The sequence below is a fragment of the Eschrichtius robustus genome, chromosome X, assembly GCF_028021215.1.
Source record: "Eschrichtius robustus isolate mEscRob2 chromosome X, mEscRob2.pri, whole genome shotgun sequence".
In the NCBI taxonomy this organism is placed as follows: Eukaryota; Metazoa; Chordata; class Mammalia; order Artiodactyla; family Eschrichtiidae; genus Eschrichtius; species Eschrichtius robustus.
Window position 1 is genome coordinate 126,314,533 of NC_090845.1, and position 72,089 is coordinate 126,386,621.

At 39.3% G+C, this 72,089-nt stretch overlaps 2 protein-coding genes across 2 annotated transcripts; both read left to right on the forward strand.

Moving 5' to 3' along the window:
* Positions 1 to 11,288: 11,288 nt before the first annotated feature.
* LOC137756459 (histone H2B-like) lies at positions 11,289 to 11,919 on the forward strand. Its single transcript, XM_068532707.1, has one exon. The coding sequence runs from the start codon at positions 11,289 to 11,291 to the stop codon at positions 11,796 to 11,798; it is 510 nt and encodes a 169-aa protein (XP_068388808.1). The 3' UTR covers positions 11,799 to 11,919.
* A 25,320-nt stretch (positions 11,920 to 37,239) lies between these two features.
* On the forward strand, positions 37,240 to 40,239 carry LOC137757236 (putative MAGE domain-containing protein MAGEA13P). Its single transcript, XM_068533904.1, has 2 exons — positions 37,240 to 37,638; positions 38,495 to 40,239. The coding sequence occupies exon 2, from the start codon at positions 38,676 to 38,678 to the stop codon at positions 39,735 to 39,737; it is 1,062 nt and encodes a 353-aa protein (XP_068390005.1). The 5' UTR covers positions 37,240 to 37,638; positions 38,495 to 38,675; the 3' UTR covers positions 39,738 to 40,239.
* Positions 40,240 to 72,089: the final 31,850 nt, after the last annotated feature.

Sequence of the window (72,089 nt, forward strand, 5' to 3'; positions counted from 1 at the left end):
TTGCAGCAGACTCCAGCCCCTTCAGACTGTTTCTGCACAGCCAACCCCAGTCGTCTCCCCGGGTCTGATCTCCAAAGCCCAAGTTTCTGCACCCAGCTCCTGCCCACACTGGTGGATGCACATCTCAGGCAGGCAAGTGCAGGGTTGTGGCATTGACCATCTGGGCAGTTCTCTCTCTGTTCTGGCTGCCACAAACCAGTTGCTGTGCTCTGCTCCGAACCTCCAAGCTTCCCATTAGTCCCAGCCGATCTCCCCGCTGGTGAGGGCACTTCCCATGGTATAGGAACCTTTCCTCTTTCACAGGTCCCTCCCGGGGCACAGGTCCCGTCCTGATTCCTTTCTTTTCTTCTTTTGTCCTACCCATTTATGTGGAGATTTTCTTGAACTTTCAGAAGCTTGAGGTCTTCTGCCAGTGTTCAGTAGATATTCTGTGAGAGTCATTCCACAAGTAGATGTATTTTTGGTGTACTTGTGGGAGGAGTGACTTTCACATCCTACTACTCCACCATCTTGATCACTCTCTCCTGTCTTCACTTTCTTTCATCAGTGTCTTATACTTTTCCGAGTATATGTCTTTTACCTCCTTAGATAGGTTTATTCCTGGGTATTTCAGTGTTTTTTGCTGCAATCGTAAATGGGATTGTTTCCTTATTTCTTAATTCATACAATTTATTCTTTCCCAATCCAGAATTTTTTTGATTTTTACAACACAGACCTTCAGGACCTGCAATTTTGCATCACTGGATGATGAGAGTATCCAGTGAGAGCAGCTCAGGCCCCACCCTTATGCAGCCACTGAGGTACTGGCAGCCGGTGAGCCACAGCTATTGGTCCAAAGAGTGGTGGAGTGACCAGGCCTGAACCAATCACAGCCGTCCTGTGATATTCAGCCAGAAAATTGAGGCTGAAAGTGTAGCATTCTCTGTCAGCTGGTCTTGTTACTTTACTTGTTTTTCATCTTGGTGATTTAAGGATATAAATCCAGAGCACATAGTGCCCCGTGTCTCTGGACAATTGCATCGAAGAAGAAGATGATGGTCAGCAAATAAAGATTTTTCTTTTTCTTCTAGAATTTGAATGGGAATATTCAAGTGAATGTTAATATATTAATATTATCATTGTGTTTTTCTTGGCACAGTGCCTCTTTACTTGTATAATTTTTCTAAAAATATATTGCTGATTTTTGACAAAGTTGATGATTTTCTAATTGTTTCTTTTAAAAACATTGATTTCTAGCTTCATACTTTGTGAAGCAGGAACATATTGTGGGATTCAGTCCTTTGAAATGTTCTATAATTTGCTTTAAAGTTCAGTATTTTATCACCAGTGTTAAGAGTTTTATTTGAAGATATATGATAGGTTAAAATAACAATTGATTTGGATGTAAAAACCTTGGAAGGATATCACCCTTAGCCAAACAATGAGACTAAAGCTGAATAAACTACAAAAATTTCATGGACTCATCAAAAGAGAGATAAGACTCTCACAGAAGAGACCCCACATGTAGAATTCTGCATCTGACAGAGAACCACTTGCTGTAGAGAAAGATGAGGGCAGGTCAGGAAACTAGAAAGAGCTTCATTGAGAATTGCATGCATGCCAGGGTCAGTTTTACTTCCAGAGCTCTCTTTGATAGCAATAGATCAGGAATTAGGACAAATAATCCTCCTTATCAAGATTTTAGCTTATTATTATTATGGAATATTTTTAAAAGCTTATACAGCATTTAGGAAAACTGAGTTAGCTGCGCAGTAAATCTAGGAAAGTTATCATATGATGAAACCAAATTTATATTTTAAAGCAGGACAAGAAAATTTCAAGATAAAATTCTCTCACTGTGTCCATCTGGGCCGCCACCTTCCCTCCCTAATGTGTAGTGTACATATGCATTTCACATTTACTAGATCTCCTTAAAGATGGGAATGTCTGCTCAACCATAAAAATTGTTTTGTTACCTTTCTTCTGACACTAGCAATGTAACTTCTTAAAAGCATGGCGTTCTTTCCCATCTCTGTAGGTGGTCATCATGACTGGCTGTGTGTTCTCTCTTGACTGATGGAGGAAACTGGAGGTCAATTCAAAGAAAAAGAATTGGAACATTATTAACTATCTTGAAATTCAGCAATATACCTATAGAAAAACCACATCTAAAAAAGTCAATGCACCAAGAAGAGAACACAACAGATGTTAAATTAAATAAATATTATCATAAGCATTAACACTCAAATGACTTGAGGTAGGAGAAGGAGTCATCTTACTTCTCTTAACTGCTGAACATCCTCCTCTTATTTTGATGCAAGGAGATGGAGACATGTCCCACTACCAAATCTGGATGCCTGTACTTAAATCACCATGGTGCAAAGCAAGTACTTGAACAGAGAAACAACAGGGAAGCTATCACACCTCCTTCCTACCCTATCTCGGGGTTGAGTATCACAGGAAGGCTGTTATTGGTTCAGGCCTGGTCACTCCACCACTCTTTGGACCAATAGCTGTGGCTCACGGGCTGCCAGTCCCTCCTTGGCTGCATCAGTGGAGGGTGGGGCCTGAGCTCCTCTCACTGGATACTCTCATCATCCAGTGATGCAAAATTGCAGGTCCTGAAGGTCTGAAGGTTCCTGCAAGGTCCTGAAGGTTCTAAAAATCAAAAAATTCTCGATTGGGAAACAATAAATTGTATGAATCTGAATGAATTCCAGTAGTAATTTCAGAAACCAGTGACTTAAAAAAGTGAATTGTTTCTTGGAAGTTTCAGGTAGCTATTTTGTAATATGTTTGAGTACTCATGTGTGCATTTAAATGACTTAATATTATGGGACATGTCGAAAAAGGTTGAAGAGGGATGTATTGGTGGGCTTATTTGCTTCCTCACTTTATCTCTGGCTATATCACACATAAAGTATCTCTAGTAAATTCCACAACATCCTCCCAGGGAATGAGAATTAAAATGCAAAATAAAATTAATACAAAAATAATTTAGACCTTAAGGAACTCTATAAAGGCTGACCTAGAACTAAAATGACTGTTCAGGTAAGTTATGAAATGCAGTATGGTTAAGGAATAGTCACAATTTTTGTTGGAACAAACTGCACTACAGACATATATTCAAGTAGGACTGATAATGTTTGATGTTTACTTCAACTTCAAAATGTTTTAGTGATGGGCAGTAGTATGGCACAGGTCGAAAAACTATAGAGTCAACCTGACTCTTCAGTGCTACAGGTCTTTTCCTGACAAGTGAGTGGCTCTGAAAAGACCCTTTGGTTTGCGAGGCTCAGGTGGTTCTGAAGCAGCTCATTTGAGGATGGTGTACCTGATGACTGCCTTGGTGGCCTAGGACATGGCGTGCTTGCCAGTCTCCCTGGGCAGCAGCAGGGGCACGGAGGTCTGGATCTCTCTGAAGGTGATGGTGGAGCGCTTGGTGGAGCTGGCCAGGGGTGCAGCCTCCTCGGCGACGGGCTCGAAGATGTCCAGGCCCTCGTGAAAACCTGCTTCAGCACCCTGGGGAAACAGGTGATGAAACTGTCTGGGCAGCAGCGGCGACAACGCCTTGGCATCTTCTGCTTTGGGCTCTTTGGTTCGGCCTCTGTGGGCTCTTTGGTGCCCAGGCTTTCCTCAGAAGAAGTCTCACGGCAAGGCTCGGCCATGTCGGAGCCACCTTCCCCACAGCTCAGAGGGAAGGACAATGAGGCTGCTGAGGGCCAGTGGCCGGGTTTATAATCCCTGCGTTCTCTGATGTCACAGGCAACGTCCATATCTGACTGGACAAAATGCAAGGCAAGGAGGCCTGTCACTAAGGCACCCCATGTCACGTGTCATTGGATGCCACCCTGCTTGGCCTCCCGTCAACCAATCCCAGTGGAAATCTGGTGACCTTTAAACTTTCCGTGACCTCCACTAGAAAAATCTTTGAACTATGCCCCATGGAGGAAAAGGTCATCCGTTCACTTCAGCTGATTTATGCCTACTATTTATGCATGAGAACTTTGAAAAGATGTCACCCAAGTCACCTACATTGAAGAAAAATCAGTTTGAGTTCCCTGAGAGAGTCTCTATAACTCAAACCTTTGCCACCATCAAGATGACTCTGGCCACTTGGGGGCCATTTTTCTCAACACAGAATTTTCTCTTTCCATGGCTGAGCCACCGTGGCTTGAGCAGGAACTCTCTGACTTGGTCAGCAGAGTGCTCCTCAAAATCAGTCATAGGACATAACTGACCAGCCCTTACCTCCAATTCTTATCAAACTTACAGGGAATCAGAAAGAACAGTAAAACCACATTCTCCAAAGACAGGCCACAAACAGAAATCGGATACTTGTACCTAAATACTAAAAATATTTAACATTTAGCAAATTTTAATTTTTTTTAACATTACTTAGGTACCCCAAATACCACACATCCTGGAACTGATGAAAAAATATGTGTTAGTTGAAAGAAATTATTTTTCTAATTCCCTAGAAACCTTCCGAGTGAGAAGAAACTAATCAGTAAAAGGGAAATATTTAAAAATTAGAAACACATTCCTTTCAAAAACCTACGTAACTCAAGCAAAGTATATCTTTAATGTATTTATGTAAAAATAAATTACAGACATTGAACCAAGAAGGACTTAGGAAGACTTGAAGAAATGGAGGTCTTCAATGAGCTAAGATCCTAATGGTCAGGTTTCCAAGTGTGTTTCCTGTGAGGGCTTCAAGGAGCGGCTAATTCTACTGCTAACAAAATAGTTCCAAACATGAAAGGATAAATGCTATTTTTTATTACTGGTAAATACAATACGATGATCAAACCATGGAAGAAAGTTTACAACAGGGAATTCTTTGGACCATAATGATAGTGTTAACATGAACCCCAAAGCTACAGGAGGACACCTTTGTGATTACAAATTCTCAAGGAGACTTTTCCTGACCCCAAATCTAGGGCATGGTGTAGAATTCTTCTTTTCTGGCATCTTCCCTTTCCATTAGAAAAAGTCCAGTTTTTCATTAAGGGTGCAGCCATTCAAGCAACCACAATTATTAAAGATCTCAATGAAGTATTAATTTCTGTCACTTTTCACACAGAGGTGAGCATTTTCAATAATGTATATAAATAATTTTGTCAAGTTATTTTTCATGTCTTGAATGGAAATTTCCCCCATTTTCTATTCCATTTATTGACCAAAACAGAAGTGTAACTGACCCTTTAAACTACTCTGCAACGTAAAAGACAACTAACACTCATACTGGTGCCATGGAGGTACCTCTCCAAGGGGTTGTCCAGCAGGATAGGCAGATTTTTACTTGTCGGCTCAGAACTCTCAAACAGCAAAGCAGAAGCTATGTGTCCTCTTAAAGATTAGCTCTGTAATGGGCATAACATCACTTCTTTCATACTCCATTGGTCAAAGCAATTATAGGCCTGCCAGAGTCAAGAGGAAGGGGAACAGACATGCTTAATCCATCCGAGAAGTGTCTGGGAATGAGCAGCTTTCACAAATCTAACAAATAGTGCCACACCACACATGCTTTTTGAGATGCTGCTGGGTGCCACACACATGATATGTCCGTAGCACAAGGTCCTGGGTTCCTTGGGCCACAGTGTTGTTAAACTATGGAATACTTTCCCACTTGGCTCACTCTTATCTGGGTGAACTCCTGCATGCAGTGAATCCCTATAATCCAGGGCAAACCTTTCCCTCTGGTGGCATGAAGTTTCTGACCATTGTAGACATACCATCCCCCTACTCCTGGGCCCCTGGACATAGAAATACAGACACACAGATTGACAGAAAGGAGAATGTTTCGAGTGAGTACATGCTTCAAAGAACTCTACCAGAACCTGGTCTGGATATCAGATTTTAATTTGATTGCCTCATTCATGACCCTAACTCCAAGTAAGATTACATTTGAGGTACTGGGGTTTAGGACTTCAATATAAGAATTTCAGGGGACGCAATTCAAAGTATATGTGATGTGAAACCTGAGCTGTAGATTGCCACGTGTGCTGACTCTTCCATCATATTGATTATTTAGTTTCCCATTAAGAGAAAAAAGGTGACTTCATTCATCCTCTTTTCACTCCGACTATTCATTGCTTAGTTTAATTTTTTTATTTTTAGCTTCTTACTTCTGTGAAGGGAGAAGATACTCAGTGATTTCAACCCTTAGGACTTGTTTATGACTTTCTTTAAACTCCATTATTAGTTCAATATTTTAAAGGACTGTATTTGTACTTTTAAAATAATTTGTCATTTCTTCTGTGAAGAATATCACTTTGAGCCAAACAAAGAGGCAAAAGCTGGATAATCTGCAAAAATCAAAACTTTCCTTGATGACTAATAAGAACCTGCAGTATAAACAAACAAACAAACAAAACAACGAATACTAAACTTTCATTGGGTTACTTGTATGGAAATATGTTAATATAAATGTTTCAGACATTACATGAAATTTCTAAAAACCTTATATGTTCTGGTATAATGTTATAGGTCATAATCCTAGTTATTACTTTAAAATGTATATCTCAGAAATAACTAATTTTCTTGTCAACTGCGTTATTATGAACTTTCATCAAATCTTTAACCGTGGTCATTCTTAAGTCTTTTGTCATTTACAGACAGTTCTGGGTGTACTCTGATGCTTTTGCAAATATGTTCCTATAAAAGGGTTTCATCTTCAAGAAATTCATGGAAAAGACTCTGACAAGTACAGGTTTCTGGTAACTGACTTTACTGCTGAACTGAATGAATAAGCATTTTCAGAACTCTAATGAATAACTGATGAACTCATAAAAGTGCTAACAAAAGATCAAGATGAAAAAAAATTAATTACATGGGACTGAGTGAACTGATGAGGATGAGTATAATTTTTGTGACTTTCTGTTTGAATTAAAAAAAAAAAATCCCATAAGGACTCAGAGGCAAAGAATATACAAATCAGTTTTCACTGCAAAGTAAAGCAGCTGTTACAGTGGAGGATTACTGGACTGAATGTCAATATTATGACATAGTATGAGTGTGTTTCATGTTTGGTAATTGCAATCATTGTTGCTTTTGTTGTGGTCAGCCATGTACAATGCTTGGTGTCAGTCTATTTATCTCTTGTAAAAATAAAATACAGTGTGTGTGTGTGAAAAAAAAAAAAAAAAACTTTCCTTGAACCCATCAGAAGAGGGACAGGAACCTCCAGGAGAGACAAATCTATGTAGCTTTAGCAGAACTGTATGAACTCAAGAGAAAGGTTGTGGGCAGGGCAAGAAACTAGAAATTGTTTTCCTAAGTAGTGCAGCACGAAGGGAGGAAACGCCTGATCCAGGACTGGGTACAAATTTCTTTGTTTGTTTTTCAGCCCACTGTGGAAGATCTCTGATGAGCCATTATACTTCCAGAGTTGTCCTTGGGAAATTAGAGTAAGGATTTAGGATATTTGGACCCCCTTCATGAGGGTCATTAGTTAAAATTATTCGGGAATATTAGAAAAATCTCATTAAAGAACTTGAAAAAAAAAAAGAATTTTCTTTCCAAGGTGATCAGGAAAATTGTCAGGAGATCAACTACAAGTAAATCCCTCTGAATAGTGCCTTGAGATCGTCATACACATAGGGGACAAAACTTTGGGAGCCAAAGCCTCTTTTGAAACCATGCTCATTTCAAAGATAGAACTGTAAACCAGTTGGAATGCACAGCGTAAGTCATTTTATTTCCATCATGCTCACTACCGCTGCTTCAAAATCCTAGTGTTTGTCCGTATGACATACAAATGTTTTGCCAATCTTGATCTTGCATACTAGTCTCATACATATTGTATTATGTGAGAAGTTATTTTAAGAAAATGAATCTGTTGGGACATTTTTATAGCTCTTTGGGTGTTTTGCACCTAAAATTTCAGAAATAGAATAGAAGGATTAGTGAAATGCCATTTAAAATATACCATATAGACAGTGAAGACTGGGAGTGCAAAGGTGAATGACAGATATGAAATCTAGGATAGAGAGAGGAAAAATGGGTTTTGATGTTGAAGACTGGAAGATAAAATGAGTACATCTGATCATTCACTTCAGAAGGTGATTGAAGAAAAGGGGCAATTATGATCTAATGGTATGGTTAACAGTAAAGATTGAAGTAAGGTCCAAACTTCCAATTTTAATTAAATAATTCGCAGACATGTAATATACAGCATGGTGGCTATAGTTAAATACTGTATTGTATATTTGAATGTTGCTAAGAAAGTAGACCTTAAAAGTTCTTATCACAAGAAAAAAAACGTGTAACTGTGTGTGGTGGTGGCTGTTAACTAGAATTATTGGGGTGATCATTTCCTAATATATACATATATCGAATCATTATGAAACTAATGTTTTATGTCCATTATATCTCAATAAAAAAGACTAATTGAGGGAAACAGGTTTACTACTTCAATAAGAAATTATAAGCAACCCTGGAAAATAGTATTAATATAGCAAACATATCCCAATCAAACTTATTCAACATTATCTGTGTTACAGAATTCATTGAAAACATAAGAGAAAAGCCAAAAATGGTACAGAAATATCAAAATCAAAAAGTTCAAGAAAAAAACCTATTCCCCGTTCCCTAATATCTGGAGATGCTACTCTAAGTCATTCAGATGAATCTGATTCTATTCCTTCCAAGTTTGTAATGTATTCTTTGTGAAAATGCAAACATTCATTGTATGAACAAAAGATTAAAGAAATTTTACATAACCAATGAGATATAGCTGGACAGAGGATTGGTGAACTAGAAGACAGATAAAATGATAGAAATAATATAGAATACTTCACAGAAAGTAAAAGAAAAAAAAAAGGATAAAGGTGAGGCAAAGAGACTCAAGGAATGGAGTAAGTAGGTGATAAGTATCACATAGGCATTCCAGAAGCGTAAAACTGGGTGAATATTGGAAAAATACTATTCAAAGGGAAATGGCTGGTAATTCCCAGAGTTAGGGGAAGCCATAAGTTCCTCCATGCAGGAAGCAGACCTGACAAATCATAGTAAACCTTCAAGGTAACCCTAGAGATCAAAATAGCAGACAAAAAGACGCAGTGCCTAAAAAAGGAATACCAAATAGTGTGACTGCAGACCTCTTTGTCTTAATAAATTGAAGCCAAAAGCAAGTGCTGAGAGAAAGTAACTGTCACCCTAGAGTTGCATATCTAGCCAAGGTATCATTTAATAGTGAAGCTATGCTACACATGAAGATGGGCCTCCCCAAACCACACTCAAATGTAGACTTGCTCCACCGGCTGCTGAGAGTACAGTCAGGTGCTAATCCTCAGCCATTGACCCTTTCAGGTATTTCCTCAGCTTCAGAGAGCTAATTTGCCCAAAGTTAGGGACTTCCTGAGACGGTCACATCCAATGTCTGAACAAGGGGAGGGTATGAATATATGTCTCATCCCATCCTCAGATGGTAATCCTGATTAACATTCCCACGTAATTAACCCCATCTCAGTGCTGGCTTCCTTCTAGAGCTTAACTGAGAAATAAAGACTTTTGAGAAAAATGAAATCTTATCGTGTTTACATCAACTGACACCATGTTAAAGGAACTTCTAAAGAATGTAATTTAGGAAGATGGAAAAAGATCACAGCAGATGATCTGAGATGCAGGTAGGAATGTTAATAGAATAAATTAGCAAGTAGAGGTAAATGTAAAACAATGACTGTACACAAAAGTTGCAATAATGATTACAGTTCCTTTGAAGAATCAAGTAAACAAGACATAGCTAAATACCGCAGTTATGCAACACTTGGATGATAAGAGTGTCCAATGAGAGCAGCTCACGTCCTGTTCACTGGTTCGGCCAGTGATGGACTGGAAGCTTGTGAGCCACAGCCTTTGGCCCAGTGTGGGAAAGTGGCCAGGGAAAAACAAATAAAAGCATTCTTGGGAGGTTCAGACTTGGAGATTGTGGAGGAAACTGGAGGGGTTCCTTCCCTGTTGTTTGCTTGCTAGCTTGTTTTTAATCACTGTAAGTTAATGATTTGAATTCAGAGATTGTACTGTATGTGTCTCTTGTCCCTTGTATACAAGTAAGGGAAGGATTTGACTACTAACACATCAAGTGGGATTTTTGTATTTTCATTGGTAAATGGGATTCTTTAGAAATAAGGAACGGCAAGCTTCCTTCACTGGTTTTATCACCATATTACGTTTTCTGGTAATAAAGATGAGCCTTCCGCTTTCATAATTGGAAACATTTCATGAGCAGTAGAAATAGCAGTTCTTTAAAAGTGCAAATGGACACAGCTTTGGAATCTTGACCATTTCAGATGAAACCACATTGATGAACCCCCCCCCCCTTTTTTTCAATTCTTCTTAAGTCCTTTTTTGATTCCAATTCTGCAATTTATTGGTAAGGAAACACATTAAAGAAATGCCTTTCTCTGTATTGTCATGTATTCTTGCAAGAAATACGCTTTTATTTTAAAGAACTTCCCATTTATTCCTTCCATTCCTCCTATGGTGTTTTCTTAGAGAATTAATCATTGTTTTCAATCAACAACTCTTACGTTTGTTCACAAATTCAAGCATGTGGGGTATTTTGAGGACCTAAGGAATGTTAAGAAAATTTTATATTTGAGAAATGTTTAAGTATTTTTACTAATTTTAAAAGTATTCCCATTTCTGTTTGTGTTCCAACTTTGGACAATGTGGCTTTGAGATTTCAACTTTTTCTAATTCACTGGGGGTTTTGATCATAATTGGAGGCAGTAGATGGTCAATTATGTCCCATGATTTCGGGGAGCACTCTGCCGACCATGTCAGAGACTTCCGGCTCAAGCCACGGAGGCTCAGCCATGGAAAGACAAGATACTATGTGGCAGTAAAATGGCCCGCCAAGTGGCTAAAGTCATTCTGATGGCGGCGACGACTTGAGTTAGGGAGGTCAGACTCGCTCAGGAAGCTCAAACTGATTTTTCTTCAGTGTAGGTGACTTGGGTGACATCTTTTCAGAGTTCTCATGCATAAATAGTAGGCATAAATCAGCTGAGGTGAACTTTGCCTACATGGGGCATAGTTCAAAGATTTTCTGGTAGAGGTCACGGAAAGTTTAAAGTCAGCAGATTTCCACTGTGATTGGCTGACTGGAGGCCAAGCAGGGGGCCATCCAATCACAGGTGACATGGGGTTCCTTAGTGACAGACCTCCCTGCTTTGCATTTTATCCAATCAGATGGGAGCATTGCCCGTGACGTCATAGAAGGCAGGGAGTAGAAACCGGGCCAAGGGACCTCGACGGCCGCACTGTCCTTCCCTCTGAGCTGCGGGGAAGACGATTCCGACATGCTTGAGCCTTCGTCTGAGGCGTCTGAAGAAAGCCCGGGCACCAAGGAGACGTCTGAAGAAAGCCCGGGCACCAAGGAAGCCGAGCCGAAGAAGCCGAAGCGCCGCTGCAGCCGCCGTCGCCGCTGCAGCCGCCTTCGCCGCCGCCGCTGCAGCCGCCTTCGCCGCTGCAGCCGCCTTCGCCGCTGCAGCCGCCGCCGCCGCTGCAGCCGCCGCCGCCTCTCTGACGGCTTCGACAGCTTTGCCACCTATTTCGGAAGGGTGCTGCAGCGGGTCCAGGAGGGCCTGAGCCTCTCGCAGGAGGCCGTGAACGTCATGGATTCGTTCGTGAAGGACATCTTTGAGCGAATCGCCGGCGAGGCGGCGCGCCTGGTCCGCTCCAGCAAGCGCTCCACCCTCACCTCCAGAGACATGCAGACCTCCGTGCGCCTGCTGCTGCCTGGGAAGAGGGGCAAGCACGCCATATCCAGCGCCACCAAGGCAGTAATTCGATACATCACTGGCAAATGAGCTGCCTCCGGACCACCTGAGCATCGCAAACCAAAGGATCTTTTCAGAGCCACCTCAGTTTTCTTAATAAGAACTGTATTCTAACAAACTTTGATCGACTTTATTTTTTAAAGTGTGTCATCCTGCTAATTTTTAAACATCTTTTTTGAAAAGAACTAAATATTATCAACTACATTTTAATATATCTATGGTCTAATTTGCTCAAAATGAAATAGTGAGTTTTGTTCAATAATGTTGCATTACACCACTTTACTAAAGAGTGAGTTCTTTTATTTTTCTAGGTCAACCTTTCACAGGGTCTGTAAGATAAAGTTATTTACCTTTTTCACTCTCATTTTCTCATGAATGTATGGCAAAATTTTCCAGAGATTCATTATGTACCGTAATGACAACAAATTAAGTGCAGGAACATGTATAAGAATTCAACAGACATATTAGAAGAGATATTAAGGAGGTTTTCTTTTTCTTTTTTTTAATTGAAGTATAGTTGATTTACAACGTTGTATTCGTTTCTGGTGTACAGCAAAGTGATTCAGTTATACATATATATATATATATATAATCTTTTTCATATTCTTTTTCATTACAGGTTATTACAAGATATTGAATATAGTTCCCTGTGCTATATGGTAGGACCTTGTTGTTTAGCTGTTCTATATATAGTAGTTTGTGTCTGCTAATCCCAAACTCTTAGTTTACTCCTCCCCCCTCCTTTCCCCTTTGGTAACCATAAGTGTGTTTTCTATGTTTGTGAGTCTGTTTGTTTTGTAAATAAGTTCATTTGTATCATATTTTAGATACCACATGTAAGTGATATCATATGGTATTTGTCTTTCTTTGACTTACTTCACTTAGTATGATGATCTCTAGGTCCATCCATGTTGCTGTAAATGGCATTATTTTATTCTTTTTCATGGCTGAGTAGTATTCCACTGTATATATTCCACATCTTTATCCATTCGTGTCAATGGACATTTAGGTTGCTTCCATGTCTTGGCTATTGTAAATAGTGCTGCTATGAACATTGGGGTGCATGTATCTTTTCACATTAGAGTTTTCTCCAGTTATATGCCAAGGAGTGGGATTGCTGGATCACATGGTAACTTTATTTTTATTTTTTTAAGGAACTTCCATACTGTTTTCCATAGTGCACCAATTTACATTCCCACCAACAGTGTAGGAGGGTTCCCTTTTCTCCACACCCTTTCCAGCATTTATGATTTGTAGACTTTTTGATAATAGCCATTCTGACTAGTGTGAGGTGATACCTCATCGTAGTTTTTGAAACCGTGCACCTCAGATTGGGACTTGAACCTAATCTCACCTCAGATGAGACTCGAACCCACCTGACTTGCACCTCAGATGGGACTTGAACCCACAATCTCTGGCTTAGGAAGGTACTCAATTCCACAGTCTCCCAGGTAAAACTGCACACCTGGTCTCAGGACTTAATGAAGTTCAGGTTCTTTATGTCTCACTGCAGAAGGAATTCAGTGAGAGGAAAAGTGATAGGTAAGAAGTAGATTTATTGAGAGAGACACACACTCCACAGACAGAGTGTGGGCCATCTCAGATGGTGAGAACGGGCCCCCACATATGGAGTGGTTAGTTTTTTATGGGCTGGGTAATTTCACAGGCTAATAAGTAGGAGGATTATTCCAACTATTTTGGAGAAGGGGTGGGGATTCCAGGACTTGGGCCACTGCCCACTTTTTGGCCTTTTATGGCCTGGGAACTGTCATGGTGCAGGTGGCTGTGTCATTTGGCGTATGCTAATATATTACAATGAGCATATAATGAGGCTTGGGCCTAGCCTAGTAGGTTCTAACTGGGCCTATCTTGGGCCTAGCCTAGTAGGTTCTAACTGAGACAGGATCTTAGTTCCCGGACCAGAGATTGAACCCACGCCCTTGGCAGTGGAAGCATGGAGTCCTAACCACTGGACTGCCAGGGAATTCCCCACACTGTTTTGATTATTGTAGTTTTGTAGTAAGCTTTGAAATCAGGGAGTAGGGCCTAGCCTAGTAGGTTCTAACTGAGACAGGAAGGAAGGAGGCAGGGCACAACCATTAAAAGAATGACAGCCATTGGGAAGAACAGGATACCAAAAAAAAGCGGTTAGAACCTACCTGGAAATTGTTCATGACAAGAGGTCCATATTCCCCTATAACATTTTCCCTATTATAATCATACCCAGTCACAGTTCCTGATCATTTGATGTTCTTAAAAGATACCATTGGGCTTCCCCGGTGGCGCAGTGGTTGAGAATCTGCCTGCCAATGCAGGGGACACGGGTTCGAGCCCTGGTCCGGGAAGATCCCACATGCCGCGGAGCGACTAGGCCCGTGAGCCACAACTACTGAGCCTGTGCGTCTGGAGCCTGTGCTCCGCAACAAGAGAGGCCGCGATAGTGAGAGGCCCGCGCACCGCGATGAAGAGTGGCCCCCACTTGCCGCAACTAGAGAAAGCCCTCGCACAGAAGAAACGAAGACCCAACACAGCCATAAATAAATAAATAAATAACTTAAAAAAACAACAACAACAAACTGGTGAATTTAAAAAAAAAAAGATACCATTATTATTCACCAAGGGCATAACATCTTCCCTTAATGAACTATAATTCTGAAGGAACATAGTTCACATTTATTTAAATTTTTAGCTGTATCCACTGAACTTGATTTTATTTTTTGCATTTTTAGATCATAAACCATATGGAGTTAATTATCGTTCCTGAATTAATTTTAGTGGAAGGGAGAGTTAGACAAATGTGTTTTAAGTATATAATGAATATTATTTTTATTCTCCTCAGTACCCTCACTGTCTATCAGAATATCTCCCATATATATTGTTTCATAATGGGTTATAAATATAAATAACTTATGTGTGGTTTAAAATGCCTCACAGCCGGACAAAGTGAAAGTCTCTTTTCTAATCAATATTCCTGCATCCCACTCCCCAAAGGTAACCACTGCTATTGTTTGATTTGTATTTGGCATGCATTTTTCTGTGCATATTGAAATACACATACGTAAATAGATACAATGGTTTACACATTAACTGATTTGTTTGTTAGATATGAAATTGGAATCACAGAATAACACTGATCTGCTACCTATGTTCTTCATTTAACAAGATGTGTGCTTTTTAAATTGTTTTCATTAAGGTATGATTTAGAGAAAATAAAATTCACTCCTTTCAGTGTCCAGTTCTATGTCTTGAAAAGTACATACACTTGTATATGTACACTTGTATACAGTTGTATAACCGCACCACAATCAGGATATACGAGTTCCATTATGCCAAAAAATTCTCCTGTGCCTTTTTGTAGTCAACCCATTCTCCCCACCTCAACCCTGACAACGACCTATTTGTTTTCTGACTCCCAAATTTTGATAGCTGTAGGTTTTCACTTTTATTTTCATTTTAATTCTGTTCTATGTATTTTTAATTGAAGTATAGTTGATTTCTGTTCTACGTATTTTTGATTTCCCTTGAGACTTCCTCTTTGACCCATGAATTAACTTGATATGTGTTGCTCAGTTTCCAAGTTCTCAGAGATTTTCCTGTTATCTTTCTATTATTAATTTCTAGAATTTTATTCCATTATTGTCAGATAACACATTCTGTTTGGTTTCAATTTTTTTAAGCTGTTAAGGTTTGTTTTATGACTCAGGATATAGTCTATCTTGCTGAATGTTCCATGTGCATTTGAAAAGAGTGTGTATTCTGCTGTTTTTGGGTGGACTGTTCTGTAAGTGTCAGTTAGATCTAGTTGGTTGATGGTGGTGTTCAGTTCATCTATAACCTTGCTAATTTTTTGTCTACTAATTCTATTACTGAGAGAGGAGTATTGAAGACCCAAATTATAATTGTGGATTTGTCTATTCCCCTTTCAGTTCTGTCAGTTTTGCCTCTTGTATTTTAAGACTCCGTTGTTAGATATAATACATATTTAAAATTGTTGTATCTTCCGGGTGAATTGACTGACTCTATTTATCCCTGGTAACTGTGTTTGCTTTCAAGTCGACATTGTCTGATAATGTAAAGAATCGATAGATTCTCCTGCTTTCTTCTGATCAGTGTTTGCATGGTGTATTTTTATTCATTGTTTTACTCTTAAGCTACCTATATCATTATATTTGAAGGGAGTTTCTTGTAGACAACATAGAGTTGGGCCATTTTTGTTTTTTGTTGTTTTATAAATCCATTCTGACGATCTAAGTCATTTAGTTATGTATTTAGACCATTGACAATTAATTATTGATATGTTTCTATTTCGATCTACCACTTTATTTTGCATGTTTTCTTTGTCCTCTCTGTTTTTCATTACCCTGTTTCCCCTTTCTTTGGCTTATCTGAATGCCTTTTAGTATTTCATTTTAATTTTCTATTCTGAATTTGAATATATCTCTTTGTATAATATTTTTGTGGTTGCTCTGTGGATTACAAACTCCCTACTTAACTTTCCACAGTCTATTCAGAATCAATACTCAGAATCATTATGTTACCACTTCAGTTGATATGTAGAAACCTCACCTTAATGGATCCCCTTACCCTCCCCCCTTTACATTACATTTGCCTTATGTATTATAACTACACTGAAATCTACATAGATACCTACTATAGCTACTTTATTGAAAACTCCATCTGTTAATGTTATATTTTGCTGTGATTTTCCACTATTTACCATGATTTTGGAAACCCATTCAGCTGCATCTTCATATTCACTTTCTCCCTAGATCTCCATGAATTCTAAATTGGTGGAAATGTAAATTGGTACAGCCACTATGAAAAACAGTACAGAGGTTCCTTAAAAAACTAAAAATAGAGTTGCCATATGATCTAGCAATCCCACTCTCTGAGCACATATCCAGAGAAAACTCTAATTCAAGATACATGCACCCCACTGTTCATAACAACATTCTTTACAATAGCCAAGACATGGAAACAATCTAAATGTCCATCGACAGATGAGTGGATAAAGAAGAGGTGGTATGTATATACAATGGAATACTACTCAGCCACAAAAAAGAATGAAATAATGCCATTTGCAGCAACATGGATGGACCTAGAGATTATCATACTACGTGAAGTCAGAAAGAGAAAGACAAATGCCATATGATATCACTTATATGTGGAATCTGAAATATGATACAAATGAACTTATTTACAAAACAGAAACAGACTCACAGATATAGAAAACAAACTTATGGTAACCAAAGGGGAAGCGGGGGAGGGAGTGATAAATTAGGAGTTTGGGATTAACATATACACACTACCATATGTAAAATAAACAACAAGAACCTACTGTATAGCACAGGGAACTATATTCAATATCCTGTAATAAACTATAATGGAAAAGAACATGAAAAAGAATATATGTATATATATCTATAACTGAATCACTTTGCTGTACGCCAGAAATTAATACAACATTGGAAATCAACTATACTTCAGTAAAAAAAAAAAAAGTAATATAGGTCATTATTAATAAATTAAGCAATACCTTGGACAACATTGAATGCCAGTGTCCAGAGAAATTAGAGCATTTAGAGCCCTGTTGGCTTCAGGATACAACGGGAAAAGCTTTAGAGTAATTTCAAGCTCACGTACTGAGCAGGTACCCATAGCAGTTCCCCTGATTTACTTCACCTCTCCTGACTTCTTACCCTTATCTAAATTATAGGATTAAATAGGGACTTCCCTGGTGGTGCAGTGGTTAGGAATCCGCCTGATAGTGCAGTGGACATGGGTTCGAGCCCTGGCCCAGGAAGATCCCACATGCCTTGGAGCAGCTAAGCCCATGAGCCACAACTACTGAGCCTGCACTCTAGAGCCCATGAGCCACAACTACTGAGCCTGCATGCCACAACTACTGAAGCCCACATGCTTAGAGCCAGTGCTCCACAATAAGAGAAGCCACTGCAATGAGAAGCCTACACACCACAACGAAGAGTAGCCCCCACTCTCTGCAACTAGAGAAAGCCCACGCGCAGCAACGAAGACCCAATACAGCCAAAAATTAAATAAATAAATAAATACATAAATTAAAAGAAATGTTTAAATTATAGGATTAAATAGGTAACTGAGTAAGTGTTAAGAGTAAAGGAGATACAATTTAGAGTACCATTTGTTTACATTCATTTCCTACCCTCCATATCATCTTTCTCAGAGGAGACGTCTGTTCTGACTGATCCCTTTCTACCCACCATCTTAGAAAGCAGTCATTCACATAATCCCCATACTTAATTCTCATCATCATCAATCATCATCACCAACACCAACATCTGCATAAGAGGTCACTGTGTATATGAAGCGTTTGTCAGTCTTCTTTCATTATCACCCTCCAGGAGCCCTTTCAGACATTTTTTGCCTAATTACCCCCAACCCCACTCCCCAGCGGAATGTGAAATTGTTGATACTCCAGATGTAGTTTATCTGTTTATGTACGGTGGTCCTTTGGAAGCTCACAGACCGCTGTAATATCTATGAAAACCCTAACCTCAAGAACCAATCTTTGACCTCTTGGGGGTGATGTCATCTGTTGAGAATGCATGGTATATTGTGATGAGGGCAAAAGCTGGAATCCCATTCCTGCTCCATACATCCCTCGATCCACACTAGAAAATCTGTCATGATTAGATGCCCAGCCTTGATAGAGCATCCATGGAGCCACCCTCATCCCTCTCTGGGAGAAATTTCACTTTCCTCTCTGTGTCCTCAGATGCCCTTTCCTCCCTAGCAGGTACAAGCAGCCTAATCATTTCCATAAGTTTTCACAAAGGACAGAAGAAACACTGGCTTCGGACAGCTTCTGCTTCCAGCCTGGTCACAAACTTCCCATGCGGCAGGGGGAAGGAACACCAGGCTTGGCTTCCTGCTGCTGGGAGGGTTAACACAGGGAGAACAGAGATTAACCACCTCAGCAGTACATGTCCTGATACCTTTGCTAAAGATCTGCCACCAGCAACTAAAGGGGACCAGGCTGCCAGGTCCCACCCCTGGCTCTGGCTGTTGGCGTGGGGAACAACCTCTTTGCCATTTGTCTCTGTGCTCAAGAGCACTTGCTTTGTAGTCACACACATCCATGAAGAGAGGATAGTGATACATCACTAGTGGGGCTGTTGTGAGATTAAATCCAGTCACTAACATGAAGAACCTAGATCTGGGCCCCTCTAAACAACCTGCTTCATAAATAGTAGCCCTTTCCTCCGTCAATCAGAGAGCTCATGTGGTCCTCACCCGCCCCTTCAGTTGGGGCCCCTTCACCAGATTGCAGGTCAGAATCACCTTGGGGATCTTTTTCTAAACCCTCATATGAATTTCCCTTGGTGGTGGAAAGAGGGCTTCTGTATCAAAAGCCATTCAAGTTATTCAGCCATGATAACATGGGCCTTAAAAAACAGATATGCCCATTTGGCACCCGTAGTGTGTGGCAGTGTCCATTTCCCCTTCATTCCACCAGCATCAGTTATGAACAGCTTTTGTCTTTATTGCTAAATATGATCTCTTCTTTCTTCCAGACCAGTCCCAGTGGAAGAGTCACCTCAGAAGGTCTGTCCTTGATGTTATAAATTCACAGGCTCCTCCCCTAGGGTTGCCAGATTTAGCAAAGAAACATACTGGATGCCCAGCTGAACTTGAATTTCAGATGAACAAAGTAATATTGCATGTGACAAATTTACACAAAAAAGGATTTTTTGTTTATTTTAAATTCAAATGTAAATGGTTTAAATATAATCTGGTAACCCTACACATGGAGGGGTCTGGAGGGGAACCAAGGTGCTCCAGTCAACAACCGCAGCTGAGCCCCTAGCAGAAGCCAGAACCCATGCTCATCCCTGTGAGTGAGCTCTCTCAGATGTACCAGCCTCACGGAGCCTCCAGCTGATGGCAGCCCCAGGTGAGACACCACATGGAGCAGAAAACTATCCAGCTGAACCCAGTCAACCCACATTATCCCGAGAAATTAAAAAATGGCTATTGTTTTGGTGGTGTTTGTTAAACAGAAATGGATATCTGAACCATGTAGTTTTGGTGAACTCTCTTTTTCTATAGTCTGTAATCTTTGGATAAGATAGGGACTTGCTGCTCTTTGAAGGTTCGATAGGACGTCGTGATAATTTTGGCTATAGTCTCCGTGTGGGTTTATATGTGGGTATAGATTTTGAAATTTCCTCAGTTCCTTCTGGGATTCCCAAGATACATTTTCACGATGTACGATTTTCATCATACTCTTGGAATTTTAGAAATTTATTCCTGAATTCCCTTCCACAGACGAGGCTCCACTGCAGTCATGCTTGTGAAGGGATGGAGAGGTATTGCTACAAACTGCTCCCTGAGGCACATGGAAAGCCGTATCCTCAGAAGGTGCCTTGGTGAGTACATTGTCAGAACAAGGGCTGTTTACTCATTTCAAGAAGGGTTTCTCAAAGAAGGTGTCCTGAAACACTTTCTCCTGCTACAGGGATAGCCTTGCAAGGAAGCCACTCTTCTTGAGTACACATAGGATGCCTTCACCAGACCTCAGAGACATATGCATTGCAGTCCTGGTCCTTTCTGACTGTCCCAGTGCAGCACTGCTGGGTGGATACGTCTGTGCAGTTCTGGGGTTCGTTAATACGAAGACCACTACCCTTGTGGAAATCTGAGCCACATTCTACAGTATCACCTTTATAAGGAATAACGTTGATGTATTTTCACCTTATTTTTCATATTTCTTAGTTGGTTTAGAGTCAAGATATGGAGAAGGGGTGTATTTTCAAGGCCCCTTAAAGACTCAGTCATTTTAGAGCAAGACCATAGGAATAGTTTGGGACCCGGCGAGACACAGAAAAGGGAAAGGAGCTGTGGATCTATTTGTAGACCCACTCCTGAGGGCAGAGTAAACATGTGCTCCATAAGGGCAGGTTGGTTCAAGAACTTTGAAGGGAGAGGGCCTGGGCTGTGCAACCTGTTTGTTCAACCAACCTCACTAATCAGCTAAGTGATTCCCTAGATAGAGGAGTGAGTGTCTAGAGAGGTTACATGGGTTTGGCCGTGGCTGTCCCTCCACGTGGAAGAAAATATTGGGCATGGAGGCTAGGAATTCCCCAGGAAAAAACAATGTATCGTTCAATTGACCCAGGTTTCTGCCTATTAAGTGACTATGATGTTTTAGGCCTGCCTCCCTGGAATAACTCTGAGATTTGTAAATGACATTTTTGCATATGTATCAAGATCATTGGGTTACATGATTATAGAGAGTTCTTAGTTCTCTGCCACAGATGGCTAACTGCTTAGCATGGGCTGTGATAGTACACATTCACCCTCAGAGGGAGGGCTGACTCATCTGCAGGAACCCTACATACTTCCCTGGGTCTCTGTGTTCTGATAATACACCCCTACTGTCTCTTTAAAGCAAACACAATTCCTGACGACAAGCACATGTTTTGTCCCACGAAACTGGACAGATTTTTTTTGCCAGTTGCCGGGGTCCCAGTCTAGTGCTTCAAATTAGTATGTTTTCCAAGTGGCAGCCTGAAGAGCTACGGTGTTTTGCTTTAAGCTAAAGACAAGGGGGTGGAGGAGGGTGGGGAGGTATTTAAGGTGGTGGAGGACCTGCCTGAGCCAGGCGGTTACTATACTATAGAAACGTGACGTCAATAAGGCGACCTTGACGACTTTTTAATGGAGACAGAAGCGGCCTGGCAAGGAGAGCAGGTTTCTCCTTTAGGTGTTTGGAACTGAGTTGGGAGAGTGGGTGCCCGCGACGGGGGCTGGACCACCCTGCGGTGTGGGGAGACAAAGGGATCCACATCCAGGTCACTTCTTTCCCGCTTTGGGGGCTCGGTGCCCGGGCTGTCTCGTAGGCAAAGCCATTGGGGTCCTGCCCGGCCCCAGTGGGTGCGGTGTCCTGCTCCAGGGGTGTCCTCGAGCCACTTTCCTTCTAAAGGCAGGGGCGTGGGAGGTGAGACAGGTAACGACTCTCTCTGAGCCTCAGCTTTCCCCTCTGTAAAATGGGGATAAGAACGCTTTCCCCACAGTGTCACTGTGAACATTCAGTGATAACACATGAATAAGCCGAAGGCCCTGTGGTTATTCCGGGATCATGAATGTTTGTATGAATTCAGGCCACTTCTTATTCCTTTTCCACTTTGTTCTCAGGGGACATATGAGGAAAGGAGAAGAAAAAGGCCCTGGTGGGAAGCTCATTGTACCTTCTGGTGGTTAGGATCACTACCCAGTTGTTTCAGTGTCCTTGTCTCTAACGCAGTGCCTAGCACGGTGCGGGGCACACAGTTACACTAGTAAAGCATGGTGATTGCCGGATTTGTCTCTCCCTGTGCAGCTCCTCATGCTGGTGGCCTTGCTCATATCAGGTGTCTGAAGGAGGCAGGTTCTGAGCATCTGTGTCCTGATGGCTGCTGGAGCTTCTGCTCCAGGTTCAAGGGCAGGAGAGCCCAACACTTCACATCTTTCTTTGGATATGCCGCCTGGCTCAAGTGAGTTCATAGATCTGATAAAAGCATGTTGTGGAATAGCTCCTGTGAGGTTCACAAAATGTACAGAAGCTACTTTGATTTAATCATGGGAAAGAGGTTCAGCACTTGGGATTTCCATCAGCAGCTACATGCTTTGTAGTAACCCTTGAGGCCCGTCTGATAGAAGTCTTTTTTTCCCCTTCCTTCCTTCCTTCCTTCCTTCCTTCCTTCCTTCCTTCCTTCCTTCCTTCCTTCCTTCCTCCCTCCCTCCCTCCCTCCCTCCCTCCCTCCTTCCCTCTCTCTCTCTCTTTCTTTCTTTCTTTCTTTTTTGGTGCTGAAAAGCAATGGATTGTCCATTTGGGAAGGAAGTTGGCCTTTAACATTCATTAGTAATAAATATACCTAAATTGTTCTCACCTTTTACATAATAATCAGTGATTCCCTTGTATCTCTCAGATGAGTATGGAAATATGCAGTAGTTAGATCTTCCTAACAACTTGACATTGTAATGTAGATTCTTCCCTGGTGACTATGGTTGTTTTTCCTTTTATAATGACATTTTTAAAAGAACCAGACAATTTCCAAGTGTTAGTTTAAAATGTCAGTGATAGAATTTATTTTTAAAAAAGCATTTATTACTTTAGAGTTTGCCCTAACAGAATGATACTCAGCTACATTCCCTGAAATAACCAGTTCCTCTTTAATATCATTATGATTTTCCTGAGATATAATGTTTTTATTTCTGTACTTCAGAAGGAAATGAACATCAACTTTCCCTAAATATTAGGGCATACTTTATTGCATATGATTATTTTGGTTATTTGATGACATAGTGTGGATCTGTTAATGTACAGGAGCATAATTGTAAGAATTTTTCACCTGATTAATTTGGGTTTTGCACATGTAAAATTATTTTATGTTTAGGCATTCAGGTAAAATGAATTTAGTCCATAGTCCAAATTTGAGAAATAGTAGTTTTCTTATGGCTTTGTTCTAGAAATATGTGATATTTTTACATTTTTCTATGTATGTTTGGTTTTCCACAAATATGCCAATGTATAAATTTATAAGTATCTCTGTGTGTGTAAGTCATAATAGTATACATAGCATACATCCTATGTACAGGATACATCCATGGAAAATATTCTACTTGTTTTGCTCTTTCAGGAGGACCCTATCTCAGAGAAATAATTTTAACAAAGGAAATGCAGGGGAGTGGACTACTGACTTACAGAATAGAGAGGGTTTCTTGGTAAGACAACCAATCAAAACTCTGGCAAGTATTGGTATTGTTATGCAACTGAATCTACACATTTTACATACCCAAGGCTAAATTTTTATTAATGTTTAATTATGGAGCATCTATAAATAAGAAAGATTATTATTATTTATTTAAATGCCTACATTTAGAGCTTTGGAAAAAAGTTCAATCGGAAAAGCATAGAATGTACTGATGATATTGCCATCATTGCAGGTTGGAGCAGACATTCATCAATCAATACGATATGGAACTGCTGTGTTCAAAAGTTTGGGGATGAGATTATGGAAAGAATCAATATCATTCTTAGTACTGATCTACACTGAAGAATAAAGTATGCATCTTTAGGTGTATCAGTATAATTAAAACTAGACCCAAGTCTGCAGAAAAAAATATTGATGTCTACATTATATATCACAAACTAGAAATCTATCTTCCATTTTAGTCATGCTAGACCTTCAGAACAGAATAGCCTTTCAATGACAAGTGGAATTAGGGACTGGTAAGAAGGAAAAATATTTCATCATTCCACTTGCTCCATCGTGACTGAGGACAAATCCTGAAAGTCCTATACAGTAGTGTAGAGAATATGAACTTGAAATTCATATAGCTCTGGATCAGAATTCAAATCCTGGCTTCAGGTTATAACTCCAGGCAACTTAAAGTTTTTAAGTTTTAGTTTCCTCGCCTGTACACTGGGTAACATATCTAATTTGTAAGAGTATTGTAAGGGTTAGATAATATAATGCTTGTAAATGTTTCTATCCCTGATGTTGCTCTTGTTAGTTCATTTTAACTGTTGTATAGTAGTCTGCATTTTGAATAAATTCGACACCTTTCTCTATTCTTGTACTCTTTTTTGTCTAGCTTCGTTTGTTCTACATCACACGATTTTGATATTTACCCATGTTGCTGCATGCAGCAGTTCTTTTCTCTTAGTTATGTTATATTCCATTATATGACTATCTTACAATTTATGTATTCATTCTACTATTGTTGCATATATATGAGTTGTTTCCAATCTTTGACTGTTATAAATAATGCTTCTGCATTCTTGAACATGTCTTTAAGTGCATATGTACACATTTCTTTAGGATATATACATAACACTAGAAATATTGAGTCATAAGGAATGCATATGTTCAGCATTCATAGATATTTCAAAATAAATTTACATATTTATTGTAATGATACATAGTCATATAACTCATGAATTGTCTTGTTGCTGTGTATCTTCATCAACATTCAATACTGTTATTTTGTTTAACCTGTCTGGTATCTGTATAGTGGTACTATATCAAGTGCTTAATTTGCATTTCTTGTTTGACAAATGTGGTTGAGCACTTTTTCATATATTTATTGTCCATTTGTATATTCTTTTGACTCAAGTACCTGTTCAAGTATTTGGCTCATGGTGTTGTATCTGTCTTAATGCTGTGCACAAATGTTTTATATATTCTGGATATGAGGCCCTTGTCCAATATATGTATTGCAAACATCTTCTCTCACTCTGTCACTTACTTCTTGCTCTTGATGTCGTTTGATAAACAATTCATAATTTTACCACAGTTCAATTTAAATTTTATTGTATAGTTAGTTCTTTTTGTGACCACTTTAAAAAATCTTTGCCTACTCAAAGATCAAAAGTATGCTTTCCTATATTTTCCTTAAAGAAAGATCATTTTTTCACCTTTTACATTTAGGCTTATGAATCATATAGATTTGATTTTGTGTATCCTATGAGGAAGGGCTCAAGCTTCACTGCTTTCCATATGTGTGTTCAATTGATCTGGTACCACTTACTGAAAAGATCATCTAATCTTCACTGCATTGCAGTGGCACTTTTGTCATAAATCAGGTGATTTTTGTGTATGGATCTCCTTTTGGTACATCTATTATTTTCCATTGGTCTATAAGTTTATCTTTACACCAAAATCAAAAATTTTATTACTTTAGTTGTGTAAGTCTTATATCTGGTAGTAGAAGTTCTCTAAATTTGATCTTCATGATTGTCTTGCCTGTTCTTAGCGTCTGCATTGCCATGTATGTTTTAGAATTATTTTGTCAATATCCACAAAGAAACATGTTCAGATTATACTTCGAATTGCATTAGCTCTATATATCAATATAGAAAGAATATCTTTACAATATTGAGAATTTAAAACCATGAACAAAGTTTCTTCCTCCATTTATTTAGGTCTTTAATTTACTGCAGTCATGTTTTACAGCATCCTATCTAGAGGTCTTATGCATCTTTCATTAGAGTTATTTCTAAGTGTTTGATATTTTTGATGCTATCATAAATTGTATTTCTTTTAAATTCATTTTTAAATCATTTGTTGTAAGTATATAGAACCAAGACAAACTTTCACATACTGACTTTATATACAGTAAATATGATAAATTCACTTATTAATTCTAATAGTTCTTATGCAAGTTTTTTGCATTTTCTAAATACACAATCATATCATCTTCCATTTCCACTTTCATATGTTTTATTTTAATTTCTTACCTAATTGCACCAGTAATTCCTTTGATAGAAGTGTTGGTAGCACAGATCTTTGTCTTATTATTTATCTTAAATGGAAAGATTCCAAGATTTTACCATTATGAATGATGACTACAACAGTTTTATACACATACATGCACACAAAAATATTGTTAAGTTGCCACATATCAAGGTATTCAATTAGGACAATGAGCCAAACTGAAAGAAACAACCAAATCTCTGTTCACTTACCATGACAGTACAAGCAAGAAGTAGAAAGAGGCACCAGCTCCTCAGTTTTCCATTTTCCCCCCACAGAATGGCACCAGGTGAGGGTCAGATGACATGAGGGGTACACAGGGGGATTGTCTCACTGCTCAGGCGCTGCAAATTAAGGGTTCCTGCCTCTTTACGAACCCAGGGCCTTGGAGAAAAGGGAAGGACTGAAAATGGAAAACTACTGAGTCAAGATGGAGAAAAGTGCCTCAGCCAAGGCCCCAAAATCATTAGGTCTTTTCTAAGGCACCTGGAAAGTGCCTCGGTTAAGGCCCCTAATAAAGTCTCTGAATAGTGGCACCTGGGCTAGGAATGCAGCTATGCATATAATCAAGGCTGACCCAGGAGGGTCTGAGCCCTCGGCTACAACTCCCTTGATGAATTAACCACTGCTGAGGTATATGAGGAAATAAGCTCATAAATTTCATATAAATTGCCCTTCGTCACACATAAAATTGCAATGATGCTAGTACATGACATATCACATTTTTATTAGGGTTGGTGTAAGTTGGAATTCCACAATTTTATGTTAGTATCAAGGACTGAAATAAATAAAATCAGAAATCAGATAGGAGATGCAACACATGATACCACAGAAATACAAAGGATCATGAGATTACTATAAACAGTTACATGCCAACAAACTGGATAGCCGAGAAAAAAGAGATACATTCCAGAAACATACAACCTACCAAGACCAAATCATGAAGAAATAGAATATCTGAGCAGACCAATTACTAGTAAGGAGATTAAATAATTTATCAAAAACCTCCCAACAAGGAAAATCCAGGACCAGAAGACTTCACTGGTGAGTTCTTCCAAAGACTTACAGAAGAATGAATACCAATCCTCAAACTCTTCCAAAAAAATAGAAGAGTAATGAACACTTCCAAACTCATTTTATAAGGCAAGCATTACCTTGACACCAAAGCCAGATAAGACACTGCAAGAAAAAAATTATAGGCCAATATCACTGATGAACATAGATGCAAAAATCCTCAACAGAATATTAACAAACTGAATTCAACAATACATTAAAGGGTCATACACCAAGATGAAATGGGATTTATTACAGGGATGCAAGGATAGTTCAACATCTGCAAATCAATCAAAGGTGACATACCACATTAACAAAAGGAAGGAAAAAAATCATATGACTATCTCAATGATACAGAAAAGCATTTGACAAAATTCAAAACCCTTTCATGATAAAAGCTCTCAAGAAACTTAGTATAGAGGATACATACCTCAACATAATAAAGGCTCTATATTATAAGCCCATAGCTCACATCATACTGAATGGTAAAAAGATGAAACTTTTCCTTCTAAGATCAGAAATAAGACAAGGATGCCCAGTATCACCACTTTATTCAACATAATACTTGAAGCCCTAGCCAGGGTAATTAGGCAAGAAAAAGAAATAAAAGGCATCCAAATTGGAAAGTAAAATTTTAATTGTCTCTATTTGCAGAAGACATGATATTTTATACAGAAAACCATAAGACTCCACCAAAACACTGTTGGACCTAATAAAAAAATTCAGTAAAACCTCAGGATACAAAATTAAAATACAAAAATCACTTACATTTCTATACACTAACAAAAAACTATCAGAAAAAGAAATTAAGAAAACAATTCTATTTATAATAGCATCAAAAAGAATAAAATATATAGGAATAAATTTAACCAAGAAGGTGAAAGATCAGGACACCAAAACTATAAAAATTTGTTGAAAGAATTTGAAGACACAAATAACTGAAAATATATTCTGTGCTCAAGGATATGAAGAATTAACTTTGTTAAAATGTCCACACTATACAAAATGACCCACAGATTCAATGCAATCCCTACCAAAATTCCAATGGCATTTTTTACAGAAATAGAAAAAACAACCCTAAAATTTGTATGAAACCACAAAAGACCCCAAATAGCCAAAGCAATCTTGAGAAAGAATAGAGCTGGAGGCATCACATTTCCTGATTTCAAACACCATTACAAATCTATAGTAATAAAAATAGTAAGGTATTGGCATTAAAAACTGACACATAGATCAATGGAACAGAATAGAGACCCCAGAAATAAACCCATGTATATATGTCAATTAATTTTTGACAAAGGAACCGATAATATACAATGAGGAAAGGAAAGTCTCTTCTGTAACTGGTGTTGGGAAAACTGGATGACCTCAGGCAATATAATGAAACTGGACCTCTGTCTTACACCATACACAAAAATCAACTCACAATGGATTAAATACTTGAATGTGAGACCTGAAACTGTAAGACTCCTGGAAGAAAACATAGGGAATAATATCCTTAACAATGTTGTTATCAAAGATTTTTGGCTTTGACAACAAAAGCAAAAATAAACACGTAGGAATACATCAAATTAAAAAGCTTCTGCACAGCAAAGAAACCATCAACAAAATTAAAAGTCAACATACAGAATGGGAGAAAATATTTGCAGATTATATATCTGATAAGGGACTAATATTAAAATATATAAAGAACTCAGGGGGGACCTTCAAGATTGTGGAGAACACATAGAGATCACATTCCTCCTGACAAATGCATAAAAAAAATACATCTACATGTGGAACAACTCCGACAGAACACCTACTGAACGCAGGCAGAAGACCTCAGACTTCCCAAAAGGCAAGAAAATCCCCACGTACCTGGGTAGGGCAATAGAAAAAAGGAAAAACAGAGACAAAGGAATAGGGACAGGACTTGCACCTCTGGGAGGGAGCTGTGAAGGAGGAAAAGTTTCCACATACTAGGAAGCCCCTTCAATGGTGGAGATGGGGGGTGGGCGGGGGGGGAAGCTTCGGAGCCATGGAGAAGAGCACAGCAACAGGGGTGCAGAGGGCAAAGTGGAGAGATTCCCGTACAAAGGATCAGTGCCAACCAGCACTCCCAGGCTGAGAGGCTTGCCTGCTCACCCGCCAGGGCGGGCGGGGGCTGGGAGCTGAGGCTCGGGATATGGAGGTCGGATCGCAGGGAGAGGACTGGGGTTGGCAGCGTGAACACAGCCTGAAGGGGGCTAGTGCACCACAGCTAGCCGGGAATGAGTTCAGGAAAAAGTCTGGACCTGCCTAAGAGGCAAGAGACCATTGTTTCTGGGTGTGCGAGGAGAGGGGATTCAGAGCACCGCCTAAACAAGCTCAAGGGATGGGCACGAGTCACGGCAATCAGCGCGGACAGCAGAGACAGGCATGAAATGCTAATGCTGCTGCTGCAGCCACTAAGAAGGCTGTGTGCGAGCACAGGTCACCATCCACACCTCCCCTTCCGGGAGCCTGTGCAGCCCGCTACTGCCAGGGTCCCATGATCCAGGGAAAACGTCCACTGGAGAACACACTGCGTGCCTCAGGCTGGTGCAAAGTCACCCGAGCCTCTGCTGTCAGAGGCTCGCCCCACATACTGTACCACTCCTTCCCCCTGGCTTGAGTGAGCCAGAGTCTCCTAATCAGCTGCTACTTTAACCCTGTCCTGTCTGGGCAGGGAACAGATGCCCTCAGGCAACCTACACGCAGAGGCGGGGCCAAATCCAAAGCTGAACCCCAGGAGCTGTGCAAACAAAGAAGAGAAAGGGAAATCTCTCCCAGCAGCCTCAGAAGCAGCGGATTAAATCTCCACAATCAACTTGATGTGCCCTGCATCCGTGGAATACCTGAATAGACAACGAATCATCCCAAAATTGAGGTGGTGGACTTTGGGAGCAACTGTAGACTTGAGGTTTCCTTTCTGCATCTAACTTGTTTCTGGTTTTATGTTTATCTTAGTTTAGTATTTAGAGCTTATTACCATTGGTAGATTTGTTTATTGATTTGGTTGCTCTCTTCCTTTTTTATATATATATATATTTTTTCCCTTTTTCACTTTTTGTGAGTGTGTAAGTGTATGCTTCTTTGTGTGATTTTCTCTGTATAGCTTTGCTTTTACAATTTGTCCTAGGGTTATGTCTGTCCATTTTTTTTTTTCTATAGTTTTTAGCACTTGTTATCATTGGTGAATTTGGTTTGCTCGCTCTCTTCTTTCTTTCTTTCTTTCTTTTCTTTATTTTACTACTTTTTTATTTTTAATACTATGTTTATTATTTTTTATTTTAATAACTTTATTTTATTATATTTTATATTTCTCTTTTCTTTCCTTCTTTTTTTTTCTACCTTTTCTTCTGAGCTGTGTGGCTGACAGGGTCTTGGTGCTCCGGCCAGGTGTCAGGCCTGTGCCTCTGAGGTGGGAGAGCCAAGTTCAGGACATTAGTCCAGCAGAGACCTCCCAGCTCTACATAATATCAAACAGTGAAAGCTTTCCCAGAGATCTCCATCTCAATGCTAAGACCCAGCTCCACTCAACAACCAGCAAGCTACAATGCTGGACACCCTATGCCAAACAACTAGCAAGACAGGAACACAACCCCACCCAATAGCAGAGAGGCTGCTAAAATCATAATAAGGTCACAGACAACCCAAAACACACCACCAGACATGGTCCTGCCCACAAGAAAGACAAGATCCAGCCTCATCCACCACAACACAGGCACCAGTCCCCTCCACCAGGAAGCCTACACAACCCACTGAGCCAACCGTAGCCACTGGGGGAAGACACCAAAAACAACGTGAACTATGAACTTGCAGTCTGAGAAAAGGAGACCCCAAACACAGTAATGCCACTGGCATTACTACCACTACCACTGGCATTTTTCACAGAACTAGAACCAAAAATTTCACAATTGGTACTGAAACACAAAAGACCTCGAATAGTCAAAGCAACCCCTTTCCCTGGGATCTGACCTCGGAAGCCCGAGCCTCAGCTCCCAGCCCCCACCCGCCCTGGCGGCTGAGCAGAAACAGAGGACTTTTATACTATGTAGAGGACTACAGTGATACATGCTGTCTTCAGATCTGTGCCCACCAGACCAATATCTATGTTCAAACCTCAGCATGGCCCCTAGAATTAACAAGTGCACATAACAAGGTTGCAGGATACAAGGTCAACAAACAAAAGTCAATCAATTTCCATAGAGGGTACACCATTTTACATTCTCACCAGCAATCCAAGAGTTTTTAATTTTTCCACATCCATGCTAACACTTGTTATTTTTCATTTTTAAAAATTATATCCACATAGTGGGTGTGAAGTGCTATCTTATTGTGGTTTTGATTTGCACTGGCCTAATGACTAGTGATGTTGAGCATCTTTCATGTGCTTTTTGGCCATTTGTATATCTTCACGGGATAAGTATCTATTCAAATCTTTTGCCCATTTTTATTTGGGTTACAGGCATGCCTCATTTGATTGTGCTTTGCAGATATAGCGTTTTTTTTTTTTTTTTCAAATTGAAGGTTTCTGGCAACCCAGCATTGTCAGATGATAGTTAGCATTTTTTAGCAATAACGTATTTTTTTATTCAAGGTATGTACATTGTTTTTTAGACATAATGCTATTGCATACTTAATAGACTACAATATAGTATAAACATAACTCATATGCACTGAGAGGCCAAAAAAATTTGTGTGACTCGCTTTATAAAGTGAGTATGCTATACGTATTTGATCTTGTATCTTGCAACCTTCCTGAACTCATTAGCTCTAATAGTTATTTTGTGTGGGGATTCCATAGGATTTTCTTATATACAATCTCATGTCATCTGTGAATAAAAATAGTGTTATTTCTTTCTTTCCAATCTGGATGGCTTTTGTTTCATACTCTTGCCTAATTGCCCTGGCTAGAACCTTCAGTACAATGTTAACTATAAGGGGTAAAGGCAGACACCCTATTTTCTTTCTGACCTTAGGGGAAAAGCTTTAAGTCTTTCAACAATTAAGTATGGTGTTAGCTGTGGGTTTTTTTTGTAGATGCCCTTTATTAGGTTTAAGAAGTTCCTTTCTATTCCTAGTTTATTGAGGATGAATTTATTTTGATGATCATATGAATTTTATCCTTTATTCTATTGATATGTTTTTCAATGTGGTATGCCTGTCCTGGACCTATTTGCCCTCAGATCTATCCCTCCCTCTTCCCCTGCTCTGCTCTCTATTATGTAGGAGCTGACATCTGCAGCCTGTAATTCCTAGGCTCACTTACATTTTGTTGCCATCTTGGTTTAGCCAACTGGTGGCACCAGCAGGAGATTACAACCCAGGAGAATGAAGCAGTCGGAGTCCTTTTTGCTCTGTATCAGGTGGCTTCTCCCTCCATGGCTACATTTTCTCCACGGCTCCAGCTCCCCTAAGACTGGCCCACCATGGCTTCAGATCCTATTGAATGCAACACTTAGACTCCAGTAACACTATCATCTTTCTTTGTCCTTTCAGGCTAGAGGTGGGAGTGAATTCCTCATGTTGCTAATTGTTGGGTTTCCAACTCTCCCTTGTTTAGCTTTTCTCTCAGTTGTGAAACCAATCCCCTACATTAAATTCCCTGTGTTATATATTTACTTTGGTTTCTATTTGCCTGGACAATCCCTGACTTACATGTGGCCAATCATAGTGACAGATTTTCTAGCATTAAACTTCTTCACATTCATGGGATAAACCCAACTCAGTCACTGGCAGTTAAATATGTTTGTGTCTGTTATAATTAATAACAAAAAAAACAAAAACAAATACCCCTGGATCATGAAACATCCTCGAAATATTCTATCTCTTTTGTCCTCTTTAAAGCCTACTCAAAAGTTTTTACACACTTTAGTGTGTGTATACATACACATACATATATAAATTCTAATAGCATAAGTAATACAGTGATACCCTCAACTTGTAAAATATTCAAGCAATACACATGAAGCTATAAAATACTATCTGTATGATACAGCTCAAGTGATACTCAGTGAGAAATGTATAGTTTTCAATAGATGTATTGGAAAATAAGAAATATTTAGAACAGCCAAGTACCTCAAGAATGTATGGAGTGAATAGTATATTCAACCTAAAGAAGTAGAAGCCAGGAAATAATGACTATTAATGCAGAAGTAATGAAATAGAAACAGCAGAGCCAATGAACACAACACATTCCTCTAGAAATACTTATAAGATGGTCATATTTGCAAATATCAATGATTACTAAAGAAAAATCAGGAACAACACATGAAATAAACTTGTACAAAATTTAGATGAAGGGATTTTAATATAAGGGAACACAGCAAGTTCCCTCAGGATAACCAAACCGTGGACAGGGAAAGGTTTCCACATATAGAGGTATTTCAGCTAATAGCACAAGAAGGAATGAGAGAATGAACATTCTGTGACTCTTAATGGATTGATAAAGGTGATAACCATGGACTGCTGACATCAACACAAAGAACGACCAGGCATTATATACCTCCTAATGGAAGTACAACACCTAGGGAGTGGTCTTCTGGAAGAGAGAAAACAAATTTTTCTAAGGCATACTCCCAAAAAGGGAGAGGGGAAATTATGCAACTCATTTTCCCCAGCCAGCTCTCCTTGATTCAAAAACCAAATGTGGACATCCCCACCCCCACGAAAAGAACACTTGAGCCAAGCTCATTCACACAGTAGTAAATATTTTACAATAGCATAGTCAACTGAGCAGTGAATTAAATGAGCAAATGGGCTGTGCCCAAGAAATGAAAATATGATTTAACATTAGAAAATACTTTCAATTGTAATTCCCTACATTAACAAATTAGAAGAGAAAAAAAAATTTGATTGTGCCAATGGGTATAGAAAAAGCCTTTGAAAGAAATTCAGCATGAGTTCATGGTACAAACTTCTGGCAAACTAAGAATAGGAGGGAACTTGCTTTTCCTAAATTCTACAGCAAACATAGTTAGATGTGAAATGTTAGAAGCATTCTCATTCAAGTCAGGAACGAGACAGATACTCTCACCTCTACTGTTCAAATCTGCACTGGAACACAAAGCCAGAGATATGGATATCAAAATAAATAAATGAATATTGAAACGAAAGAGATACTATTTGGTAACAATATCATCAACTGCCTAGGAAATTAAAAGGAATCAGTGTGTGGAATATTCAAATAAATAAGGGACTTCAGAAAGAAAGTGTATGGGAGGACAATATAGCAAAATCAAGAGCCTTGCCACACAAAAGCAATAACTAATTAGAACATGTAACAGACAATATCCCATTCACAACAGCAACAAAATCCAGAAGTCACCTAAAAGGAATTACAAATCACAAGACCTATGATATCTTTATGGAGGCAAACATAAACGTTTACTGATAGATTCGGATTTTTTAAAAGTCCCAAATAGGGCTTCCCTGGTGGTGCAGTGGTTAAGAATCCGCCTGCCAATGCAGGGGACACGGGTTCAATCCCTGGTCCAGGATGATCCCACATGCCACGGAGCAACTAAGCCCGTGCGCCACAACTACTGAAGCCCGCACGCCTAGAGTCTGTGCTCTGCAACAAGAGAAACCACCGCAATGAGAAGCCCGCACATCGCAACGAAGAGTAGCCCCCGCTCGCCACAAGTAGAGAAAACCCGCACGCAGCAACAAAGACCCAATGCAGCCAAAAATAAATAAAAATAAATTTTTTTTAAAGTTAAAAAAGAAGTCCCAAATAAATAGGCGTATACCATATTCACTGATGTGAAACGAAATATTTTAAAGACGTCAATTCTCCTCGAGTTATTTACAGATTTAGTGCCTTACCTGTAGTTGCCAAAGTGACAATCAAGTTTGGGCTGTTGTCTTCCACTCCCAGAATCAAACCTGGAAAACCATAGAAGGGAGAATGAAAGCAAATAAGCAATGAGGTATTAGTCTCCTAGGGCTGCTGTATTAAACTACCTTGAACTGGGTGACTTAAGCAACAGAAGTTTATTCTCTTACAGTTCTGGAAGCCAGATGCTCTCAATCAGTTTCACTGGGCTGAAATCAAGGTGCTGGCAGGGCCGCACTCCCTCTGAAGACTCTAGGGGAAAACCCATTCCTTACCTCTTCCAGCTTCTAGTAACTGCTGGCATTCCTTCGCTTGTGGGAACATGACTGCAATCTTCAAGGTCAACATCTCCAAATATCTCTCTGCTCCATCTTCACATTGCCTTCTCAGTTTGTCGATTCTTCTTCTGCCTCCTTCTTGTAAGGATACATGTGATTGTACTTAGGGCCCACCTGGATAATCCAGGCTAATCCTCCCACCAAAAGATTCCTAATCATATCTGCAAAGACCCTTTGCCCAAAGAAGGCAGCATTTGCAGGTTCTAGGGACTGAGATACGATAACTTTGGGAGGGCCATTTTTCAGCCTACCAAAAATATCAACAACAAAGCCTTAACAACAAAACATGAGAAACCCTTGGGGGAGAATGAAGAACTGGTACTTGGTGAGAGTGAGGGGGGCAGCAGGCAAGTTTGGGAGGGTCCATAGCCTGAAATTGATGGCAGATGAAGGTAGGTGGGAGAAAGATTAGGTTGATTGACACAGTATGACTCCAGAGCCTGTGTTAATCACCACCTGAAACCACTTTAGTGAGTGCAGCCTGGCCTTAAAAAATATATTTTAATAAAAAGGATGTACTAAAAATGGAATAACAACTATAATGGTGAACCACACTTACACACACGCTTGGTAGAGACATAAAACATTTCTTAACATCAATGAGGCTTAAGAAAAATGGAAATTACTATACTGGACAATGCAATGTTAGATAACCTCAAAAGAGTAGGAAGTCTCCAAATCACACTGCTCAGCCACTTCAGTACAGAAAATAAACTTTTAGAACAAAAGTATGTTTCCAAAGTATATGTCTGGCGGGTGAAGAGACCCATAGGAAGGTGAGCTGCTTTTCTGAATCTCCACGACCCGTCATGGGCGCCACTGCTCTCCCATCTAGCACCTAGCCTGGGAACCAAAACCTTTCTCTGAAAGGTTTGCAGATGGGCAAATGCTCACATCTGGCAGAAAAGAAGGAATCTCCGAGAGAGCAATTAATCAAGGAGCCAGCAGCCAAGAGGAGCACTCTCATGAGTGAGGACAGAGCGATCCAACCCCCGCCCCCAGAACCGTGTGTACCCCGCAGACTCCCCCTCCATCCCTGATGTTATCCCCGGGAGACTCCTGGCAGGTATGTCGGGATAAGCACCGCCCCCCCCTCATTTCCGACTCTGGGAACTCCGTGGTGCCAGCCTTGATTGAGGGAAGCTCTCAGGAGGAGGGGGCTCCGGCAATTCCAGGAGTCAAAGTGCTGATCCCGTGGGACGACTGAACTGACCTGCCAGACAGAACAGAATGGGCCTCAGCCCCGTCTGAGCCCGCTTTCAGCCCCTGGATGTAGTGTTTCCCGACTTCAACCTTTGGAATCTGAAGATGAGGCTTCAACTGCTATGACTGCACTCAGGCCAGCAAAGGGACGAGTCCCAGACTCTGCCAGTCGCCAGAGTGAGGACCCTGAAGAAACCTCCCCCTGCAAACAGAGGGTGATCCCACAGACACCTGCCTTTTCCATCTGCCTTTGAGGCCCCAGGTATGGTTGACAGACAAGCCCCACCCCCCTTCACACTTAAGGGTCAGGGCCTCAGGGAGATGGTGCCCTTGACCTGAGGGACACATCCTCAGACCAGCAGAAGGAAGGGGTCCCGGGCCCCGTCAGGAGTAAACAGGAATGCCTTGAGGAGGACTGAGATGCCCCCCATCTTAGAACCAGAGGGGTCCCTAGAAATTCACCCCGACCAGTGTTGTCAGGCGCAGAGACGCCGGCAAGTGCTGGAAGGATAACCCGCTCTCCCCATTCCGGGTGGCGGATCTCAGGAGGTGAGACGCTCGGTCTGAAGGCGCGAGCATCAGGTCGGCAGGGTGAGAAGGCCCAGATCCCGCCAGGCACGAAAGCGAGGCCTATAAGGACGGGCCGAGGGGACCGCCCCCCGGGACCGCCCCCCACCCCGCCCCGCCCCGCCCCGCCAGTGCCGTCAACCGCAGGAAGTATTCCCGGATGTGATGTTTCCTACTTTCGCTTTCAGAGTCTGAAGGAGGAGAGGCTTCATCATGGGGGTGCGGCCTGGGGTCAGCGTCGGGAGGAGTTCCAGGTGTCTCCAGGCCTCGAGGTGAGGGCCTTGAGGGGCGACTAAGGACAGTTTTCTGTGCAGAGCGGGCCCCGCGGAAATCCTGCTGCTGTGCTCAGCCCTGGGCACCTCCCCGACGCTCCGCCCTGCCGCGGCTGAGGGAGGAGAATGCAGGAGGCCTAAACGCTGTCAGGAGTAGCTGTGACTGCACTGAGGAGGGCTGAGGGGACCTCACCGCAGAGAGAGGGCGGCCCACGGAAACCCGCCCTGCGCCTGCTCCAGCCCTGGGAGACTCCGGCAGAAGCAGCTGGGAGTGGCGTCTTGGCACTTTGGTCTCGGGGAGGTCTGAGTGGATGTCAGGTGAGGGCGGGGCAGGGCGAGCTAAGAACCTGCCAGACGTAAAGCCAAATACCCTGATAGAGATCGGAGGGTACCCCCACCCCGAAACAGAAGGGCCCAGTCCCTGCCGTCGTACCCGAGAGGCACAGGGCAGAGGAGGCCGGTTGTGGTAGGCTATGGCTCCCACCGTGGGGCTGGGAGACGTGGTCCCTTGCAGAGACGCAAGCAAGGCTTCAATCTGAGGATGCAAAGCCTGGCCAGCTGAGGCGTAGTGTGGAGCAGCCCTGTCAGGAATAAAGATGGATCACGTGATGGGTCCTCCTACCCTAGATAAAGGCGGGCCCCACGGAAGCCCACGCAGCCCCTGCTAGTAGCCCTGGGAGGCCCTGGGCAAGTGGGGTCGGATGTGGTGCCCCCTCTCTTCCTCCTCAGGGTGATATCAGGGGGACGTCAGCAGAGTGATGGGGCCCAGACCCTGGCAGGGGAAAGACCGGACTCTGAACAGCACTGAGGAACCATCCTCCCGAGAACAGTGGGGACATCGCAGAGGCTGGCCCCACTGCCCCTGTCAACACTGGGGGGCCCACGACTGTACCTGTAGTCTGCATCCTGAGAAGCCCTCTCAGTTCTCCTCCTAGGAGTTCTAGGAACCGGGAGGCGAGTGCCTTGGTCTGAGGCACGTGTCCTCAGGTCAGCATACGGGAGACAGCCCAGGCAGTACCAGAAGTCAAAGCAGAGGCGCACACCCTGAATGTCTACCAAGGCCCCGCCCACCCCAGAACAGAGAGAATCCACAGTGCCTGACTCTACCCAGCCTGCTCTCAGCCCTGGAATCCTCGGGCTGCACCCTGAGGAACTATCTCACTTCCTCTTTCAGTTCTTAGGCCAGCCAGGACAACAGGAGCCCTGTGGCGCCTGGGAGCACCCCTAAAGAGGAGCCCTGTAAGTCACCGTTATCAGAGCCGCCCTGGGAGAGTTTCTCAGCTGAGGCCACTGACACCCTCCCTCTCTCCCCCAGTGCCCCACCCTCCTGTTGGCTACCTCCATCACAAGTCATCATGTCTCTGGGTCAGAAGAGTGAGCACTGCAAGCTTGAGGGAGACCTTCAGACCCCCAGTGAGGCACAGGGCCTAGAAGGTGTGCAGGCTCCCATGGCTGAGAAGGAAGAGTCCTCCTCCTTCCCCTCCTCTCCCTCCTCCTCCCTCACTCCTTTGATCCTGGGCACTCCAGAGGAGGTGCCTGCCACTGGGGCACTGAGTCCTCTCCAGAGTTCTCAGAGAGCCTGCTTCTCACCCACTGCCACCACAGCCACTCCATCGAGTCAATCTGATGAGAATTCCAGAAGCCAAGAAGAGGAGGGGCCCATCACCTCCCAGGCTCCACCAGATCCTGAGTCCTTGCTCAGTGATGAGCTAAACAAGAAGGTGGCTGAACTGGTGCAGTTCCTGTGTGTCAAATATGTAACAAAGGAACCCACCACAAAGGCAGAAATGCTAACAAATGTCATCAAAGAACACAAGGACCACTTCCCTGTGATCTTCAGCAAAGTCTGTGGGTGCATGGAGGTTGTCTTTGGCATTGAAGTGAAGGGAGTGGACCCCACCAGCCACTCCTATGTGCTCGTCAAAACACTTGACCTCACCTACGATGGGATGCTGAATGATGACCAGGGCATGCCCAAGACCGGCCTCCTGATACTTATCCTGGGTATGATCTTCATGGAGGGCAACCGTGCCCCTGAGGAGAAAATCTGGGAAGTGCTGAATATGATGGGGGTATATGCTGGGCAGGAGGATTTCATCTACGGGGAGCCCAGGAAACTCATCACCAAAGATTTGGTGAAGGAACAATATCTAGAGTACCGGCAGGTGTCTGACAGTGATCCTCCGCACTATGAATTCCTGTGGGGTCCAAGGGCCTATGCTGAAACCAGCAAGATGAAAGTCCTGGAGTTTTTTGCCGAGATCAGTGGGTCTGACCCCACTTCCTTCCCATCATGGTATGAGGAAGCTTTGAGAGATGAGAGAGCCCAGGCCAGAGCTGCCACCGGGGATGATACTAGTGCCACAGCCAGTGAAAGTTCCAGTGTCATGCCCAGCAGCCTCTCCTGCCCTGAGTAAAGTCCGAAGCAGATTCTTCAGTCTTCGTCTGAAGACAACAGCCAATGTTCTACGTAGTGGAGGGCCAGAGTGGATCTGGAAGGAACAGTGTATAGCATCTTTGTGTTCCTGTTGTATATGGTTGATTTCGAGATTTATCTTTTTTTTTTACTTTGGCTTTTTTTCAAATATTGTTTAATTAGCTCCCGAATCTAAGTTTATGAATGACAGTGGTCACACATTTATAGCTGTTTATCATATTTAAGAATAAGAGTTTTACAATTTTGCAAAACACATTGAGAAACCCCCCATCTTTTCTTGTGATTTGAAACAAAATAACATGGTGTTAGAATAGGAATTTCCTTGGAAACCTGAAAGAGCCCAACAGTAAAATTGAGGAGTTCTAGGAATAGATGAAAAAATGTGAAGGATGGCTAATTCTTGGGTTCACTTATCTCTTTTAGTCTGTTGTTATGTAAAATTAAATGATATGTACCTGGATATGCTTGGCTTATTCAAGAATGTGAGAGAAAGTAAATCTTAAATCTTTCTCGCTGGTTCATTTCTTCGCCAAACATTAATTGAGTATCTGCTCTTTGGAAAGCCGTATGTTAGAGGTGGGGATCCTAGGCTAAGCAAGACACACCCCTCCCAGAGATTGGCAGGGTCTAGGTGCAGCAATCAGATCAGGAAGATGGCAAAATGTCCTCTAGGAGCCAACAAGGTAAAAGAAGGGGTGAGGAGGTGGGGCTCCAGGGGAGAGCAGTCAAGTGTAAATGCCCTGAGCCAAGGCTGCTTGAGTCTTTGCTGGGTGGTGGCAGGGGCCTAACTCTCAAAAGCTGTGTCTCACAGTTGAGAGAAATGTCTGCCATGGAACTGCTCTTAGCAGTTCCTTTTGGATCCTGGATAAAGCAGAGAGAAATCCCTACCTGAGGCAGGTATGGAAAGTGTCCTGAACTCTTGTAAAAACCCAGTGCAGTCGACACAGTGCACGAACTAGGCGTTCTACACAAATCATCTGCAAGGATTTCCTGACAAATAGGACGATACTCCCTTGAAGTGATACCAAGAAGTTGCTAGGCTGGCATTCTTTTCCCTGGCCTGAGAGAGCCAAAGCCTTCTACATTAAAATGACATTATAATTAGGTTATCTTGAGTGCACTTTGGCCAAATCTAAACAAGGACTAGATTTTTGATGGGGGTAAAATGAAAATAGCACTTTTGGATGGGAGAACAGCTGGGAGGGAAGGAAAGAGTCTTTGACCTGAATTCTAGGAGCTTTGAGTTGAATCCATCTGGGGAAGACTAACCCACACCTAAATGAAATTACATATTATGTAAGGGAAATTTTACAGAGTTTTGCTTATGAAGCAGCATATTTGGCTGATTTGGCGTCCGTATTACAGCACTGCATATTCTCTGAGAGGTCTGGATAACAAATTCCCAGAGGAGAGGATTGAAGATTCTGGGGTCAAAATAATATTAGAAACAACTGCCATCTGTCAGGAGCTCAGCCAAGCTGGAGTGAAAGCTAAGGTGTCAAAGTAGATGCTTTAAAGCAACAAGCCGAACACAACAGAGTTAAGACTTTGATCACTTACTGTGATGATACAGGCAAGCGTGTAAAACAGGAGAAAGTCCCAGTTTCTCCTGTTTTATTGTCCTCTGTGGAACAGTGCACCAGTCAAGGGTCAGATGGATGAGCACAGACGTCGGGGCTCACCTCCCTGTTGAGGGAGCCAGAACAAAAAGCTCTGGCAGTTTTATGGATCCTGGAATGAGAGGAAGCCAAGGGGGAAAGGCTAGGAGTGGGAAAAATAGGTCAGAAACGTGTGTTCGAGGTTTCGTCCTCCCTCCTCCCCCCATAGGGAGGCCTCAGCAGAGGCCCCAGAGTAGATCTCTGTCCAAGGCCTCAGATAAAGACATGAGAATGAAAGCACAGGGGTAAGAATGCAAATAGGAGACCAGAATGCCCTGCCAGTGGTGCCTGCTGCCTTGACCGCAACCCTCTTCAGAGACTGCAATCCAGCGGTTGTGCACCAGGCCTGGTGTGGGGAGGGCAGCTTTTCTCCGTGAGGCCTGCCAGGTAAAGCCTTTGTAGTTGCCTATGGTCAGGCCTGAAAAATCACTCATTAGGGTTTTAACCAGAAGCCCGACTCCTCACCATTAGAGACCAGATATACGCCAGGGACTGTGCCAGGAGCTTGACATACCTTACATTCCAACAGTCCTGCAAGACAGGGCTCAGCAAATTCACTTCGCAGGTGAAGAACCGGAGGCTCATAGCACTGGACAATTTCCCCAGGCTCACATGGCTAGTAAGTGACCAGGCTGAGACTAGACCTCTATTCTAAATTCATCTCGAGTCCACGTTGTTCCCACACCTCCCAGCCTGAGGCCAACTGACCTTCCATCTCTTAATTCCTTTCTCTTCTCAGTTCTCCATAGTGTCTCTCAGGCCTCAAAAATAAGGTCTCTGCACCAAGATACCAAAAGCAGGCCTAAAGAAGGAAAATGACAATGCAAATCAAACACAACTTGGGTGCTATCTGTGGGCTTCATTAACCTAGGGTTTTCCTCTCCAAACCCCAGTCTTCCTTGAGAGCAGATTGGATTTCTGTCCAGTCCCAGCACTCTTTGCATTTACAGCACACTCCCTCTGGTCTTCCTCAGCAAGCCCTCCTGTCCTACTCTGTGAGCTGACTGGCTTTACCAGCTCTTCCCTCTCTTCCTCTGAAGGCAATGCCCTACTCCCAGTGGAACAGCCTAGAATCACCTGCCCTTCCCATGACACAAAGCATTCCTCCTCCTTGCAGAAGTTCCCTTGCTGTCCCATCCCTCACCCTGGAACCTCTCTGATAGCAACAGCCCCTTCGATTTCAAAGTACATTTTGGACAGTGACATTTAGATGCCTAGTCCTTCCCCACTGGCCTCTTGAAAACACGCTCAAAGCGTTTTCAAATATGCTGGTGAGTAGAGTCTGACTTGGCATATCATCTAGTGGTTTGGAGCTATAACTCTGAACTTAGAGAGTATTTTAAAAACCACTCTGATATTTGCAGTAGGATTTTAAAGGGATATCTTTTTTGAAACTGGCCAGTGAACACATCCACAGATGAATGAGCTTACTTAGGCATTTCAAAACCAAAGGCTCTCTCATAAATGGTAGATGAGGGAAAACCATGGAAATCACTGTGGAATAAACATCTGCTGAAGCTGAATTCCTAAAACTCTAGAATCCTCCTACAAGGTAAAAATTGGTTCCTTGGTGGACATGATAACTCTGATTAAAAAAGAAAAAATATACCCTCCCACTGCCTTTCATCTGTATACCTTCCACACAGGAAAATCTCAGTTTTCGGTGTGCCTAATGCCACCTGTAAAGGTGCTCAGGCAAGTTCAGTCACATGGAGGGTAGCAGAGACTCACAGGCTGAGACTGTTCTTGCATCAGAAGGAAGGAGAACATTCTCAGCCTGCTGAGATCACAGAGGTTATTCAAAGGGCAGTAAAGAAAAAGTGCTGTGGCATGAAGAAGGGCAAATGCTCCCTGCTGACATTTACCTGTTCCTTCGAACACCAGATGTGACGCTGTGTTTGAAAGCACCTGTCACATAGTAGGCACTTGAAAAAGTTGGAGAATTTAAAACAAATTTTCCCTTTTTAGAAACCCCTTCAAGAAATGAAGAGAATTGTACTTGTAACAAATTATAATGTTACTGAAACTCAGGTCTGGCTGCTTGCCACTCAAAAGCCAATACTCGAGAGACAAGTTTGGTGAAAAAGAAAGTTTGCTTTGTTCTGGAGGCTGGCAACCAGGGGAGAAGGCAGACTCATGTCCAAAGGCCAGCTCCTCACTGCTGATCACTGGGCAAGAGCTTTTAAAGGGGAATTTCAGGGATGTATAGGCAGAGGGAGGGGGCTACATGTATTGATGGAATAGAACAGTCAGCTCTGACAGTCATCTTGAAATTGGTCATGCAGTGGTCTGATTAGCATTATCTTGATTGTTTTGAGTACAGTTAATCTTTAGTTCCAAGGTTGGTTTGTTCCCATTTCTTTGAGGCCAGTTCTTGGAATTGTAGAAGCTTATGTCTTGGTTACAGCCTGGTCATCATGTAGTTAACTTCTTCCACCTGGTGGGGGTTTCAGTATCTACAAAACAGCTCAAAGGATGTGGCTCAGAATATTATCTATAGCACTTGAAGAGGAACTAAAGGTCCTTGACGTTGCTTAATGACTATTATTATTTTGTCCTGTTTGCTTTTCCGTTGTTTCCGTATTTTCTCATTTCTCTGATTAAATTTATTCTTTTACTACAGTTTTTCTACAGACAAAAGGCAGGCAGAGGACAGGGTGGGGGCAGGGGAGTTGTCCTGGGAATGCCCCATACAGTCTCATTCCGTTTCAATAACAGTTGCTTTTTATTGAGTACCTACTATGTGTCCGCTCATGGGAGGGACAAGTACTCATTCACATCTTCTCTCTCTCCCTTTCCTGGGCACAAGAAAAGACTACACTGCCAGTGCATGTGTCATTAGGCAGGAGTCGGTGGGCCATTCCCATGCTTTCTCTTCCACTCAGCAGCAAACATGGCTACCCCATGTTTCCATGGTGAAGCATAAAGATGGAAGCAGCCTGGATCCCTAGGGCACCCAAGAGTGGAGACACCCTGACAACTGCCATTAGAATTAATGTGAACAAAAGTAACTTTCACTGGGTTAAGCCAGTCAATTTTAGGCTTCGTCTGCTGCATCAGCTAGCAGTTACGTTAACTAGTAACATAATATGTAGCTAGTATTTCCGGTTATGAAATATTTTAAAAATATCTTTTTGTTTCTTCTTCAGCTTTATGGAGGTATAATTGACATATAAACGTGTAAAACATTAAAGTGTATATTGTGGTGAAATGATTCCCTCTATCTAGTTAATTAACACATCCACCACCTCACATATTTATCTTTTTTTTTTTTTTTTGGTGATTTGTGTGAACATTTAAGTTCTACTCTCTTAATAAAATTTCAATTACACAGGGGCTTCCCTGGTGGCGCAGTGGTTAAGAATCTGTCTGCCAATGCAGGGGACACGGGTTCGAGCCCTGATCAGGGAAGATCCCACATGCCGCGGAGCAACTAAGCCAGTGCACCACAACTACTGAGCCTGCTCTCTAGAGCCCGCGAGCCACAACTACTGAAGCCCGCGCACCTAAAGCCTGTGCTCCGCAACAAAGAGAAGCCACCGCAACAAAGAGTAGCCCCCGCTCGCCACAACTGGAGAAAGCCCACGTGCAGCAACAAAGACCCAGTGCAGCCAAAAATAAGTAAATCAATAAATAAATTTTAAAAAGATAGAAAAATAAATTTCAATTACACAATGCAGTGTTATCAAGTATGGTTTACATTAGATCCTTAGACCTTATTCATCTTACAGCTGAAAGTTTGTTCATTTACCAACTTATCTCTATTTCCCCCATTTCCCCAACCCCTGGCAACCACTTATCTACTCTGTTTCTCTGAGTTTCACTTTCTTGTTAGATTCCACATATAAATGATACCATGCAGTATTTGTCTTTCTCTGCCTGATTTATTTTTTTCACTTAGCGTAATGCCCTCAAGTTCCATCTACGTTGCTGCAAATGGCAGGATTTCTTTCCTTCTCATGGCTGAATAATACTCCGTTGTACACTTTATTAAAAGACAAAAAAAAAAGTACGGGCGAGGATGTGGAGTTTCTGTAATTCTTAACACACAGTTTGTGGGAATGCAGAGTTTAGCTCTTTCTTACAAAGTAAAATAAACACTTGCCATAACGACCCAGCAATCCCACTCCTAGGCATTTACCCAAGTGCATCGACAACTTATGTTCACACAAAAACCTGTACATGAATGTGTATAGCAGCTTTATTCATAATTGCCAAAATCTGAAAACAAACCAGATGTCTCTCAACAAGTTAATGTATAACCAAACTATAGTACATTCATAACATACAAAACTATTCAGAAATGAAAGGGAAGAAAATATTGATCTATGCAACAACATGGATGGTTTTCAGATAGATTTTTCTAATTGAAAGAAGCCAGAGAGAAAAGCTGCATATGGTATTATTCCATTTATATGGCATTCTGAAAAAGGCAAACGTACAGGGATGGAAAACAGGACCAGGGGCTTTCAGGGATTGGGGAAAGGAGGTAGACTACAATGGGTCAGCACAAGCTAATTTTTGTGCTGTTGGACCTGTTCTGTATGGTACTGTGAGAGTAGATACATAACTCTATGCATTTGTCAAAATGCTTAGAACTGTACACTACGAAGTTTTAATTTTAGTGAAAAAAATTTAAAAATCAAACAGGATGTCACAGGAACTCAAGATGGAATGCAGACTGTGATAAATGAATCTAACTGTAGTAACTGTACCGAAGGACGCAGGGAAGAAAGGAGCTGACTTAAGCAAATTTGGAAAATGATGTTTTGACTAGATATCATAAGGTTAAAGAGAAAAACACTTGCACAGAAGCCTTGTACTCTCATTGTTAAATATGTTTTTTCACAGGAGCAAGGGTTAGCAAATCTGAAATCACTGTACGTGTATACTAGGTTTTTAAAAATAAGTAAAACACATTGTAGTAATGAGAGCCAAGTTTCTCATTGTCAAAGAAAGAGGTGACAATTAAGCAAAAGGAAATGCTATAATGATCCCTGTGGTGGTGGATTAGAATTGGAAATATCATTAAGAACTCAAGTTTATTTTAGTATGTATACAGTTATATAAATAAATATAGATAAATATATATTCTGTATGCTTGAATTAGTTTGCATACACTTAATTCATAGTTCTGTCTGCCGAGAGGACCTAGAAGCAATGACACCCCAGCAGCAACACACACACCTAGTTCCCAGGTTCTGGTCTTTAAACACCATTCCCTAATAAAAAGAGCCAGGTCCCCTGAGTGATGGTTAATTCTAGGGCTTGGTGATGCACCTAGAATATCTTGTGATGCCAGAAAACACAGAAGTGCAAAAAGGAGAGAAGAGTGGACGCCAAAAGGACAAAGGTGCCAATCTAAGAGATCCAAATGGCCAAAGGTGAAACAATGTGAAAAATAAAAGAAATAATGGTAGTTTTGGATTAAAACTCAAAGAATAAAATTAATATCCATGAGCCCATGCTGATATAAATGATCCAAATCACAAATGAATGGTGGCAAAAGGACAACTCTTGCTTACAAAACAATTCCAATTAATAAATGCAGAGGGAATGGGGGAAATAGATAATCACCATTAGAACATCACAGTGATAATTGTGTCAGGCACAATCCACTGTGAAAGATAATATTAGTTGGCAAAAGTTTAAGAGAAACAGGATATTTGCATAAACTCAAAGTATCTTCCCCTTCCAAATTAATTACTTTGGTAGTTTTAACATCTGTACACAAATTTTTTGACACACCTCAGGAGGTGCAGCTTAATTTTCATACTCTTGAGCATGGGCTGAACTTAATGACAATCTTCTTAAATATAGAAAATGGAAAGGAAAAATGTAACTTTAGAGTGGAGACACGTGGCAAACACCAACGTTACCAGGTGATCAAGGTTTACATAACCAGTAATGAGACATTGACATCACGAATGTCCTGATATGATGCAGTGTAAAAGACACATCACTTACGTGGTATTCAGCCCCCAAATCTATACCCTCAGTCTAATCACGAAAAAAACAATCAGAAAAAAAAACCAAATTGAGAGATATTCAAAAAACACTTGATCAGAGTGTCAAGGTTATGAAAGAAAAGGGAAGACTGGGGAACTGTCACGGATTGAAAGAGACTAAGAGGACATAACAGCTAAATGAAATGTGTATCCTGGATTGGGCTCTGGGATGAAAAAAAGACGTTAGGAGAAAATCTGCTGAAATTTGAATAAAGTTTAGTAAAGAGCATTGTACCAATGTTAATTTCTTAGTTCTGATAATTGTAATCATGCTTATGTAAGATGTTAATGAAACAGAGCAGGACCCTATGATCCTTCCGCCCATGTCCTCAGCCTGCTTTTTGTCTGTGGAAAAACTTTAGCCAAAGAATAAGTTTAATCAGAGAAGTGAGAAAATGCAGAACCAGAGGAAAACAGTCAAAGGAGACCAAATAATAATAGTTCAGTCAGTAAGCAACGTCAAGGACCTTTAGTTCCTCCTTAAGGGCTATAGATCATATTCTGAGCCACATCCTGTGAGCTGTCTTGTAGTTACTGACACCCCCACCAGGTGGAAGAAGTGAACTACATGGCAAGCAGGCTGTAGCCACGACATAAGCTGCCACAAAAATTCCGAGAATTGGCCTCAAAGAAATGGAAACAAACTGACCCTGGAACTGAAGATTAAGTGTACCTAAAACAATCAAGATGACGCTGATCAGACCACCGCATGACCAATTTCAAGATGACTGTCAGAGCTGACTGTGCTATTTCTGCATGTAGCCCCTTCTCTCTGTCTATAAAAGCTCTTGCCCACTGGTTGTAGGAGGTGGGGAGTCAGCCTTTGGACAGGCGTCTGCCCTCCCCCGCCTCCCCAGTTGCTGGCTTCCAAAATAAAGCAAACTTTCCTTTCCACCAACCTTGACTCTTTATTGGCTTTTGAGCGGCGAGCAGCCGGACCCCACTTTCGGTTACATTAACACTAGCGGAAGATCGGTAAAGATTGTACAGGAACTCTCTGTACTGTTCTATCTTTGCAACTCTTTTAAGCCTAAAAATATTTTTTAATGTTAAAAAAAAAAACCAGCAACAGACTGGAAGATAATATTTTGAGGAAACATGACAGACAAAGAGTTATTCCTAATATGTAAGGTGAATCTGTATGTTGAAAAGCAAAACTCAAGCCAAAAGAAAAGCAGGCAAGGAAGATTCATGGAACATTCATAGAAGAAGAAATACAAATGATTAGTAAATATATGAAAAGATGTTCAGAGAAAAGACTTTATGGAAGCAGAATTTAAATTATTATTGTAAAACACTAGTGGTTCAATCATGGTTATGGACACACTGGGATATATTACTTAGATCACTGTGTGTGTGTGTGTGTGTGTGTGAGAGAGAGACAGAGACAGAGACAGAGACAGAGACAGAGACAGAGAATTCACATATGCATTCGTAAGCATTCCTGATATGTGTGTATATATGTTGTAGATATTTATGACTACAGATATGTATTCTAAATGTGTGCATCCAAATGTGTGATTTATGTACATACATAATCATAGTGTTTTGCAAAATTCAAATTCATTTATAATACAAACAAGATTTTTTTGATGGTTGTAATGTTCCAGAAATAACGAGGGAGCTGAAATTCTGTTGGGAGGGTAGGAATGAAGAGAATGGATTAGACATGAGGGGAGAGTAGCATACCCTTGTCAGAACTTGCTAGAGTGACTTCTTCAAAAGCAGTAACTCTTTCATTTTCACTGTTGCTTACAGGCCAAACACATAAATAAGTTCTCAGTAAATTTTAAATCAAACTAATTATGGGACTGAGAAAAAGAGGAAATGAAGAATATCACAAAAATAACTAAAAGTATAGAAAAATCTATGATATATGATTTAAGGAAAAAAATTTATAAAGTTATAAACAAGCATGTCTTAGCTATATAAGTAATAGGTACCATGAGCATGCTTTAAAATACAAGAAAAGTTTTGATCCCATTTATAGCATTCTACAGATGGCAGATTTAGATAAATTTCAGTTGCTCCATCAAACTATACTTAAGGCCATTTTTTCACTTTATTTTAACTCTATTTAAAATTTCTTACTGGTCCTTTAGCATAACTATTGTCAGAAGTGAGAAAATGAAAATACATATTTTTAGCCTTCATGCTGTAAATATCTGTAGCATATTTTGGTACATCAGATTTATGTCTCACAGTGAACCTTTGTTCCTCTTGATTAGAGATGTGACAAATCTCATATTTGTATTCAACATATGCATGAATTCAGCCATTTGGAAGGTAGCAGAAATCAATGGGCAGTGTCTTTGGAACATACATGAATATTAAATACTCTTATAAAAGTTCACTGAGGATATTGAATTAAAGAAGTTATGCCATAACTCTGAGTGTCAGTCTTACCACTGAGAGTAGTATTCCAAAGCCAATAATAAAATTATATTTCTATATAAGTTAATAATTAAGAGTGTAGGCATACAAGTGTTGAGAAAATAAATTCTAAAATAAAAGTTATTAATAATAGTGAATTCAGAGTAGTTTTAGATTTGCCCCTTACATGGCTACTTGTGCTTTCATTTGGTCTTTGTTAATATTTAAAGATGCATAAATTTAATTTGGTCTTCACTGATATTTAATGATACAAATATTTTATATATAATCAGTTTTATAGTTAGCCTGTCCATATACATGGATTTATTACCAAGGAAATATAGCAGGGGAAAGTGATTTCCCAATGTCTTGTCTTTGGGAATAGGATATAGGTAGTAATTCTAGATGCTGATAAAAAAATATGAGTTAAAGATGTATCTTATTTTTAAGTGGTACTTTATCAAAAAATGTAAGATGCATAAATTCTAAACCATTAGAAGAAAAATGAAACAAAGTCCTTTAATTCAACAAGAATTTGTTTTTAAGAAGCAAAAACATGAAAGCATTGACATTTTTAAAAAATATGTAATATAAGCTAGCAGGGTTAAAACCAAAGATTACAGAAATCATAATAAATGTGAATGCATTAAATTCCTGCATTAAATTCAGAGATTTCAAAACAGAAGAAAACAAAGCAAAACATACAAAAATAAAATAACCATAAGCTGTTCACAAAACACTCTTAAAGTTTAATGATAGAGAGTTTAATAATGAAGAATGGAAAAAGATTTATTAATGAAATGCTAAAAGAATCAAAGCAGAGGGGTATTATACATATTAGACAAAATAGGATTCAAGGTTAAAAGAACACTGAAGGGGTAAGCAATTATATCTTTTTAAATGAATGGTATAATACATCAGGATGCAATCACAGTCATTAACTTCTATGCATCTAATTACACAATTTTCTTAATGAATTTTTTACTGTGGTAAAAACACTTAATGTGAAACCTACCCTCTTAACAGATTTTTAAGTGTAAAATACAGTATTGTTATCCATAGGCACAAAGTTATACTTCAGATCTCTAGAACTCATTTATCTTGCATACATAAAATTTTATACATGTTGATTGGCAACTCCCTGTTTACCCCTCCCTCCCAGTCCCTGGCAACCACCATTCTATTCTTTGCTTCTATGAGTTCGACTATTTTATTAGATATCTCATATAAGTAGACGCATGAAGCATTTGTTCTTCTGAGACTGGCTCATTTCACTTAGCATTATGTCCTCAAGATTCATCCATCACATATTGCAGGGTCTCCTCCTTACTGTAAGGCTGAGTAATATGCCATTGTATGTATATACCACATTTTCATTATCTGTTCACTCATTAATGGACATTTATGTTGTTTCCACATTTTGGTTATTGTGAATAGTACTGCAATAAAAATGGGAGTGTTAGTATCTTTGAGATCCTAATTTCAATTCTTTTGGATAAATACCCCAAAATGGAATTGCTGGATCACATAATAGTTCTATTTTTAATTTTTTCAGGAATCTCCATACAATTTTCCATAGCAGCTTACATTATTTTGCATTCCCACCAACATTGTACAAGCGTTCCAATTTTTCCACATCCTCGCCAAAACTTGTTAGGATGGCTATTCTCAAAATAACTAATTAGACAGTTCTAAAATAGAAAAAGCATTTACTGGTGGATGTGCAAGGAAACCAGGAAAGTGACATATCTACAATCCTAATAGGATACTTGAAAACACCTCTCTCAGAATTCAAAAAAACCCCCACAATTAAACTGGAAAACAAAAAAGATATGAATAACACAACACTTTTGATGAAATAGAACTATGTATAAACAACACAGGAGATACACACATGCACACACACATATGGCTAAATACATGGTGAATTTATATATGTCCCATAAATGTTTGAAGATTTTTATAAATAAATAAACATATATATATATTTAAAACATTTATAGGGCATATAGATGTTCACTATGTATTCTGCCATATATTCCAAGAGATTTAAATCTCACAATGAATACAGAATAAAATTTAGTCAAAAATTATTCTTTCATATTAAAGAAAAACTTCTACCTTTTAGATACTTCAGAACTTTCAGAATTAGTAGGAAATAAATGTCAATGAGTTTACCATTTATCAAAGCCTGTGTACTGCTAACGTTCAGTTTTTTTTTAGTGAGTGGGCTATGCACAGCTGTTCACTTAATGATTGTTCTTTATATCGAGCATATACATTATTATACATTCTTTTTCATGTATATTTCACAGTTATTTTAGAGGAAAAGGAAGTCAAGCAAATATAAAATATATTTTTCTGGTACTTTAAAATGCATCTTGTATTTGCTCCATTTGGAAATTCTACATAACTTTTAAACATTTAGGGCTAAAGGTTTTCTCTCCTAGTCCTAACCAATGCATATTATTACTTTACTCTTTAGAATTTCAACATGTCACATTACAATAAATTATGTTAAAATTACCGAATTTTGTATTAGAAACATTCTTACCTTTACTTATCTCATATTTAACCCTGGCGGTTTCAACAGTTTTGAATGGAACCGAGGCATTTTCTTATTTGGTCTGATCAGATGTTGACTTAAAGGTTTATCATAGGACTTCCCTGGTGGTGCAGTGGGACAGGTGTTTGAGCCAATGCAGGGGACAGGTGTTTGAGCCCTGGTCCGGGAGGATCCCACATGCCGCCGGAGCAACTAAGCCCGTGAGCCACAACTGCTGAGGCCACGCACTGCAACTACTGAAGCCTGCGCGCCTAGAGCACGAGCTCCGCAACAAGAGAAGCCACCGCAATGAGAAGCCCACGCACCACAACGAAGAATAGCCCTCGCTCTCCACAACTCTAAGAGAAAGCCCACACGCAGCAACAAAGACCCAACGCAGCCAAAAAAAAAAAGGTTTATCATAGAAGTTTTTCTCTGACAATCTAGGGAAAAGTCAGCATTGAAGTCACTAACTTTCAATAAGCATGCACAATATGATTTCATTTTTATACGAATTTCAAGCATTAAACTAATACTACGAACCAACTTGAAAAGCAAAATAAAAATGGTTACAAAGAAAAAAACTTGAAGTTGCAATGTGAATTAAAAAGACAATTATAATTCTGGTCAAACATACATAGGCACTTTGCAGCATATTATTAACTGGAATTTTCTTTGGAGAGAGATTCTCATTTTAGCTAAACATTGTACTTCAATGTGTGGTTGTCTCTCCCTGGAATCTTCTGCTAACTGACTCTCAAGGAGGTGACTTGTTCTGAGAATTCCAAAGATACAACTTGATTTTACTTTCACCCATTTTTGTCTTTCCCATCAGTTGCTTCTTAGCTTAACTCTAGTCGTCTGTTCTTAACAATTGCCTTGACATTAAGTCCTTTGAGATTTTCAAATATAAATGAATAAACGGTAAAATACTATACTTTCTATCAGAAACAAGTGGATAATTGGGGATTTTTTACATTTTTCTTTCCTTTTTTTTTTTAATGAATTCATCTAATTTCCCAGCACCAGTCTTTGAGTGACAATTGAGGAAATGAATTTCAACCCCAAACAGCTGCAGGCTCTTTCTCCAGGTATCCCCTACTCTACTGTAATAGTTTTATAAAAAGACGGCTACCCTGGATGATATTGCATTTTACTTCTCTAGTTTAGAAGTAATAGTATACTGGGAATATAGATGCCTTTGATTTGCCTTTTCCCCAATTCAAAATGAACTGCAGCTGTGATTCCTTGAAATTCTTAGGAGATTTTAGTATGTTGGAAGGTTTTTCCATTCTAAATGCTTTGTCATTACCAATGCTGCAGCTCTGGGCACACTGACTGCATGAAGGGTATCGTTATCCCTTTTCTTCTTGGTCCATTTTCAGGTGGATGCTTTCTCAGATTTCCAGTTTTTCTTATAACTTTTGAAAGTTAAAAGAGACAATAACTATGGTTTTCATCTACTAACCCAGTGTTTGAATCTCCTTTACAACACAACCACAACAAACTAACATAGCTTCTGATTTTACTTTTCTAAATTACATGCTTGAAAATTCTTATTCATTTAAACCAAAATCTTTCTCCTTGCAACTTCCAACCATGAGTCCTAATTCAAAACCCTGAAACCACAAAATATAAACTGACCATCACAGTCTTCATTAAAAGCCTGTTCAGTTGCCCATGTAATGTCATCATGAAGAAAAACATTGCATTGAATCACAGTTTTTAAAAACTTTGATTTTTATATAATTGTAGATTCACATGCAGTTTTAAGAAATAATTCAGAGAGATCCCATATAGTTTTAACCCACTGTCACCCAAGAGTAACATCTTGCATAACTATACTACAGTATCACAACCAGAAAACCATTGATAAAATCCATCAACCTCATTCAGATATCACCAGTTTTGCATGCACCCATTTGCTCGATTGTGTATGTGTTTGTATGTGTGTGTATTTTGTTCCATGCAATTTTAACACATGCTAGATTTGTGTGATCATCACCACAGTTCCATAACAAGAATTCCTCATGCTACCCTTTTATAGCCTCAGCCACCTCCCTATTCACCCCTGTCTCTGGGAATCACTAATACGTTCTCAATCTGTATAATTTTTTTCATTTCAAGAATGTTATATAAATGGAGTCATAAAGTATGTGACCATTTGACATTGATTTTTTCCCTTAATATCCATCCAAGTTGTTGTGTGTGTCAATAGTTAGTTCCTTTTTGTTGCTGATTAGTATTCCATGGTATGGATATATCACAGTTTGTTTAGCCATTGATATTTTAAGGGATATTTCGATTGTTCTGAGGTCTGTTTGTTTTTTTGGCTTTAAATTAGAACTACTATGAAGGTTCATGTACAGGTTTTTGTGCAAGTTTTCATTTCTCTGGCATAAATGTCTGAGAGTTGCAATTGCTGAGCTGTACAATTAGTGCATTATTAATTTTGTAGAAATTGCCATATTCTTTTCCAAAGCGGCTGTACCATTTTACATCCCAAACAGCCATCTATGAGTGAGCCAGTTTCTCTGCATTCTGGCCATCATTTGGTGTTATCACTATTTTTTCCAGGTTTATTAAGATATAATTAACATATAACATTGTGTAAGTTTAAGGTATACGGCATGTTAATTTGATACACTTACATATTGCAAAATGATTTCCACCATAGATGTAGCTAATACCTCCATCATGTTACATAATTACCATTTCCTTTTTTGTGGTGAGAATATTTAAGATCTACTCTCTTAGAAACTTTAAAGTATATAACACAGTATTATTAACTATAATCACCATGCTGTACATTAGAAACCCAGAACTCATTCGTCTTATAACTGAAAGTTTGTACCCTTTGACCAACATCTTTCCATGTCTCCAATTCCCCATCCTCTGGTAACTACCATTCTAGTCTGTTTCCATGAGCTTGCCTAGTCTAGATTCTACATGTAAGTGATATCATACAGTATTGGTCTTTCTCTATCTGACTTCTCTCAATTGGCATGATGCCCACAAGCTCCATCCCTTTTGTCACAAATGGCAGGATTTCCTTCTTTCTCATGGCTGAATAATGTCCCATTGTGTGTGTGTGTGTCTTCTTTATCCATTCCCTCATTGACAAACATTTAGGTTGTTTCCATATCTCAGCTATGGTAAATGATGCTGCAATGAACAAGGGAGCGCAGATACTTCTTCAAGATCCTATTTTCATTTTCTTTGTATATATACCCAGAAGAGGGACTGCTGGATCATATTTAATTTTTTGAGGAAACTCCATATTGTTTTTCATAGTGGCTGTATCATTTTACATCCCCACCAACAGTGCACAAGGGTTCCCTTTTTCTCTACATCCTCTCCAATACCTGTTATCTCTTGTCTTTTTGATTATAGCCATTCTAACAGGTATGAGGTGATATCTCATTGTAGTGTTACAACTAGTTTTTATTTCAGCCATTCTGATAGGTTTATAGTAATATTTCATTATGCTCTTAATTTGCATTTCCCTAATAGCAAGTGATATTGAATATCTTTTCATGTGTTTATTTGCCATCTCTATATCTTGTTTGATGTCTTTTCAAGTGTTTTGTCTGTTTTTTTAATTAGGTTGGCTGCTTTTCCACTGCTGAGCTTGGAGAGTCCTTTATATATTCTGAATACAAATCCTCTATCAAATATGCAACTTACAAGTATTTTCTCCCAGTCCATATCTTCTCTTTTCATTTTCTTAACAATGCCTTTAACAGAAAAACTTTTAAAGTTTGGATTAAGTGTATACCTAAGAATTTTATTTTGTTTGGAGTGACTGTAAATGGCATTATATTTTTAATTTTGGTTTCCAAAAGTTCATTGTTAATATATAGAAATACGATTGATTTTTGTGTGTTGGCCTCGTATATTATAGCACTACTAAACATTCTTACTTGTAGGAGAATTGTAGATTCCTTTAGATTTTCTATGTAGACAATTATGTCCTCTACAAATAGGGACAATATTACTCCTTCCTCTCCAATCTGTATGCCTTTTCTTTTTATTTACCTTTTTTTTTTTTTTTTTGCCTTATTGCACAGGCTAGAACTTCTAGTACTATCTTGCACATCACATCTTGAAATGCCAAATGATGTTTTATCTATCACTCCATAGGTCAAATTTTTCCATGTTCTACTCAGTGACTTCTTTAATTTAAAAAATATATATATAAATTTAAAATAACATGAGTTATATTTTGTCCATAAACAAATATCATAATTTGTGATACATCCATAAAATTATTGTTTTTATTTTATTCTAATGATAGGATCTTATCAATTACTGGTAATAAGGATACAAGATGGAATTAATAAAACGGATTTTCTTATGTGATTTACATGATTAATTTCAGTTATGAGGGTAGGGATACTTGAAAGTCATTTTTCCATGGTTACAGATGTTTAACTTTCCCTAGCAATCATCCTTTGTGCTCTGGTATTCAGTGGTCCTTTCTGTGGTAAAGAGTCACATCATAAAAGCTCTTTGAAATGTACTCATATTATTGTTCCCTATTAAAGATAAAGAACTTAGGGGCAGAGTTGATGAATATTATGCCAGTGGCAATAGTGGAGAAAGGAAAGAATCATGCCGTTTTATTCACCTAACAGCTATCTTCGTTTCATGACTCGTTAAATAAAATAATAGCCACATTTAATGAGAAAAATATTTTCTTGGGCTTCATGAACTACTGTGATCTTATGAGACTTATTCCTTCTATATTCCCACAGAAAATTGCTTGTATTGCTTAGTGTGTTATTTGATTCTGCTCTGCATTTTTCCCAGGTGTTTACGTACTTGTCTCATCTATTTTATTGCAAACTGAAAAAAAGAAACTCTTTCTGATTCTATTGCAAACTGAAAAAAAGAAACTCTTTCTGATTCATCCCTGATGCACATCAAGAACCCCCAACTCAGTGGCTAGTATATTATACTCAGAAAAGTGATTGAACTAATGGTTTAATGTTAGTTTCAGAACCAAGGAACTAGAGCCGTGTTATTAGCTCAGCGCATGGTGTTCATCACCCATCTACAGCTTCTGGTTTGCAAACAACTAATAGGTACAAATTAATATTAAATAGGCCACATTTCCTTCCCCAAGTAGATTGTACAGTGTGGGAACTGGCTCAGTGTAAAGTTCAGAGATCTGTTGGAGTCTTTGGGAAGCCTATCAGTTATTTCAGACTTAGGGCCCATTGGTACAATGAAGTTATATATTTCTTCCCAAAATGGTTTAACATGGGGTATGTATGTATGTATGTATGTATGTATGTATTATTTATTTATTATATATTATTTATTTATATATTTATTATTATTTACTTATTTATTATTTATGTGTTATTTATTATTTTTATTTTTTACTTATTATTTTTTATTTATTTATTATTTTTATTCATTATTTATTATTTATTTATCATTTATTAATTATTTTTATTTATTATTTATTATGTATTTTTATTATTTATTTTTATTATTTATTTATTCATTCATTCATTCATTCATTCATTCATGTATGTATGGCTGCGCTACATGGCACGTGGGATCTTAGTTCCCTGACCAGGGATCACACTTGTTCCCCCTGAAGTGGAAGCACAGAGTCTTAACCACTGGACCGCCAGGGAAGTCCCTAACTTGGGGTATTTATAATGTTCATATTTATTAGCTAATCAGCAAATCTTCTCTACATTCTGATCTTAGGGTAGTGTTTACACCTATTAGATTGTTCGGTTAAAATGGTAAATGACTATCTATCTGCCAATTGCTCCCAGATCAAAGCAAAGCAAAATAAAACACAACCAACAGACAGAAAATAAAACCAAACAAAAACATGCTCTTTACCGTACATTAAAAATAAGGCCACAGATGGACTGTTAACAGGATGTATTCTGTGGTGTGTTCCCAATAGCTTGTGTGAGTTGATTGCACCATTCTCCCCTTTATGCCCCATTAGCCATGTGGTTGAGAACCCTCTTTCACAAAGAAATTGTTTAGAAGTATGGGTTTAACCTGTGGCCATGAAAGACCCACTTGGCACTTGTAAAGTGGCACGACCTATGTTTTTGGTTTCCTAACCCCAATAATGTAATACTCTGAGGTAAAATATCAGTAATGAAATCTACCATAATTTCTGAATATCAAATACTTTATTGTTTTTTCATTTTTTTGTCACTTTGTGATCCGAAAGACTGTAGTTAACTTAACTCAATTTGAAGAGGAATTATTCCATACTTACTATATGTAAGACATTATACCAGAGAGTAAGGATTCAAATGGAAAAAAGAACATGGCCACTGCCTTTAACAGAGTATACATCACAGTGGTTAATGGTACTTCAGAATCAGATACTTGTTTTAAACACTCTATTGAGGTACAATTGATATAAAATAAAATGCACATAATTAAAGCACACGATTTGATATAAGCTTTGAAATATGTATATACCTCTGAAACCACGACCACCATAAAGATAACATGCATAACCATTATCCTCAAAAGTTTCCTCATACTCCTTTGTAGTCCCTCCTTCATGCCCAACCTAGCCTAACCCCACATAACCAAACACTGATCTGCTTTATGACCCTATAGATTAATTTGCATGACTAGAACTTTATATTAGTGGAATCATAATGGAATCAGTATGTACTCTGTGTCTTACTTCTTTCACTCTGTATAATTATTTTGAAACTCATCAGTATTGTTGCACGTATCAATGGTTCATTCATTTTTGTGTCTGTTTATTCACCTGTTGATAGAAATTTGGGGTATGTGTGTGTGTAGTGTGTATATTATTTCTACTGAGTAAATACCTGGGAGTGGAATGGCTGTGTGAAATCATAAGTGCATGTTTAACTTTTTAACAAACTGATAAATTGTTTTCCGAAGTGACTGTTCTGTTTTGTATTCCCTTCAGCAATGTATAAGAGTTCCAGTTGCTCTACATCCTACAAACACTTGGTATGTCTGTCTTTTTAATTTTAGCCATGTTAAGAGGTATATAGGAATATCTCACTGTGGTTTTGATTTGCGTTTCCATAATGACTAATGATGTTGAGCATCTTTTCATGTGCTTGCATTTGGAGATGATATTTTATCTCAAAAAATTTCCTCCAGTGCATGGCTTCTCTTTTCATTCTCTAACTGTGTCTTTCAAAGAGCAGAAATTAATTTTCATGAAGCCCAATTTATTAAATTTAACTTTTATGGATTTCTTTTATGCTTTTGTGTAGAAATAATCTTTCCCTTAATTAAGGTCATATAAACTTTCTCCTAAAAGTTTAAAATTTTTAGGTTTTATGTTTATGTCTTGACCCATTTTGAGTTAATTTTTATGTGGGGCTGTGGTTCATTTTTTGCATAGGGGTAGGCAATCATTATGGCACAATTTGCTGAAAATAATAATCGTATTCATTATGTTGCCTTGGAACATTTGTAGAAAACCAGTTAACCATATGTGTCGTGTTTTTCCTGGGTTTTCTATTCTGTTCTACCAATCTATGTGTCTATCTTTATACCACTACCACAATGTATCTTTCTGAGTCTTGAAATCAGGTGGTGTACGTAATCTTTGTTTTACTTTAGCAAACTTGTTTTGGTTACTCTAGGTCCTTTCAATTTCCATATGAACTTTAGAACAAGTGTGTCAATTTCTGGCTCCCCAAAACTGACCTCCCCAAACAAGACTGTCGTTTCTGAATTGTTTTTAATTATTTTTTTTTCTCCTCATTATGACTTGCAACTTTTGACTAGATGCTAAATAGTATGATTTTAACCATGAATATTACCATACATCCATAAATTGCAATTTCCTACTAGATTCCCGAATAGTGTTTTTGCACTCGTTTAAATAAGTTGTTTTTTCCAAATTACTGCTTTATAAGGAAAATTCAATACATGTGTGATGAAGTGTTGTTAAATTTTGTTTTGTTTTTTTCCCAAGTTGTCCTTGAGCGAGAGCAATTTAGATGAGTCTCACTAACCATCATAGGCAATAAGTAAGCGATTTATCTAAAATTATACAGGTAGAAGATGGTAGAGCCCAGCGTAAATCCAGTCAATCTGACACCAGTAGCTAATGCATACTGTTTATACTTTATGGTCTTTCTAGGGGAAACAGAATCAGAGCTGTGCCTTAAAAAAGATAGTATGACTTGACAGGAATCTGTGAGAAACAAGAGGAGTAAAGCTTGAGCAAAGTCACAGAAATCAGAGTGTTACAGTTGATTTGGGAGAAAAACTGATACACCAGGTTAAACAGAAAGTATACTGCATGGGAAGATGTAACAGATGGTAAAGCTGAGAAAGCCGGCTTGGGCAAAATAGTAAAGAACCTTGATTGAAAGATTGAGGACTTTTTCTTGAAGGTTTTTGAGCAATGGAATGTTATCACCTACCTGTTTTGTTTTTTTTTTTTTTAATTTTTTTATAGCTACTTTATTTATTTATTTATTTATTATTTTTGGCTGTGTTGGGTCTTCGGTTCGTGCGAGGGCTTTCTCTAGTTGCGGCAAGCGGGGGCCACTCTTCATCGCGGTGCGGGGACTGCTCTTCATCGCGGTGCACGGGCCTCTCACTATCGCGGCCCCTCCCGCCGCGGGGCACAGGCTCCAGACGCGCAGGCTCAGCAATTGTGGCTCACGGGCCCAGCCGCTCCGTGGCATGTGGGAGCTTCCCAGACCAGGGCTCGAACCCGTGTCCCCTGCATTAGCAGGCAGACTCTCAACCACTGCGCCACCAGGGAAGCCCACCTACCTGTTTTTAAAGAAGGCATCCCTGGTGTTGTAAGAAAGATAGATTATTGAGGAGGAAGAAGGTGATTAAAGACAGAGAGATCCTTTAGGAGATTTTTATCAGTAGTCCAGGTCTCAAGTACTAATATTCTGAAATAGGGTAGTGACAGTGAAAATGGCAATGAGGCAATAGATGTAAGCAATTGCACAGCAAAAGAACAGATAGGATATGGAGTAAGACAGAGGGAGATAATGATGTGGAAGGAAATAAATGTAAAGGTTAATTTTAGGGAAATAAATGTGTATATTCAAATGAACACAATGATATTTGAGCGAAAATGGTCTTGTACTTTTTTTCTGTTAATCTATTATTTTATTGCCTCCTATAAATTTCATTTAGATTTCATAGGAGCCAAAAGGTTTTTCAGGGCTCTGAATTAGTTTTCTCAGGAAAAGATTAAGAGAATAATCTTAGAGATCTCAGAATATCATCCCGACAAAAAGTAGCAAGTAAATAAAATGAATGTAAACTACAGACTGGAAACGCAGTTGTTTCTAAGTTTTTTAAAGGAACAACAAAACTATGCAGAAATGTGGTGACAGTCAATATATATAATATAGTACCAGCACTTAGTACTTGAATATGTTAAAAATGCCAGATATTTGTTTTTCATTTAAAGTCATTTCTATTGCATGTAATAGCTTTGAAATCACTTAAAAATTATTTCAACAAATTTAAACATTTTAGTTCTGTTAACTGAAAGCCATAAAAGCATTCCAAACATAATTAACCATTATAGTTCAAGGAATTTCAAAACTAAATGATAATTTTATTATAGATACAACTAAAATAAAATACTTGGAATATGTAATTCATATCAAACTATAAAATTCAATGTAAGTTCTAGAGATATAAAAAGACTAAGGAATCTTTCAAGTTTAAGGTGATTAAAATTAATGCGAGGAAACGTTCATTTCTTTGTTCACTACAAAGAGTTATTGGACAAAGAAAATATGAATATTTTAAGATGTGACAAGTAAGATACTAGTTTGCAGAAAGTGATGGCCTGTTCTTATGTGATGTTCCAAAGAACAGATATAGAACCGCTATTAGATGCTACACCTTAAAACAAAAATACAAACAAACAAGTAAGCAAACAGGTTCAGGACCCAGAAGTATCTAAAGATTGATTAAATCGCTCAGGAAGTAGTGAGTACCATTTAATCACTGCAGGTGATTTGAGCAGAGGTTAAGGACTGTCTTATAATGTAGACGCCTTCGACTTCATAGAGAAATTTGAGCATATTAGACATACACTTCTTTAATTTCTTATCCAATTCCCTATTAATTTCCCCAGCTTCAGACTATAACGTTCCCATTCCCCTGTTTTGAGAAAAATCCCTCATTGTTCAGTATTGTTCCATCTCTTCCAGGATGCTGGATGACTTTCCCTATGTATTTTTTAATTCTCCATTTATCTAGCTTTTCCCTATAAAAGCTAAACATGCTCAAGAACCTCCTATTGTAAAAAAAATAGGAACTTCCCTGGCGGTCCAGTGGTAAAGAATCCGCCTTCCAATGCAGGGGACGCAGTTTTGATCCCTGGTTGGGAAACTAAGATCCCACACGCCGTGGGGCAACTAAGCCCTCGCGCCACAACTACTGAGCCCACGTGCGCCTCAGTGAGAGAGCCTGCATGCTGCTAACTACAGAGCCCACGCACTGTGGAGCCTGCACGCCACAACTAGAGAGAGAAAACCCGCATGCCACAACTAGAGAGAAGCCCGCGTGCCGCAACAAAAAGATCCCACATGACGCAACAAAGATCATGCATGCCACAAGGAAGACCCGACGCAGCCAAAATTAATAAATAAATAAATAAGTAAAAAATAAAACACAGAGTAAGTCTTCTTGGACTACATAACCCTTTAAATTACTGCTCTCGTCTCTCGTCTTTGTTTCACACTCAAGGTCCTCAAAAGAATATTCTGCAAATGACATATCGATTTCCTCAGCAACAAGCTTCTTTTAAAAAAATAATTTATTATAAAATATTTTATATGTATAAAAGCTATTAAAAATAGTAAAACAAATACCCATACACCCAACAACTAGACGATGCCACCCACTCTTCCTCCCTGTTGCAGCAGTCTCCATATCCCTGGGCACTCCTCCTCATTTCTTGAGGCTTTAATTGCAGTCTCACTGACACGTATTCTAACACTATTCTTGTAGTGAATAGTGGTTATTTCATCATCTACACAGATGATCCTTCAAACATTTCCAACACTTTAACCTCTCCTGGGTGTCCTTTGTTCCTCCCTACTGTGACCACCTATTTCGATGGTCATACCCTAGACCTTAGAATTCCCAACATCTGGACTCCCTCCATCACCTCATTTTAGAGCAACCCATTCTGCAACCACCACCTACACAGTTGCAGCTCACACAAATTAGTACCCAAAGTCCAACAATCTTTTGATTCCATCAGGACATACATTCCACTGAAACGATTACATTTTCACTGTCCCTCATCATCCTTATGTCACCATTTTAATCGTTAATCCATTTCAAATTCATGATCCATCAGTATAATCATTTGGCTACATATGTTCTCAACTCTCCTGGACTTCATTTGCTTCATCTTCTTTCTTTTTCTTACACATTGGGCAAAACCCATACCCTGGTTAAACTGAACTCTGTCTACCCTCACGTTTCCCCATGAAGCTTACCCTGGTGGACACAGAATTATGCTGAGCAGTCTCACTTTAAGTTGAGAATCACTATCTCAAGTGGGCATGTATTGCAACTTAGCAGTGATACTATTCATAATCGTTGCTCATAGGAAACTATTTTAGGTCATCTTTCTCTTAAAACCCCCAACACCATCCCCCATCCTCATTATCTGCTTATAATGCTTATTTCCTTCCCTTGCTTCCTATTAACTAAGAAAATTAAAGAAATTAGAAGAGAATTTCCAAAAGCTCCCACCATCACAACTTGCTACCTACATCTGAACCCATTACTCTCCATCCTGTCTCCTGTTACAGTACATGAAATAACGGTGTGCCTAGCTAAGGCCAATCACTCCTATTGGGCACTGGATTATCACTTCTTGCCTATTTTTAGCAATTCTCACCTCTCTATCCTGCATCACCATTTTCCCCCTTTATTCTACCTCTTTTCCAAATTCATATAAAAACTCTTGACACACAGTTCTCTGTGTAGCTGTTAATCTGTGTCTCTTTTTACAGCAAACACGTCAAAATTGCGGTCTGTATCACTGTCTTCATTCTTCTCTTCTCATTCTCCTTGAATCCATTCTCATCTCCATTCCCTTGACCAAACCTGCTTTTATAAAGCTCACCAATGACCCCTAAATTGCTAAGCCCAATGTGATGTCTATCTTACTTTAAATATTAGCAGCAATTAACACAATGAATCACTCAGGCTTCCAAAAAACTCTCTTTTGGTTTACTGTAAAATCCTTCTCATTACTTTGTACTGCTTTTTCCTCATCTTCCTGATCGCTAAACTTTGGAGTGCTCCAGGGCTCAGTCCTTGGATCTTTTCTCTTTTCTAGTTATACTCATTCCATTAGTAATCACAGCAAGTATTATAGTTTTGAATACCACCTATCTTGAGCATATATCTCAGGATATATGAACTCTTGACTCTATTGAACTCTTGACTCATACACCAAATGGCCTACTCAACACCCCCACCTGGATGCCTACGAATATGCAGATCTGATCTTCTTTTCGTCTCCCTCAAACCTGCTCCTTCAACAGGCATTCTCATCTTAATTAATGGCAACTCTGTGCATACAGTGCTCAAGGACAAATATTTTGATATCATCTTTCATTCCCTTTTTCTCTTATTCCCTGCCTCCCCCTTGTCAGAAGGTCTTGTTGGCTCTAATTTTATTTATATCTGATTATTTCTAACTACCCACACTCCTATCACCCTGGTTCAATACCCCATCATCTCTTGCCTGGATTTCTTCTATAGCCTATATTGCTATAATAACCTCTTTTAATGAGGCTCCCTGCTTCTCCCTTGCCAAGCAATGATACAAACACAAACAGCTTGTAAGAGAACAGATAAAAGAGAAGTTAATTATGAATGACAGAATTAGGAAACACCCCAAGCAGGATGTAGCATCCCAGCTCCAACACTTCTTAATTGTGACTTGGAGCAAGTTACCTAATCTCTGAAGGCTTCAGTTTCCTCACCTTTAAAATATGGATAATAGTAGGACCTACTTCGTAGTGTCATTCTAAGTATTATAGAACTTAATACATGTAAAGTGGTTAGAAGAGTGCCTGAACATAGCAGTTGTCATATACCTATTAGATATTATTAACAGATGAGCAATGAAATACCAGTAGAGTTTCCACAAATAGATTATGAATAGAGATGGTTTTCTTTATGCAATAACGACCTTTTGAAAAATTTAAATGGATATACAACAAAACCATGTTACATTTCATCTCTATAATTTAGAATTAGTGAGAATTTTAGTGGAGGCTATATTTACATTTATATTTTTTGATCAGTGAAAAATGTTTCTTACAATATTAAATTACATATTTTAAGGATTACATAGGAGTTATTCTGTTTAATTCTTTCAGTTTGCTGAATAGTTATAATCATATTTCCACTACCCTAATGAGGATTATATACAATAAATGTTGATACATAAGCTTTATATAAGGAAGACAAATTTTCTCTAATGTTAATTTTATTGAACTTTGGGAAAAGCATAAAACTGTTTAAATAGAAAACAGCTGCTAAGGCATTATTTTTCTATGTGTATTAAGAACAGCTTGAGTAAAAGTAGGTTTGCGACATCTTATTTCTTTTCTTCTTGCTATTCATTACCATCTAAAATAATTTTCAATACATTTATTAGTGCTTACTCTATTTTCTGCTCCCCTCTCTCAAAAGAATGTAATCTCCCTGAGGCCGGTGTATACAATCTTCTTGCTCTTCATTTTATGCTCAGCACCTACAATAGTGCCTGGAACTTATAAAAACTTAATAAATATCTGTTGTAAGATTGTATGAATGGATGCATAGATACATGGAAGAACTAATAATTCTGAAATTCAGATGAAGCAGATTGAGGGCTCTGGTAACAATGAAGTTAACGCAGTTCATCAAAGGCAATGGGCCCAATGATTCTAAATCCAATATTAATACAAAGTCAGCAATCTTTTTTTTCCTGGGATATGGGACTCATCCAGACTCATGTCCCATCTGGAGCGTGTATCATGGATCAAGGGAGTAGTTTTCAACCTGTTCTTTCCCAAAGACCTTATGTTTCTGAAACTTTCTTTTCATTTGCGTCTAGGGTAAGATTATTTCCACAAAATAGCAAATCACTGGACCATGTCATGTCAATACTTAACACTTCAGAATATTTCATATATCAAATTTTCTAATAATTGATGTTATAATTTTTCTCAGCCTAGATATATAGTTTCTGAAAGTTATTAATAATATTTTCAAAAGTTTTGATCTTTTTTTGAAACAAGTCTTGATATTCAACTCTTTTACTCAGTGTTGCCTTTTATATATACAAATACACATATATAATCCCAGACAATGGCAAAACAGTTTGTTTGTTTGTAGATGAGCTTATACTTCAAGATATACTGAGCAATTATCCAGTTGTTATTTGAGATTGATTAGGTAATAGAAAAACCCATTGAAAAATGGCTAGGAAGTAAAATTGGAACAAAACAAAACATGAAAGATACAATGCTTCATTCAGGTTCCAGAATATATTAAAGAAGATTTGAGAGAGTAAATCCTGAGAAAGAAGTAATATTACTTAGAGGGGGCTTTTAAAAAGAGATATTTACCTCTCTGTAGAAAAAGTATATCCTACAGTATACATCAGAAGAATTATGCTATTTAATGCCATTACCATTTTCTCAAATATTGGCCCACTTACTGCTGCCATAAAGTTATTCTACTTTTATCTTTGGTGAAAAGTTTTAATAAGAGGAAACTGTAATGTAAATTTGTTTTCAGTGAAGCAGGTCAGACAAATAGGAAACAAAGTGTGAAACAATAAACATTAATTTACAAAGGCCTTTAATTGACTGAGTTCATCAAGAGATAACAAGTAGATTTTTTTTTCCTTTTTCAAAGTTTAACTAGTATATTCTATTTCTATTTGTTATTATATATAAATAATGCATATTTCTAGTAATAATTATCAAAATGTTATATTTAAAGGCCTAACATCTTTAGGCATATTGAATACCGTGTTATATATCGTTATTCATCATTGATCAAAATGCCATAAATTTACATATATCATGTTCTCACTTTACAAAATTAAGTAGAGAACCAAAAAGAACCCACCCTCTAAAATCTACTCCAGAATTAACTAACTCTTCATGTTCTCTGTTAATACACTTAAAGATACCAGCACAGGAGGTTAAAGACAAACATGTGGCCAAATCATTTTTGTTCAGTGTATAAGAATATCAACAAAAAATAAAATCCATTTTTTATTCTTCTAATAAATTTAAAGGATTTGACTGAATTGATTTGCAATGGTGCCATATAGATATGGATACACCTAAATTTTAGAGAGTAATGGAAAATTCAAAATACTAGAGATTAACGTAACACTTGTTTCAACAGGGCATACGAAGTAATATATAGAAAGCATGGGTATTACACTAACAAAAAATCATAGGGATTATACAAAACTTTGATCTTCTACCATTGCTAACAAGACTGAGCCAAAAATGGTGCATACCAACACAAAAGGAGAGAGTAGCTGCAAATGACTAGACTATGTATTTTAAGGAGCCAGCAAATGCAAACCTAGCACTGTGAAATTACCTGCCAGATTGAGTATCAACTTTACAAGTCAATATTAATTTATAGTTAAAGATAAGTGATTTTTTTCACAAAAATATTTAATCTCTAATATGTATGGTTCCAAAAATATTTGGTTATTTCCTTAAAATATTAAACATACATCTACTATATGGTTCAGCAATTCCCCTCCTAAGTATATACCCATGAGAATTAAAACCATACGTTCACACAGAAACTTACAACAAATGTTCATAGCAGCATTATTTATAATATCCCCAAAGTGGAAACAACCCAAATGTCCATCAGTGGATGGATAAATAAAATGTCATATACCCATACAATGTAATATTATTCTGTGGTAAAAATAGAATGAAGTACTGATGGATGCTACAACATGGATCAATTTTGAAAATATTTACTAAGTGAAATAAGTCAGTCAAAAGGGATCACTGGGTGAAGGGGGAGACAGCAGATAATTGCTAATAGTTATGGAGTTTCTTCTGGGCATAATAACAATGGTCTGGAATTAAAATGTGGTAATGGTTTCACAACTCTGTAAAATATTTTAAAAATCACTGAGTCACAACCTTTAAGGTATGTGAAATACATCTCAATAAAGCTGTTATTTAAAAATAATAACAGGAGTGACATCAGCCAGATGGTGGAATAGGAGGTCCCGCTCATATCCTCCCTCCACAACAATAACTTGGCAGCCATCCATGGACAAAAGTGCCTTTGTGGGAACTCTGGGATCCAGGTAGGAGGTTGCGAATCCCTGATGGGGTCCAACCCAGCAGAGTTGTTTTTAGAAGGCAGACACCCCCAGGCAGCAGACTTGCCAACCATGATCCTGGCTACAGACCCAGAAACAGCTTCATAGCCCCTGTGGACTCACACCTCAGCCCCATTTGTCCTTGGTTCTGCCACCAGCACCCTACAACAAGAGACCCGTGAGGAGTCATGCCCACTTGTGTCTCAGGTAAAAGGCCCACAGACCTTGGTCTTGGCTGTGGACACTGAAGTGGCCTGTGACCCGTCTCCAGCATTACTCAGGCATAGGCTGGGAGCCCCTAGAGGTAAGCCTGCCAAACTCCGTCTGACTGTAGATTTTGAAACAGCCCTATAACTGGGCTCTGGCCCCTCGCAGCTGCAGTCCACGAAGCAGTCCTGCCTACCCAGGGTCCCGGCAGAAGACACTCCTGTCTGTACCCCTGGAGATCCTAAAAGGGCCCTAGAAGTAGTCCCCAGCCCCTTCTAGCCATAGTCAGCAAGAAATCCTGCCTGCCTAGGAACCCACCTACGGACTCAGCAGGACCACTCCCAACTTAACAATTTGTTACAGGCTCACTGTCTGAGGACCTAACTGTGAACATGGGAATTGACCCTTGTCCCAGTGCCACCCTACTGAATAAGGTCCTGGAGGCAGTCCCATCCACCCAAAGAGCTGATAAGATCCATGCCTAAGCCCCTGGTAATAGGCCTGCCAACCGCAGACTCCCCTGTGGACCCAGCAACAGCCTCATAACCTGCCTCAAACCCAGCAAAACTGCAATTCCAGAGGTAATCCCATCAGCTTGGAGAGGCAACAGGAGAAGGTATGTATACTTGCTACAGTAATCAAGACAGTGTAGTACCAGTAAAGGAATAGACAACTAGATCAATGGAACAAAACAGAGAGCCCAGAAATAGACCTACATGAATATAGTCAACTGATCCTTGATGAAGGAGCAAAGGCAGTACAATGGAGCAAAGACTGTCTTTTCAACAAATGATGCTGGAACAACTAGACATCCATATGCAAAAAAATAAATCTAGACACAGACCTTACACCTTACACAAAACTTAGCTCAAAATGGATCACAGACCTAAATGTAAAACACAGAACTATAAAACTTCTAGAAGATAACATAGGAGAAAGCCTACATGACCTTGGATATGGCAATGATTTTTAGATACAACACCAAAGGTACAGTCCATGAAAGAAAGATTCGATAAGCTAGACATCATTAAAATTTTAAAGTTCTGCTCTGTGAAAGACACTGTCAACAGAATAAAAAGATAAGCCACAGACTGGGAGAAAATATTTTGAAAGACATATCTGATAAAGATTGTTATCCAAAACACATGAAACCCTTAAAACTCAATAATAGGAAAACAGACAATCCAGTTTAAAAGGGAGCCAAAGACCTTAACAGGCACTTCACTGAAGAAGATATAGAGATGTCAAATAAGCACATGAAAAGCTGCTTCACATCATATATCATCATCATTGCAAATTAAAACAATGAGATACCACTACATACCTATTAAAATGGCTAAAATCTGGAACACTGACAACAGCCAATACTAGTGAGGATGTGGAACAACAAGAAATCTCTTTCATGGCTGGTGGGAATGCAAAGTGATACAGCCACTTTGGAAGACAGTTTGTCCATGTTTTAGGAAATTAAACATACTAAACACATGATCCAACAATCATGTGCCTTGGTATTTAGCCAAAGGAGTTGATAACTTATGTCCACCCAAAACCCTGCACTCAGATATTTATAGCAGTTTTATTCATAACTGTCAAAACTTGGAAGCAATTAAGATGTCCCTCAGTAGGTAAATGGATAAACAAACTGTGGTCCATCCAAACAATGGAATATTATTTGGCACTAAAAAGAAATAAGCTATCAAGCCATGAAAAGACAAGGAGGAATCTTAAATATATATTACTATGTGAAAGAAGTCCTTATGAAAAGGCTACATACTCTAAGATTCCAACTATATGGCATTCTGGAAAAAGTAAAACTGATACATACAGTGAAAATATCAGCGGTTGCCAGGGGTTGGGGGGAGGAAGGGATATATAGGTGGAGAACAGAGGATCTTTAGGGCAGTCAAACTACTCTGTATGATAATTCTAATGGTGGATGTCTTATCAGTCGTGTCATTATAAATCTGTCCAAACCTATAGAACATACAATACCATGAGTGAGCCCAAATGTAAACTATGTGCTCTAGCTGATAATGATGTGTCAAAGTAGGGTCATCAATTGTAACAAAGGTATCACTCTGGTGGGGGTGTTGATAGTGGGAGAGGCTATGCTTGTGTCGGGGCAGGGGGCATATAGGAAATCTCTGTACTTTCTGCTCAATCTTGCTGTGAAACTAAAACTAAAACTATTCTAAAAAATAGTCTACTTTAAAAATAGGGGAGAACATAGCTATGGCAAACGGTATGCATCCAGACCATCCGTACATAAGTGTGAAATGAAAATCAAAGTAACTGTTACTGTCCCTGAGGGGGCTGTGTTATTGCAATGAAGTGGGGTTAAAATAAATGTGGTGAATGAATTAAATCAAAATTCTCTACAAATCCCCAAACTAAATGACAATGGAGCAACACTCAAAGAACTCTAAAGACAAATACATTCTAGATCCTGTATATGGTTCTTCATTGGAAAAGGCGAATGAATGAAAAATTCACACTTATAAGGACTCAAAAATTTTGAACTTGTTACTTTTTATGAATAAACCATTTGAAGACCTGTAAGAGAACTTTAGAAAATGAAGCAAAATTACTTAACAGCAGAATGCACATTCCTTGGATGTGCACATGGAATATTCTCTAGAATCAACCATATATTAGTCCACAAAACAAATCTCAGTACATTTAAAAAGACTGAAATCATACAAAGTATCTTCTCTGACCCCAATGGAATGAAATTAGAGTCCACTGCAAAGAAAACAAAAAACTTTGAATATCCACAGTGTGTGGAATTTGAACAATACGTTTTTTTTTTTAATGAATATTGGGTATTTATTGTTGCACTGAGAACTGTACTGGCTGCTGAGAAGTATAAGACACAAAGAGTTACAGTCTAGTTAGTGTAATAAGAACAATATGCTCTTAAATAACCAATGGATCAAAGTAGAAATCACGAGGGAAATTAGAAAGTACTTAGAGATGAATGAAAATGACAACACAACATGCCGAAATTTATGGAATGCAGCAAGGGTAGTGATCAAAGGAAATTTTACAGCTGTAAATGCAAATCTATAAACTAATTTTACATCTTGAGGAACTAGAAAAAGAAGAAGAAAACTAAAAAGAAGAGCAAACTAAACCCAAAGCTAGCAGAAGGAAGAAAGTAATAAAC

Excerpts from the sequence above, each read along its gene's own strand:
- LOC137756459 (XM_068532707.1), top strand. The coding sequence starts at position 11,289 with ATGCTTGAGCCTTCGTCTGAGGCGTCTGAAGAAAGCCCGGGCACCAAG.
- LOC137757236 (XM_068533904.1), top strand. The coding sequence starts at position 38,676 with ATGTCTCTGGGTCAGAAGAGTGAGCACTGCAAGCTTGAGGGAGACCTT.